Source organism: Marmota flaviventris, chromosome 5 (assembly GCF_047511675.1).
Source record: "Marmota flaviventris isolate mMarFla1 chromosome 5, mMarFla1.hap1, whole genome shotgun sequence".
NCBI classification, from domain to species: domain Eukaryota; kingdom Metazoa; phylum Chordata; class Mammalia; order Rodentia; family Sciuridae; genus Marmota; species Marmota flaviventris.
This window is the reverse complement of record NC_092502.1, coordinates 35,297,644-35,369,732: the sequence shown is the minus strand read 5'-3', so window position 1 is coordinate 35,369,732 and position 72,089 is coordinate 35,297,644. Positions and strand designations below refer to the sequence as shown.

Here is a 72,089-nt window from a genome sequence, read left to right as displayed (position 1 = left end):
AAGTAGAAGCAAAAGTACACAGTGCAGCTGCAATAAAATGTAATGCTCTCTCTTTCTTTACAGAGGAGCTGCCCCGCTTTGGTCGTGGATCCCACTTACCTGGGACTAACCCCGCTTTGGTCGCGGATCCCACTTACCTGGGACTAACCGGTGCACCACCCCTGACTGCTGAAAGTTCTGGTTCCCGGGTCTCGGCACCACTTGTCGCGACCCCTTGCCCGCAAGGAAGACGCAACTCAGGAATCTTCTTTCAGCAGTTTATTCAGGCCCTTGATATTTCTTCTTCTCTCTCCCGGATGCCCCTCCCAGCCTTAATAAAGCATCTCAAGCCCCAATGCAAAGCTGCCACGTGGAGCTTTCTCATAGGGTGATAAGGGATTACGTGCCAACTCTCCAAAAAAGGAGTTGTTTATCACAGGCCACAGTGGAAGCCGGCGCCATCTTCTAATGGCGGCCACGGTCTATAGGAACGGCTCACCACAATTCATATTGTAGATAATAATTGAACACAACACCTATTGGAGCTACTTGGTTTAAGGCTGTATATTTTTTGCATTGAGTGTTGTTCATATTGGTCTCTCCCTTAAAGGTGAGGTACTGGAAGCCTTCAGGAACACTACAAGACTACAGGGTAGAAACTGTACTGCCTTAGCTTCATATCACTAGGTAGGAAGACATACAAACAATATGAAAAGACAAGGAAACAAAGCACCTCAAACAAATGAAGTTATTCCAACAATAGAATCCATAGAAAACATAGTAAAAGAAATATCAGAGAAGGAGTTTAGAAGGTGCACAGTTAGACTGATCTTTGAAATAAAGGATGGTATCATAGAGAAAATACAGGAAGTGAAAGATCACTTCAACAAAGAGGCAGAGATTATAAAAAGGAACCAAGCAGAAATCCTCAAAATTGAAGGAAAAATAAACCAAATTAAAAATCCAATGAAAAGTGTCACTAAGACTAGACCACTTGGAAGACAGAACCTCAGGAAATGAAGACAAAATATATACTCTTGAAAATAAAGTCAACTGTACAGACCAAATGGTTAGTTAACAATGAACAGAACTTCCAAGAAACATGGAATAACATGAAGACCAAATTTAATATTTATCAGAAAACACAAAGCTGTGGAAAAAGTAAACGAATGCACAACCTTCTCAATGATATAATATTAGAAAAATTCCCAAATCTAAAGAATAAAATGGAAAATCAACTATGAGAGTCTTACAAAATCCCAAAAGTACAAAATTTTACAGCAGGCCCAAAGCAAACAACATTATAATGAGAATGACCAACACACAGAATAAGGATAGAATTTTAAAGGTTGCAAGAGAAAAAAGCCAAATTATATATGGAAAAAACCAATTCAGATCTCAGCTGTTTTCTCAGTCCAGACCCTCAACACCAGGAGGTCCTGGAATAGCATATATCTAGCTCTGAAAGAAAATGGATGCCAACCAAGAATTTTATATCCAGCTAAACTAAGCTTCAGATTTGAAGATGAAATTCAAACCTCCCATTATAAACAAAAGTTAAAAGAATTCACAACTAGAAAGCCTGCACTATAGAACATTCTTAGCAATGTTCAATCAGAAAGAAATTGAAACTATAGCCAGAGCCACCAGAAGGAAATTGAAGAAGACCTTAGAAGATGGAAAGATTTCTAATAATCTTGGATAGGCAAAATTAATATTGTCAAAATGGCCATACTACCAAAACAATACATGAGGAGGAAATGAAAAAAAACTACCAAAGGGAGGACCACACCAAAGAGAAATCAATCAAAGGTGAAACCAAGTCAAGTTAAAATCCAAAAATAAACCCAAATGATCAGGAATACAAATCATATCTCAATAATAACCTGAATGTTAATGGCCTAACCTCATTAATCAAAAGACATAGACTGGTAGATTGAATTTTTTTAAAAGATCCAACAATATTCTATCTTCAAGAGACTCACCTCTTAGGAAAAGACATCCACAGACTGAAGGTGAAAGGGTGGGAAAAAACATAACACTCACATGGACTGCATAAACAAGCAGAGATTTCAATCCACACATCAGATAAAGTGGACTTCAAGCCAAAGTTAATCAGAAGGGACAAAGAAGGGCTTTTTATACTGTCAACAAGACATAACAATCTTATATATATGTATGCTCCAAACAATGGAACATCTATGTACAATAAACAAACTCTTCTTAATTTCAAGAATCAAATAGATTACAACACAATAATTCTGGGTGACTTTAACACTCCTCTCTCACTACTGGATAGATCTTTCAAACAAAAGCTAAACAAAGAAACTATAAAACTAAATAATACAATCAATAATTTAGAATTAATGAACATATATAGAGTATTTCATCTATCCATGGGTGAATACACTTTTTTTCTCAGCAGCACATGGATCCTTCTCTAAAATAGACCAAATGTTATGCCACAAAGTGACTCTCAGCAAATACACACACACACACACACACACACACACACACACACACACACACACTACCCTGTATTCTTTCATATCATTATAGAGTAAAACTAGTAATCAATGATGAAATTAAAAAGTACTTCACCTGGAGACTAAATAACATACTATTGAATGATGAATGGATAGTAGTAGGAATCAGGGAGGAAATAAAAAAAGTACTAAGAGATAATGAAAACACCGATACAACATATCAAAATCTTTGGGACACTATGAAAGCCAGTGCTAAGAGGAAATTCATTGCATTGAGCTCATTCATTAAAATAATAAAAAGTCAACAAATAAATGACCTAATATTACATCTCAAAGCCATAGAAAAAGAAGAACAAATCAACACTGAAAGCAAGAGAATACAGATAATAATTAAATTCAGAGCTGAAATTAATGACATTGAAACAAAAGAAACAATTCAAAAAATTGACAAAACAAAAAGTTGGTTCTTTGAAAAATAAAATGGATAAACCCTTAGCTATATTAACAAAGAGAGAAAGAAAACTCAAATTACTAACATTTGTGATGAAAAAGGAAATATCATGACAGACACTACTGAAATACAGAAGATAATTAGAAACTATTTTGAAAATTTATACTCAAATAAAATAGAAAATCTTGAAGACACTGACAAATCTCTAGAGACACATCATCTACCCCAACTGAACCAAGAGGCCATACTAAATTTAAACAGATCAATTTCAAGTAATGAAATAGCAGACACCACCAAAAGCCTATTAATCAAGAAAAGCCCAGGACAAGATGGATTCTCAGCCAAATTCTACAAGACCTTCAAAGAAGAATTAACACCAATACTCCTCAAATTATTCCATGAAATAGAAAAGGATTGAACACTCCCAAACTCATTCTATGAGGCTAATATCACCCTGATACAAAAACCAGACAAAGACACATCAAGGGAAGAAAACTTCAGACCAATATCCCTGATGAACATAGGTGCAAAAATTCCCCCCAAAATTCTGATAAATTACATACAAAAACATATTTTAAAGAGTGTAGCATTATTCAGTGGGGTTCATCCCAGGGATGCAAGGTTGGTTCAACATATGGATATCAATAAACATAATACATCACATAAATTGACTTAAAGATAAGAACCATATGACCATCTCAATAGATGCAGAAAAAGCATTTGACAAAATACAATGCCTCCTCACGTTTAAAACATTAGAAAAACTAGGGATAGTAAAAACATAACCCAGCATTATAAAAGGTATCTATGTTAAGCCCAAAGTCAACAGAATTCTAAATGGAGAAAAATTGGAAGCATTACCTCTAAAAACTGGGACAAGGATGTCCTCATTCTCCACTTCTATTTAGCATAATCCTTGAATATCTAGCTAGAGCAATCAGAGAGAAATTGAAACTATAGCCAGAGCCACCAGAAATAAATTGAAGAAGACCTCAGAAGATGGAAAGATTTCCAATAATCTTGGATAGGCAAAATTAATATCATCAAAATGGCCATACTTCCAAAACTATTATACAGATTTAATGCAATTCCTATTACAGTCCCAATTACATTCTTCATAGAATTAGAAAAAGCAATCATGAAATTCATTTGGAAAAGTAAGAGACCCAGAAAAGCCAAAGCAATCCTTAGCAAGAAAAGTGAAGCAGGAGGCATTATACTTAAGTGAAGTAAGCCAAATGGAAAGGAAATAAGTACTGCATATTCTCTCTCATTATGGAAGCTAAAAGAGTCAACCTTAAAGTAGAATAGTGACTACTGGATACTGGAAAAGGTGTGGAGTTGAAGTAGGAGGGAGGTTGTTGGATTTGATCCATGCATGCTCTATGCATGTATGGAAATATCATGCTAAACCCCATTAGTATGTACAATTAATATATGTTAATATTTTCCCTAAAAACTAAGAAAAATGAGGAAAAAAACTACAAAAAAAGTCTGAGCACCTAGGTATATTCTTACCTATGGTCTCCTGAAAAATTTGGTATCTTGCTTTTTCACATTGAGGCCTCAAATCAACTTGGTGTATGGTTTAACATAGAGATTTATATTTTTTGTTTCAGATAATCTATTGTCTGAGTAACACTTAATGGACCACCCCAGTTTCCCTGGTAATTTTTCCTTTGGCATGTATCAAATTTCACTATATGCATGGATCTCTTTCTGCTGCTTCTTTTTTTCAGCTGTTCCATCTTCTGTTCTTCTGATCATACCCGTTGTCTTTATTATTAGATTTACAACTTGATAATTTATAGCCCAGGTCTCCAAAGATTTTTTACTTTTTAGAAGAAGTCTCTTTACTCTTTTTGGCTTTTTGTTTTTTCATGAGAATGTTAAAGTCTATTAAAGTTCTATGGAAGGCCTCTCTTTGGATATTTTTAGAATTACATTGGAGAATAATTAGAATTTGTTTGAGAAAAGTAGAAAATTCTTAGATTCTTGCAAACATGAATATGTCAATCTTTATAATGATTTAGGTGTTTTTACATGTTCCTCAGATATATTTTGTAATTTTCTCTATGAAGGTCATTATAAATTTTTCTATGACATTTTCTACATAATAATTACTGATGTTTAGAACACTACTAATTTTAAGTGCTTTGTGTGATTGTTATCAAATAAACATAACATAAATTTTACCATTTTAACCATTTTAAGTATACAGGTCAATGGCATTATAGATATTCGTATTGTTGTGTGACAGGTCTCCAGAACTATTTATTCTTACAAAAGTGAAATTCTATATCCATTAGATAACAACTCCCCATTTTTCTCTTCTCTAATCCCTAGAAACAACAATTCTAATTTTTCTTTCTATGAATTCTCTATATTATACAGTATTTGTCTTTTTGTGACTGGCTATTTAACTTAGATTATACTTTATAGTTCACAAAGTTCTACCATGCTATAGTATATGTTTGAATTGACTTTTTTAAATGCTGGATAGAGTTCCATTGAGTGTGTGTGTGTGTGTGCGCGCGCGCTCGAGTGTGTGCGCTCATGGACAGGTGGGCCACATTGTACACATCCATTCACCTGTATGTGAACACTGGTATTGCTTGTACTTCTTGGCTAATGTGAATGAATGATGCTGCTATGGATACAGGTTTGATGGTTAATTAGTTAATTTCTATTGTCAATTTAACTGGATTAATAAATACCAAAAGAACTGGTAAAGCATTATTTCTGAATGTTTTTGTGAGGATATTTCCAGAGTATATTAACATGTTAGTGATGTTAGTGTAGTTGAGAAGATCTGTTCAAGGTAGAAAGTGGGCAAGTGGGCACTCTCGGGCTGGGGCTATAGCTCAGTGGCAGAGCACTTGTCTAGCATGATGAGGCACTGGGCTAGATCTTTGGCATCACATAAAAATAAACAAATCAAATAAAGACATTCTGTCCATTTACAACTACAAAATCAAAAAAAAAAAAGGAGAAAAGAAAGAAAGTGGGCACTCTCTAATTAGCTGGGAACTAGGATACAATACCAAAAAAATAAAAATAAAATAAAACAAACATAATTCTCTCTCTCTTTCTCTGTTTTTTTTCTCTCCTGCCCCCCTCTCTCCGTCCTGGAGCACACTATTTCTCCCTGGTTGGACATCAGGACTCCAGGCTTCCTAGTCTTTGGATTCCAGGACTTAAGCCAGGGGCCCCTGTTCTCAGGGCTCACTCTCAGGTGAAAGTTACAATATTGGCTTCCCTTGTTCTGAAGCATTCAGACTGACCATATTACTGGCATTTCAGTCTCCAGCTTGCAGATGGCCTGCTGTGGGGCTTCTCAACCTTTTTAACTACATGAGCAAATTCCCCTAATAAATGCCTTCATATTTCCTCCCACATTGTCCTGCCTTTCTGGACAACCCTAGTACAATGGGCATGCAAATATCTCTTCAAAACACTGTGTTCAGTTCTTTTGAATATGTACTCAGAAATAAAATTGCTAGACAATTTGATAATTCTATTTTTATTTATTTTATAATGGGAAACACCATACTTTTTTCCATTGAGATATCAGAAATTTATATTAGTACTAAGAGTGCATAAGACATTGTAATTTCACTATATTCTCATTATCACATGTTATCTTTGGGTTTTAAAAATACTATTCATCCTAATAGATACAAGTAGCATATGTGTGAGGTTTTGATTTGCATTAACTAATGATCAGTTATTTGAGCATTTTTTATTGTGCTTGCTAGCCATTTGTATATCTTCTTTAATGAAATGCCTATTCAATTCCTTTAACTGTCTTTAAATCAGGTTATTTATTTTTGTTGTTGAACTGTAGGTGGTCTTTATATATTATGAATATTAATCCATTACCAGACATGTGATTTGGAAAAATTATCTTCCATTGGATACTTTGTTCTTTCACTCTGTTGATTGTGTCTTTTGATGCACAAAAATTTTAATTTTGATGTGGGCCTATTTATATAGTTTTACTTCTGTTATCTATGCTTTTGGTGTCATATCTAAGAATTCATTGCCAATTTCTAATGTCATGAAATTTTTCTCATATTTTCTTAGGAAAGCTTTATAGTTTTCCATGTAATGTGAAAGGTAAGAGTGTGTGTGTGTGTGTGTGTGCACGCACTCATGCACAGGTGGGCCACACTCATCCTTTGCATGTGGATAGCCAGTTTTTCCAGAACCATTTGTTGAAGAGACTGTCCTTTTACTTTTGTATTACCCTAGAGCCCTTTCATATCATCTACCACCTTTCTTTCTAACCTCAATATTTCTCTATTACAAGTTTGCTCTCAGAAAATAGAACTGGCAATGTGTTATAATAAGGGTTCTCGTTAGGATCACAGAAAGTTTGGCTCAGCTTCATCCCTTATTTGCTATGTGAACTTGAATAAATTCCTTAAAAACTCTGAAACAGCATTGTCCTTAATAAGCAGGGAATATAAATAGAACTATCTCTCACAATGCTCTTATAGGATTAATGAATATTTATGCAAAACAAATTTTCACATATTAATCAAATACTAGTGATAGCTATTCAAATAAAAGATGATTCAGTCAAATTGAAATTTGCAAACACAGCAAAGGGTTATTAACAAAGATACCTGTAATTTTCTTCATGAAACCATCCTCAAAATATGTGTAGTGCAATGAAAATGGTGGAACTGTGTACTGCTGTAAAGAGGGACATACACAAATGGAATAGAGTATAACCCAGATACAAAACTTCACATGTGGTCAAATGATAAGTATTTATTAGCCTTTTGCTTGGTTTCTTTTTATTTCCTTAGTTAACTTTGAGATAAATATTTTCCTATAAAATTTCCTTTTATCTGCTGATGTACAGCATATAGATTATTTTTATTTAAAACTTTTCCATTCATTCGTTATTGTATACTGATTTCTTCTCTATTGTCTTCTGTCTTACATGGGAAATTTCTTCTCAATGACACCAAACAGCATAACTAAGATTCTTGGTGAGACTGACAAGACATTACTCTCTTCCTTTATTCAGTGCTAACCAAATGATTTTGGTTTTTTCTTTAGTGGGTAAATGACACCCTTGTCTGAAACTTACATGCTCCATGAAATAGCCCTGTTCTTGATGAATTATTTGCTCCAAGTATCCTAGAAGAGTGACCTCTGTAAGAGACCTTTGAAACAGGCCCTGAGACATGAAGAAGTTGGGCCAGGGTCATAGAAAATTACAAAATCAGTGTTAACTCAAGTGCTCTGCCTTTGTCACAGTGCCATCTATGTGGAATCACATTGGTATCTGACTTGAAAAATGGGGGTTATTTTTAATTAATACTTCTCTTATTTTGAAACATCAAGAATCCAACGTTCATCCTTCCCAATTGGTCATGATTCAGACTCATTCCTTTAGAAAGTAGTGATATGAACCAATAGTTCCTCCCTGCTACACTGATCACAAAAACTGAACATCCCAATAAAAATCCAATTCAAACTTCTAAACAAGATAACCAAAACCCTGAGACCTGTTGAGAACTGTTTTCCATACACTAACTACTCTACAACGAACAGGATGGGCTCCATCATCTGAGGGCTCTGACAAAAAATTATTCAAATTTCATTAATCTGTTACTCTCTGTCTCTGCCTCTTTCTAGTACTTTCCAGAGAGCCCCTTTCATGTCCTTGTTCCTTAGGGTATAGATCAGAGGATTGAGCATGGGGATGATGATAGTATAGAAAAGGGCAACAAATTTTCCCTCGCTCTCAGAGTAACTGCCCGTGGGTTGGAGGTATGTGTACATGGCTGAGCCATAAAACAGACAAACCACAAGGAGGTGGGACCCACAGGTCCCAAAAGCCTTTCTTCGCCCTGCCATTGATTTGATCCTCAGCACTGCCTGAGCAATGTGTGCATAGGAGCCAACAATCAGTGCTGCAGGAACAGCCACAACTATGACTCGGGCCACAAACATCTTGGCCTCTGTGCCTTCTGTGTCTTCACAAGCCAACTTCAGGAATACAAGCATCTCACAGAAGAAGTGGTTCAGGTAATGGAGGCCACAAAGAGGCATGGCCATCATGAGGCTTGTCTGAATCAGAGAGTTCATGAGACCTCCCACCCAGGCAGCAATAGCCAGAGTCAGGCAGAGAAGGGGGTGCATGATGGTTGTGTAGTGGAGTGGACGACACACAGCAGCATAGCGGTCAAAGGCCATCACCACCAAGAGCATACTCTCAATGGAACCCAGGGTGAGGACAATGAAGAGCTGGGCCACACACCCTCCGTAGCTGATGGTCCTGTCAAGTCCAGAAAGATTGATCAGCAGCTGGGGCACAGTGCTGGTGGTATAGCAGAAGTCCAGGAAGGAGAGGTGGCAGAGGAAGAAGTACATGGGTGTGTGCAGTCGAGGATCCAGTCGTGAGAGTATGATGATGGTGGTGTTGCCAAAGAGGGTTAGGGAGTAGAAAATCGAAATATAAATAAAAAGGATGAGTTCCAGTTGAGGCCAATCAGAGAAGCCCACTAAAATGAAGCCCTCTCCAAAACTGGTGTTGAAATTTTCCATAGCTGTGTGCCTGCATAAATAATGGAAGACAATTCAATGCCCCCTATGAAGAACATGGATGAAAAAATTATTCACAATATTCCCTAAATACTCCAGAATGATGTGTTTCCCTGTTTTCTATTCAGTTCAGTTCTATGCAGTCTTCTTATTTTTTTTCTATTAAAACTGTAAATCACTGGATTAGGAATGATGTCATCTTTCTTTGACTGTGGCCCTGCTGCCTGTGTGTTCTGTGACAGGTCAGGTCACTCAGTCCTGTGGATCTTATGCTTCCTTGTCTGAAAGTAGAGGTGACACTTTGTTTCCACCTTGCATTGATATTACAACAAAATGTAGTAATGTAGACACTGCTTTTAAATACCTAAGGCATAAAAATGCAACATTATTATTGTTTTTCTCCTTTTTTTTCCTCTCCTGGATCTATCGGTAACTTCTTTCAAATTTTAATCTAGGACTTATCACACTGATATCAGAAATTTGACCTCTGGGTGTAAATAGGCTTTTCAACTCAATAAATATAGTTAGTGCACCAATCCTGGAAAATTTGTTCATGACCAGCTGCCTTTGATCAGAAAAAAACTCAGTAGACTGTTGATCCATCTCTTTAGGGAAAAAAAAAACAATTAGCAACAAATATGTTCTTTATAGTGAGTCATCATGCCTAGAATGCCACTTGCCCACATCTTCATCTGATAAATCCTATACTTCACCTGCACAGAAAGAGCTGTTCTTTCTTTTCTCACCCAGCCCTCTTTGCATAGTTTCTCTCTAGTACTTGTCCACTCACTGAAATATTTTTACATGTCTTTTCCTTTCTCAGCTGAGAGCTCCTCAGTGGCACAGAACTAATTGAATATAAAATAAATATTAGCATCTTCCCTTATAATACTCAAGATATGATAAATTAATGTTATATTAATTCATTACACATAACAGCTATTAAAGAAATTTTGTCATGTATAGCATTTGACTCTCCCTGTAAATTTCATAAAAAAATTTATTTCTTTTAAGAAATCCACAGGATAACAAATAACACTTTTTGATAGACTATGGAAGAGGGATAGACATGAAAATTTGCCTTCCATGAAAGGCTAGCATTTCTTGTGGCAAAAATCCAAACAAGACCATTTGAAAATATGTCAGAAAGTAAAAGAGGAAAAAAGTTATCAGCAATAGAATCCATAATCCAAAAGAGAACTTTAATATGATGATACCTGAACAATCAAAATATAAATGGTCATTTTAGTTAATAAAATAATAATATATTTGAACTGAAAGAATTGAACTTAGCTTCCAAACTTCAGTTGGACAATGGAGAACATAAAACTTGCCAACTTAATAGCTAAATACAATCCCATATAGCCAAAGTAATTCTGAAAATTTTTTTAAAGTTGTGGTGTTGCATTTCCTGATTTAATTTTTTTACAAAACAAAAGTAACCAAAACAGTATGGTGTACACACATACACACACACAAACACACACACACACACACACACACACACACACACACATGGACCAGTGGATCAGAAGACATGGTCCAGATATAAATACTAACATATTTGTTTAACTTTTCACCAGGGAACTAATAGAACACAATAAAGAAAGGATAGTGTCTTTCATAAATTGTCCTGGGTTAAATAAATTTCTTCAGTCAAAGAAATGAAATTAGTCTTATATCATTTCATGCACAAGAACAATTTAAAAGACAAGAATAGCCTGCCATTTACTATAACATGGATGGAACTGGGTGACATTATGTAAGGGAAATAACAAAAACTGCATGGTCTCATTAAGTGTGCAAGGTGAAAGAAAAATAAGCCAGATACATAGAGATAGTAAAAAACAAGGTTGCTGATAATGAGGTGGGGCAGGAAATGAGGAACATAAGTCAAAGGATACTAAATAGAAGATATTTGGGATGAAAAAGTCTATACATCTAATAACAATGTGAAAACTAGGTGTAATATATTTGTATATTACTTGGGATTTGTACTAAAATAACAAATTTTAGCTGCTCTTCTCACAAAAACAAAGAAAAAATGTGAGAAATTATGTGATACAATATATAGTATCCCATAGAATCATGATTTATACTTTAAATATACATGATAAAATTTATTCTTGCAAATGAAGTAAGAAATAAAAAACAGAAGACAAAGTAAATTAACTAAATTATTCAAATATATATATATATATATATATATATATATATATATATATATATATATATATATATATTTCCCCATCCATTGGGTATATCCATAGGACATCAATTTTTTTAAAGTAAACTGTAAATAGATTGAAGAGGGATTGGTAGAGCGGAGAGAGACAGAGGAGAGTGGGGTGGAAGGAAAGTGCTGGAGGATTCAATTGGAGCAGATTGTGCTTCATGCTTTTGTGATAATCTCAGGTTGTATCCTGGTGTTGTTTGTAACTGAAAAGAAAAATTTTAAAAATAAAGAAAGGCATGTCATCTTGCAATAGTTTGACTCTTATTTAGAAAGTGAGCTATGGACATAGTTTTGTGTCATTGGAATCTAGTACTTTTTAATCCAGACACTGGTGTGCAAGAACAAGGGCACCACATTATGTACACTCTAAGTTAAATTTTTTCTATCCCTGCTCCATCATATTGAATTTTTCTTTTTTTTTTTTATTGTTGGTTGTTCAAAACATTACATAGTTCTTGATATATCATCTTTCACACTTTGCTTCAAGTGGGTTATGAACTCCCATTTTTAGCCCATATACAGATTGCAGAATCACATCAATTACACATCCATTGATTTACATATTGCCATACTAGTGACTGTCGTGTTCTGCTACCTTTCCTATCCTCTACTATCCCCCCTCCCCTCCCCTCCCCTCCCCTCTTCCCTCTCTACCCCCTCTACTGACCTTCATTTCTCCCCCTTGTATTATTTTTCCCTTTCCCCTCATTTCCTCTTGTATGTTCTTTTGTATAACCCTGAGGGTCTCCTTCCATTTCCATGCAATTTCCCTTTTCTCTCCCTTTCCCTCCCACCTCTCATCTCTGTTTAAGGTTAATCTTCTTCTCATGCTCTTCGTCCCTACTCTGTTCTTAGTTACTCTCCTTATATCAAAGAAGACATTTGGCATTTGTTTTTTAGGGATTGGCTAGCTTCACTTAGCATAATCTGCTCTAGTGCCACCCATTTCCCTGCAAATTCTATGATTTTGTCATTTTTTAATGCAGAGTAATACGCCATTGTGTATAAATGCCACATATTTTTAATCCATTTGTCTATTGAAGGGCATCTGGGTTGGTTCCACAGTCTTGCAACTGTGAATTGAGCTGCTATGAACATCCATGTAGCAGTGTCCCTGTAGCATGCTCTTTTTAGGTCTTTAGGGAATAGACCAAGAAGGGGAATAGCTGGGTCAAATGGTGGCTCCATTCCCAGCTTTCCAAGAAATCTCCATACTGCTTTCCATATTGGCTGCACCAATTTGCAGTCCCACCAGCAATGTACAAGTGTACCCTTTTCCCCAAATCCTCGCCAGCACTTGTTGTTGTTTGACTTCATAATGGCTGCCAATCTTACTGGAGTGAGATGGTATCTTAGGGTGGTTTTGATTTGTATTTCTCTGACTGCTAGAGATGGTGAGCATTTTTTCATGTACTTGTTGATTGATTGTATGTCCTCCTCTGAGAAGTGTCTGTTCAGGTCCTTGGCCCATTTGATGATTGGGTTCTTTGTTATATTATTGTCTAATTTTTGGAGTTCTTTGCATACTCTGGATATTAGGGCTCTATCTGAAGTGTGAGGAGTAAAGATTTGTTCCCAGGATGTAGGCTCTCTATTTACCTCTCTTATTGTTTCTTTAGCTGAGAAAAAACTTTTTAGTTTGAGTAAGTCCCATTTGTTGATTCTAGTTATTAACTTTTGTGCTATGGGTGTCCTATTGAGGAATTTGGAGCCTGACCCCACAGTATGTATATCGTAGCCAACTTTTTCTTCTATCAGACGGCGTGTCTCTGATTTGATATCAAGCTCCTTGATCCATTTTGAATTAACTTTTGTGCATGGCGAGAGAAAGGGATTCAGTTTCATTTTGTTGCATATGGATTTCCAGTTTTCCCAGCACCATTTGTTGAAGATGCTATACTTCCTCCATTGCATGCTTTTAGCCCCTTTATCAAATATAAGATAGTTGTAGTTTTGTGGATTGGTTTCTGTGTCCTCTATTCTGTACCATTGGTCCACCCGCCTGTTTTGGTACCAGTACCATGCTGTTTTTGTTACTATTGCTCTGTAGTATAGTTTGAAGTCTGGTATCGCTATACCGCCTGATTCACACTTCCTGCTTAGCATTGTTTTTGCTATTCTGGGTCTTTTATTTTTCCATATGAATTTCATGATTGCTTTATCTATTTCTACAAGAAATGCTGTTGGGATTTTGATTGGCATTGCATTAAACCTATAGAGAACTTTTGGTAATATCGCCATTTTGATGATGTTGGTTCTGCCTATCCATGAACAGGGTATATTTTTCCATCTTCTAAGATCTTCTTCTATTTCTCTCTTTAGGGTTCTGTAGTTTTCATTGTATAAGTCTTTCACCTCTTTTGTTAGGTTGATTCCCAAGTATTTTATTTTTTTTTTGAAGATATTGTGAATGGAGTGGTTGTCCTCATTTCCATTTCAGAGGATTTGTCACTGATATACAGGAATGCCTTTGATTTATGCGTGTTGATTTTATATCCTGCCACTTTGCTGAATTCATTTATTAGCTCTAAAAGTTTCTTTGTAGAGCCTTTTGGGTCTGCTAGGTATAGAATCATATCATCTGCAAATAGTGATAATTTAAGTTCTTCTTTTCCTATTTTGATGCCTTTAATTTCTTTCGTCTGTCTAATTGCTCTGGCCAGCGTTTTGAGAACTATGTTGAACAGAAGTGGTGAGAGAGGGCATCCCTGTCTTGTTCCAGATTTTAGAGGGAATGCCTTCAATTTTTCTCCATTCAGAATGATGCTAGCCTGAGGCTTAGCATAGATTGCTTTTACAATATTGAGGTATGTTCCTGTTATCCCTAGTTTTTCTAGAGTTTTGAACATAAAGGGATGCTGTACTTTGTCGAATGCTTTTTCCGCATCTATCGAGATGATCATATGGTTCTTATTTTTAAGTCTATTGATGTGGTGAATAACATTTATTGATTTCCGTATATTGAACCAGCCTTGCATCCCAGGGATGAATCCTACTTGATCATGGTGCACAATTTTTTTGATATGTTCTTGTATCCAATTCGCCAGAAATTTATTGAGGATTTTTGCATCTAGGTTCATTAGAGATATTGGTCTGAAGTTTTCTTTCTTTGAAGTGTCTTTGTCTGGTTTAGGTATCAGGGTGATGTTGGCCTCATAGAATGAATTTGGAAGTTCTCCCTCTTTTTCTATTTCCTGAAGTAGCTTGAAAAGTATTGGTATTAGTTCCTCTTTAAAGGTTTTGTAAAATTCTGCTGTATACCCATCCGGTCCTGGGCTTTTCTTAGTTGGTAGTCTTTTGATGGTTTCTTCTATTTCCTCGATTAATATTGGTCTGTTTAGGTTGTCTATATCCTCCTGACTCAATCTGGGCAGATCATATGACTTAAGAAATTTATCTATGCCTTCACTATCTTCTAATTTATTGGAGTATAAGGATTCAAAATAGTTTTTGATTATCTTCTGTATTTCTGAAGTGTCTGTTGTGATATTGCCTTTTTCATCCCGTATGCTAGTAATTTGAGTTCTCTCTCTTCTTCTCTTCACTAGCATGGCTAAGGGTCTGTCGATTTTGTTTATTTTTTCAAAGAACCAACTTTTAGTTTTGTCAATTTTTTCAATTGTTTCTTTTGTTTCGATTTCATTAATTTCAGCTCTGATTTTAATTATTTCTTGCCTTCTACTTCTTTTGCTGTTGTTTTGCTCTTCTTTTTCAAGGATTTTGAGATGAAGTATGAGATCATTTATTTGTTGGTTTTTTCTTTTTTTAAGGAATGAACTCCAAGCAATGAATTTTCCTCTTAGAACTGCTTTCAATGTGTCCCATAGATTCCGATATGTTGTGTCTGTGTTTTCATTAATCTCTAAGAATTTTTTAATTTCCTCCTTGATGTCTTCTATAACCCATTGATCATTCAGTAACCTATTGTTCATTCTCCAAGTGATGTATGCTTTTTCCTTCCTTCTTTTATCGTTGATTTTCAGTTTCATTCCATTATGATCAGATAGGATGCATGGTATTATCTCTACTCCTTTATATTGTCTAAGAGTTGCCCTGTGGCATAATATATGATCTATTTTTGAGAAGGATCCATGTGCTGCTGAGAAAAAAGTGTAACTGCTTGATGTTGGGTGGTATATTCTATATATGTCAATTAAGTCTAGGTTATTAATTGTGTTATTGAGTTCTATAGTTTCCTTATTCAACTTTTGTTTGGAAGATCTGTCCAGTGGCGAGAGAGGTGTGTTGAAGTCTCCCATGATTATTGTATGGTGGTCTATTAGACTCTTGAACTTGTGAAGAGTTTGTTTGATGAACATAGCTGCACCATTGTTTGGGGCATATATATTTATGATTGTTATGTCTTGTTGGTGTATGGTTCCCTTAAGCAGTATGTAGTGTCCCTCTTTAACCCTTTTGATTAACTTTGGCTTGAAATCTATTTTATTTGATATGAGTATGGACACTCCTGCTTGTTTCCGAAGTCCATATGAGTGATATGATTTTTCCCAACCTTTCACCTTCAGCCTATGTATGTCTTTTCCTATCAAATGTGTCTCCTGTAAGCAGCATATTGTTGGGTCTTGTTTTGTGATCCATTCTACTAGCCTGTGTCTCTTAATTGGTGAGTTTAAGCCATTAACATTTAGGGTTATTATTGAGATATGGGTTGTTCTTCCAGCCATATTTGTTTATTTCTGTTACTAAACATGGTTTGTTTTCCTCTTTGATTATTCCCCCCCCCCTTTACTGTCCTACCTCCCACTGTTGGTTTTCATTGTTATTTTCCATTTCCTCTTCCTGTAATGTTTTGCCGAGGATGTTTTGAAGAGATGGTTTTCTAGCTGCATATTCTTTTAACTTTTGTTTGTCGTCGAAGGTTTTAATTTCATCTTCCATCCTGAAGCTTAATTTCGCTGGATACACAATTCTTGGTTGGAACCCATTTTCTTTCAGTGTTTGAAATATGTTATTCCAGGATCTTCTAGCTTTCATAGTCTGTGTTGAAAGATCAGCTGTTATCCTGATTGGCTTGCCCCTAAATGTAATCTGCTTCCTTTCTCTTGTAGCTTTTAAAATTCTCTCCTTATTCTGTATGTTGGGCATCTTCATTATAATGTGTCTAGGTGTGGATCTCTTATAATTTTGCACATTCGGCGTCCTGTAGGCTTCTAGAATTTGGGATTCTGTCTCATTCTTCAAGTCTGGGAAGTTTTCTCGTATTATTTCATTGAATAAATTGCTCATTCCTTTGGTATGGATTTCTATACCTTCCTGTATCCCAATGACTCTTAAGTTTGGTCTCTTAATGTTATCCCATATTTCTTGGATGTTCTGCTCATGGTTTCTTAACAGTCTTGCTGAGCTGTCTATGTTCTTTTCAAGTTGAAATACTTTGTCTTCATTGTCTGATGTTCTATCTTCTAAGTGTTCTACTCTGCTGGTAGTATTCTCCATTGAGTTTTTAAGTTGGTTTATTGCTTCCTGCATTTCTAGGATTTCTGTTTCTTTGTTTTTTATAAGCTCTATCTCCCTGTATAGTTGATCCTTTGCTTCCTGGATTTGTTTGTGTAATTCATTGTCGAAGTGATCTTTCATTGTCTGATTTTGCTGTCTAATGTCTTCCTTGATACTCCAGATCATCTGAAGCATATATATCCTGAATTCTTCATCTGACATTCCATCTGCTGCAGCTGTTACCTCTTCTAAAGTTGAGTTGACCTGCATTGCTCGTCCTTTCTTTCCTTGTTTTTTCATACTGCTTGCGTTTCTTTCTTCTTGGTGAAACTGTTGTGTTTTTGAAATTTCCCCCCCCCTATATATTTATATTGCTCTTGTATAGTTGAAAAGTCTCCCTTGCAGGTGTGGGCGGGGGCTCTGCTCTGCCCCTCCTCCAATTGGTGTGAGGTGTCTACCACGCCCGCGGACCCCTGGGCCTGATCCGCCGTTCTGTCGCAGGTCTGCCTACCTTGCAGGTGGGGGCGAAGGCTCTGCCCTGCCCCTCCTACCACGCCCGGGGACCGCTAGGCCTGATCTGCAGGCGGGCACGGGTGTCAGTTCCGCTCCGCCCCCACTCCAATTGGGGTCACTTGACCACTGCACAGGCGGGCCGCTGGGCCTGATCTGGGTGCGGGCGAAGGCTCTGCTCTGCCCCTACTCCAGTTGGGGTGAAGTGTGTACCATGCTGGCAGGCCGCTGGGCCTGATCTGCAGGTTTTCGCAGGTCTGCCTACCTTGCGGGCGCGGGCGGCGGCCCCGCTCCTCCCCTCTGGCTCGACGACAAAGCGAGAGAGACTCGGGTATCTGTGACTCACCCTCCCTACCAGGGGACCAACTGTTTCCGTCGCCACTGGCACCGATGAAGTTCTCTCCTCGGCCGCTCTCCGATGACATCAGATCTCTGCCATGCTGGCATCCCCTGTTCTATGGCTGAATCCCATTTTCTTCTCTTCCAATAGGCGGAGCTGTGCCCTCTGAGCCGAGCTTCTGCCCTCTATGTGCTGACAGAAATCCCTGTACGGTGGCTCCTGGGAGTCTCTCAATCCTGTTAGTCCAGAGCCCTTTCACTTATCCGGCCCCTCCCCCTGTTCCTCCTCCCAGCCAGCCAGCCAGGTCCTGTTCACCAGAGGCGGTTCCCCAAGGATCTGATTACACTTGCAGCCCCACCGCGTGTCCTATATCCCGAACGATGAACACCCTCTCTGTCATTCATCTAAGCCCCAGTGCTGTGGTGGGGTGATCTGGGAACCAACAGTTTTATTTTTTCCGGACCCCTTTGGTGGGCACGCCCCCAGAAACTGGCGGCTAAGATCTTGGGTGTCGCCGCTGGTGTTAAGGGGAGGTGGGGATCTGGAATCCCCTCTGCTTCCCTACAGACACGCCCCCGGAGAGATACCCGAGGTTTCCTGGCTGCTTGTATCTGGAGGGGGTGGGAGTCACACACCTGCTAACGTGGATTCCGCTGGGAAGGAATTCTGTCGGCGGAACTTTGGTGATGTCACCTCTCTGCTATGGCGGGCCCCAGGCTCCTTGCCAGAGTGTCCGAAGGGAGGGGTGGGACTGGTCTGTCTCTGGTTGGTTTCAGCTCCCGGTTCGCTATTTCATGAAGGCTTGGCGAGAGACCTCTTCCTAGAGTCCCTGCACCGCTCCTGCTGCGCTGCGCCTCGGAGGCTATCCGCCCTGACGTGGGGGCCGGTGCAGGCAGCCGACAGTCGCTGAGTCGCGCGTGCAGCGGCTGGCGGGTCTGGACCTCTGCACTGCGTGGTGGAGATTCACTCGTCTAGCGCAAACTGTCACCTCCAAAAATCCTACCGATTCCCGGCCGGTCTCTCTTTAGTGGAATTTTGCTAGGAGTTTCTCAGCAGGTCGAATCTAAGCGTATCCATGCGTCTCTCTGACCCCGTTGTTGAGGAGGTACTGAAAGCGCTGCCTCCCCTCTCGCCGCCATGTTGGATCCCTCCCATATTGAATTTTTCAAACCGAAAACTCAGCACCTGCCTGCTTGATTGCAAGCAACTTGCTTGGTTGATGAGCCCTTCTTTCCCAAATCCCAGGGGCCTGATAAAGTATGGTCTGATATCCAGAAACACAATATAACATTCCCAAATGAAGTGTCCCACTAACCTTCTCCCTGTGACTCCCTGTGTTCAGCACAGTCTACCTTACCCTCCTACTTTAGGCACTTCTCTGACACTAAGAAACCAGATCCTACAGTGATGACTGTCTTCCAGTCCCTTGTAGAGATTTTCCCCACACTTCTCTGGGCTCACTGCTGGGGTCTGCCTCAAGCCCACATCTGGTAATCATGGAAAGAAAAGTTCTTCTTACTCATGAACTCCCTGGGAATTGTTTTATCTTCAAGAAAAGTTACCCATTACGCCTCAGTTGGACCTCACATTTGGGAGTCTGTGTGGATCCCACACAATATTCCTAGCCCTCTATCTCATAACCCACAAGGGTTTGAGACCTAAGAAGGCAAGTCCACCGTTGGTCAAAATGGCTCAGGGAATGGGTGCCATTAGGCCTCAGGCAAATTATCACAGTGCATATAGTTGGGAAAGGTGGGAAAGGTCTCATTAGGGGAGCACACAGAATAGACCCAATTCTCCTTTCAATTGACAGTATTCCATATTCTGAAGGAAGTAACCAAGCTATGTGAAATTTACTGGATTCCATATTCCTTAAATGAAGGTGATAATTGCAAAACGAGCATTTCCTTACCTAATCTGTTATTCCAGTAAAAGAGGGAAATGACAAACTGATATCAAGATCCCTAAGGACTCCTGATCTTAGAGCAGCCATCTCTAAGTGTTTTAAAATGATCTGTGTCTACACATATCTATTTAAATAATAAACTTTGTTTCTTCTTTAGCAGTGCTGGGAATCAAACCCATGGCCTCCCATAAGCTAAGCAAGAATTTAGCTCTGAGCTACATCCGCAGCCAAAAATAAACTTCTTGAGATAAAAAAAAATCATACACTACATTGTTCCTAACATTCCTTTAATTTAATGACTCTGTCTGGATAATAATGAACCACAGTAAAATCAGAAAATTTTATCATGTATCTGAGAGGAAGATGTTCCCCAAACTCCTTACTGATCTCCTTCCTTGTCCGAAGATCTATCCTTAAATTTGAATTGAATTTTTCCTTTTCTTGTTCTCATCTTAAACAACTCTCTAATTAGTTAATAGAGGATTGAACTCACTACCAAACCTAATGAGCCACAAGAGCATCCTCCCTATTGTTCATCACAGTCTGCACTTGCACAGACTCAATCAATCCCTCAAAATACCCCATCATCTCACATTAGAAATCACACAATTTCCATCCCACCCCTCAAATATTAAGGGTGATCTTCAAGACTCTTTTAAAGTTTTTCATAACAATGCACTGATGTCTTATACTGTAGGACCAGAAAACTACCTTTGGAGTCAAAGACAGCTTAATTGATATTCAAACGATGAACTAACAAATTGCTTTGTAATTCTAACTCCCCACACAGAACATTGTCACCAAATATGATGGATCTTCCCAAGTTCCAGGAGGCGTCCATTCCTCCAAGAAACCTCCTTTGATTTATCAGCAATAAGTTTGATCATGACTCTGTTCTGGGTCCCCTGGTTCTAAAAGTCACTTTACATATAATGGCATCATAGGAATTGAGTTTTGTGAAGCCAGAGTGGCACACCCAGTCAGTTCTCACCCAGAGTTTTATGAAAAAAAACCTGCTAAATTTACCTTCCTTGATTCTATTGCCTTCAAGATAACGTGGGACCTGTTTAACACTGGTAGCATTCAGAGATGTCTGGGAAAGACAGTTTCCTTTTCGATTCTGACTTCATCTGTGGGGTGGAGGGCTTGCACTGAAGTCTTGTTCTGCAGAAGTCATGCTTCTGTATGGTTCCTGCCCTCAACCCTCAACAGGAGGCTAAAGCATTTTCCCACTGTACTCTGATTCAATCACCCTAACCAGATGAAAACAGGAAGAAGCTGGTGTATTGTCAGATCACCTTCTGACTCTAAGGCTAAGCACACCAATTCTCCCCTGGGGATACTACCACAATCTCTTTAAGAGCAGTGGAGACAGAACTGATAACTAAGAGAGCTTGGAGACCTCTGGGTCCCAATGTGGCAATTAAAACCAACTGACTGGCTCAAGATCTGCCTTGCAGTCCTCAGTTCTCCCTAGCCTCACACTCTGCCCAAACCAAACTGATGTATCCAGTGTGCTCAGAACACCCCTTCTCCCTTGCTCATGGACAGTATAGCCTTTCCCCAAATTTGACCCCAGTCCTACCAGCCCTTCAATTAAACCAACTTTCATGTCTCACTTGAAGCTAAAATGTTTATCACAATTCAAATATCTTCCTTCTTCAAAACTGTTGTTGAAACTTCCCATAGCCTTGCACCTGCACAAATAATGGAAAACAATTCAATGTCCTCCAGGAAGAACATGGATTAAAAAAATTATTCACAGTATTCCCTCTGTAATGAATTTCTTTATCTATTTTGCTATTCAGTTCAGTTATTTGCAGTCTTCTATTTTACTCTTTTCTTAAAACTGTAAATCACTGGATTGGGAATGATGTCATCTTTATTTGACTGTAGCCTTGCTGCCTGTGTGTTCTGTGACATTAGCCAGGTCACTCAGTCCTGTGGATCTGGTGCTTCCTTGTCTGAAAGAGGAGATGACATTATCTCTGCATTGCATTGAATTAGGACAAAATGTAGTAATGCGGAAACTGCTTTTATATATATAAAATATAAAAACACAGCATCATTATTCTCTATTATTTTCTTTTACTCCTCACCTAGGTCTGTTAGTTATCTTATTTCAAATTTGAATCAAGGATTAAAGCAACCTGAGATCACAAGTTTGACCTGTGGACTCTGATAAGCTACCATCTGCTGGAAGAACATAGCCAGTGCACCTGTTCCCAGAAACCCAGCTCATGATCAGCTTCCATCTGTCACGTGAGCTGAGAAAATTTGCTCCTTGGTAGTTAAAAATGAAGAAAAAAAAGAGGATCAGTAACAAATTTTTCCAGTCATCATGTTTTGAATACTCCTCCCCTGATTTTATTAGCTGATAAGGACCATTCTTGAGATCCACTGAAAGACCTCTTCTTACTTTTCTAGCCCACCCCACATTGTACAGATTCTTTCTAGCACTTGTCCACTCACTGATTTTCTCCTTTGTCTTTGTACCTTTCTAAGCTGAGAGCTCCTTATTCATAGATAACAAGTTGAATATTTTTAGAAATCAGCATTTTCCTTTATGATACACAGATATGATGAATGAATGTTAATTTAATGCATTATACATAGTACCAGTTAGACAAATTTTGTTGTGTACAGCATTGGATTCTCTAGTCTAATCTCATGAAATTCTATTCTTCTAAGAAACCTACATATTAACTAATACACATTTTGATGAATTTAGAAGAGGGATAGACATCAAAAGTTGTCTTCCATAAAAGATTGGTCTTTCTTGTGGCTAAAAATCCAAACAATGTCATATGAAAACACTTCAGAAAACAAATCAAGAAACAGGTGATCAATAGAAGCCTGGCTGTGTTCAGTATAAAAGATCGTTTCCTAATTAGCTGATTCTTCTCCATACTGAACATCATCAATGGATCTATGCTGGATCAATGAGAATAATGAATTTGGAGGCTATCCTTGCAGCCTCAAAGGAAAAGATAAGTTAACTGTGAATTAATGATAATGAAGTATTAATTCACATGTAGTTTAACCAATACTCCAAAGCTTTTTATTGAATGACCACCATAGCAGAGAATAACAGCATATTGTGAATACCTTTTCCTGATGATCAATTCTACCACTGACTGGCTATTACACCTGTTCTGAAAATTTTATATCTTTACTTATAAAACAAATTCATTTACTTATAAAACAAATAAATAAATAACATTTCATAGGATTTTTATTGGTATTAAGTAACATACATTCTGAAAGCTGTGATTAAAAACAAAAGCTATTCCCACTTTTAGTACTTATCTTAAGTTCCATGAAATGGGGCCTGCTTAACTTATCCTTCTATTCCCATCCCAGGGCAGTGCCTAGTAAATAAAAGGCTCTAAAAATATTGTTTAATAAATTAATGAATGCTTTGACCACCCTAATTCTATGACTTGTACACATAAACATCTCAGAAATATTGGTTTCTTCTACAACCTGAAAGAATTAACACACCTGCATTGTTTCTCATTTAGTTCCACAAGGTTTTTAATCATTCCTGCTCCATGTGTTTATCAATGATTTTAATAATATCATATGATATGCTTCATATATTTGAAATTGAACAAAATTTAGAAGTATAATTAACATGATAAATACTAAATCATAATACAATATAATATATAATTATTAGCAATTATTATCAATAATTATGATATAATAGTAATATGATTAAAACTTGGAGATTTAAAAAACAAGGGTACTTTAGTGGATAAGAAAATGAGATATCTTTGAACTGGGAGAATTGAACTTAACTTCCTAATCTTAGCTGGATAGATGTAGAATAGATGACATGAAACTTGCAAACTTGACAGAATGTCAAAAATGATACTTTAAATATACATGATAAAATTTATTCTTGAACAATCATGTTTATAAAACATAAAGGACAAAACCAAACAGCCAAAGCAATACTTAGAAAGTAAAACAAAGTTGTGGTATCAAAATTTATGATTTAAAATTTTGTTACAAAGCAATAGAAACAAAAATGTTTGGTACTCTTAAACACACACACATACACACACAGAAAAACAGCTATATAGACCAATGGAATAGAAGACATGACCTAGATACAAATAGTAATTTAATTTTTCAAGAGGGTCACAATGAGGAAAGGATAATTCCCTTCATAATTGGTACTGGGAGAAATAAATTTTCTTCATGTAAAAGAATGAAATTGGATCTTATACCATGCACAAAAACAATTCAAAATGGGTAAGACAAGGAGATCCTGTCATTTACCACAACATGGGAGACATTATATAAGGCAAATAAGCCAGAAATAGAAAACAAAACTTGCCTGATCTCACTTAGATGTACAATGAAAGAGATAATCCAGATCCAAACATAAACAAAATATGAAACATAAATAGCACCTAGTTGTCAATATGAGATGGGGGGATGAAAGGACAAGATATAGGTCAAAGGATAATAGAAGATATTTAGGGTGAAAAAGTCTAGAGATCTAATCATAACCTGAAATGATAGGTTAAAAATGATGGAATTTATGTTAAATTAAAATATCAGCTGTTCTGGCCACAAAAACAGAGAAATTGTGAGAAAATGTATATTAACATGCTTCATGATCATAGTATATATGCATCATGATACTATTTATATATATCTCATAGTATCATGTTTTATACCTTAAAAATACATGATAAAACTTATTCTTGCAAATAAAATAAGAAATAAAGAGCAGAAGATAATGATGAGTTGGAAAGGAGGGACCAAATCCCCAATATATGTCAACAGGGCCTGTGGTAATCAGATTTTCATCACTCTGACCAAACTATCTTACACAAACAACTTGGAGGAGGAAAGGTTTCAGAGGTTTCACTCAAGGTAGGCTGGCTCTATTGTTCTGGGCCTGGAGTGAGACACAACATCCTGATAGAATGGTGTGATAAGAGAAAGTTGCTCAGCACAGGGCAGCTGGTCAGCAGAGACAAAGAGAAGAAGGGCCAAGGAGAAGATATAGTCCCCAATGGCACATTCATATTACCTACTGTCTCTACATTTTACACCACCTGCCAGAAGTCCATTAAAATTATTAATCCATCAAGTGGATTGATCCAGAGGTGAGATTAGAGTCTTCATTAGACAATCTTTTCCAAAATGGCTAACCATTGGACATTGCTGCACTGGGGACCACACCTTCTGCTCATGAGCTTTTGGGGGATAATCCAGATCCAAACCAAAACAGTACTTATTGACTTTTGAATTCTAGTAAAAAAAAATCTCAGATTCATTAAACACTGAAATACAGGATCTGTGCTTTCCTAATTTAGAAGAAAATGTACCAGCCATTTGTTCATATCCCTTTAAAAATCTGATACTGTACAAAGCCTCAAACCAAGAGCGTGTTTAATGAAGTGCCACCTTGTTTCCTCATGCCTACACTTTTGCCCTTTGGGTTCTCTCAGCTCCCCACTTTCATCTTTGTGTCTTGTATTCCTTGTTCAATTGATATTCACATGTCAATATCTTTAGCTTACCACTCTGTAACATCCACCTAACTCTGGAAGAATATAATATTTATAGTTTCTATTGCTCAAGTCAGGTTAATTAAATTCTTCTGAAAAGAATAACACAAATATCCAAGTTAATCATATCAAAAATTCACAGTCTTTTCAATGTGTCTTTAACATTCCCCTCTCTACTGGCTCTTTCCCAATAGAGGTACCTAAGAGCAAGCCTCTCTCACTTAAACACATTTCCTTTCACTCTATGACCAATTTTGGTTACATCTTTATGTCTTTCTTCATAGATTACTTTTTTACAGAATTGTCTCTACTCATTGTTTCCACCATTTCCCTTCCCACTAATCCTCAACCCACTACTATATGGATTACGTCCTCTCTAATTTCTATGAAAAAACACAGTGCACATTTTCAGTTCTTTCCTTGGTCATGTTGATTACTATCCCTTTTTACACAAAATCTCTTCCTCTTCCCTCTTGAATATCTTCCTCTTTTCTGGCCATCTCTTAGTCTCCTTGGTGTGCTTTTTTTTGTGCATTCCCTACATCTTATGGTTCCTCCTCAGGGTTCCACCTCAAATCCTTTTCTCTTAACATTCAAAAGACCCTTCCTGGAAAATGCCATCCATTCCAAGGCTTGAATCACAGAGTTTCTGTGTGGATAACACCCAGATGTATGTCTCCACCCACAAGGTCTTATATGAATTTCAGACTTCAATAAGCCAGTTGTATTAAAATGCATTTTATTTTATATATAACATATATAAGTATACATTAAATGTTTATATATTTATATATAACATATGTAGTATATATATAAATATATGAGTATATAACTATATATTTATATTGAATATTTAAAATATATATGAATATATATATACATTATTTGTATTATATATATAATGTATATATAAATATATAATGGATTGATACTTGGGGACTTGATAGACCTTGGAGGTACTGTCTTATTCAGGGGTAGACAACAAAAGAATTTCCTAAAAACAATTTTCATGGACAAATCAGCTAATCCAGAACTTATATTTCAGCCATCTCCTTTATTTGGGTTGAACTGGGTCCTTACACTTTGAGCCATTATGTAAAGTGCTTTGATCAAACCAAGACCAGGTACTTATAATTTAAGACATCCCTTATTTCCCAGAGACTGTTGAAAATATTCAAACTCACACATTTCAAGCCTGTTTAAACTACCTGTCCCATTTCAAACTGCAGAAACCATAGTAGAGGCTCATATCCCTATTATCCTGGTGCTTCATGGTGTGGCCCCATGTGGCATGCCATATCTCCTCCTCTAAGGAATTGTGAGTAATAAACTTTTATATGACAATTATTTCCTGATCCATTGTCTCACCATACCTAAATAACAATTAAAAAGTACCTATTAAACTCTATCTTCTTCCTGGGTATCTGGAAGACTGCCAGGGACAACAAATTAAGCATGTTTAATGCGAAACTCATCCTCTTCCCCTTCAAAACTTCTTTTCCTCCTCTGTACCCTATCAGGGAATGGCACCACAGCTACACAGTTTACAAAAACAGAAAATTGGTCATCAATGTTCAACAACTCCACTTGTATTCAAGTTACACTTTCCCTGTCACTTCATCTATGATACAGTTTTTCAAACAGGGGTAATTTGACCATTAAGGACATTTATGGTCATGGCTGTAGAAATTTTGGGTGGGTACAATTGGCATCTACTGGTCAGATGTACTGCTAAACATCCTACAATACACTAGATATTTCATACCCAAATTTATCACATAAGAATCATCTTATTCAAAAATGTCATTATTGCTGAGATTGACAAAAATGTCCTCTAAGAAATATTATTTATTTATTTGTCTTGTCTGAGATAAGCCCCTTGCTATATAATCCCATGTGGTGCTGTAATTTCTCATATGCAAATTACCATGTTCAACTTATCTTCTAACTTGATTATTTCCTTATGCAACCATGTTATAGCCTAGAACCAGCAGAATTGTGTCTACAATATTGGCAATTACAGGCTTAGTGCCTAGACTGTTGAGTAAAAGATAAAAGTACCAAATATGCCCCTGAGACTGTAAGCACTCACCTGAACCAGCTTTTAGAAAGGCATGCCATCAGAGTGTTTTGTTGAAAGAAAGAAAAGAAGGGAGGGAGGAAGGGAGGGAAGGAAAGAGAGAAAGAGAAAGAAAGAAAGAAAGAGAGAGAGAGAGAGAGAGAGAGAGAGAGAGAGAAACATAATGCACAATGACTTCTAAGTGACCTGCCCAATTAAGTTGTATAGGTCAATTCATTTATACAAAGAACTACAATCAGGGGTGGGGAAGCATGTCATCTTGCAATATTTTTACTCTATTTAAAGGTAGAATGTGGAGTTAGTCCTTTGTCTTTGAAATCTGGTGCTTTTTATCCAGAAGCTAATGTGCAAGAACAGGGACAGAACATTATTTACTCTCTAGGCTAAAGTTTTTTTTTCTTTCTCCATCTTATTAAATTATTCTACCTAAAAAAAACTTGGCTCCTTCCTGCCTCATTGCATACCCATTTCCTGGTTAATGTGCCCTGCTTTCCAAAATCCCAAGGTCCTGATGAGAATGGACTGATCTCCAGAAACACAGCATACATGACCAAAGGAAGTATCCCATAAAACCTCTACTGAGACTATGACTCCCTGTGTTCAGCCCAGGCAACCTCACCCTCCCCGCACTAGGCACATCTCTGCCATTCAGAAATTGGTTCCTATAGTGATGACTGTTTTCCAGTCCCTAATGGATATTCTTGCCACCCTTCCTTGGGCTAACTGTGGGGGTCAATCTCATCCACATACCTGGTAATCATAAACTCCCTGGTAGCCTTTTCATCTTTAAGAACAGTTGCACATTACTCTTCAAATGGAGTACGCATTGGGATTCCAGTAGATACCACACAATATCCAGCCCTATATCTCATAACCCAAGAGGGTCTGATCCGAAGGCAAGCCCAGCACTGATCTAGATAGCTCAGGGGATGGACAACCTTCTATTTCATATGATCAGTCCCAGTTCATACACGTAGGAAAGAAGGGGAAGTTCTCATTAGGGGAGCACACAGAATAAACCCAAACTTCCTTTCAAATGACAGTACTCCATTTGCAGAAGGAAAGAATCAATCTATGCAATCTTTATGGATTCCATATTCCTTAAGTGAAGGTAGAAATTTCAAAATGACCATTTCTTTACCAAATTTGTCATTTAGTAAAAGAGGAAAAAGGTAGAATGATAAAACTGCTTCCTAATGACTCCTGTTTTTATGGCATCCATCTCTAGGTGTTTATAAGTCATATTTGTCTGCGAACAACTCTGTATATACTAAACATTTTTGCCATTTGAGCAATCAAATCCATCTCCTCACACATGATAGGAAAGCACTGAAACACTGAGCTAAACCCCCAGTCAATAATAAATTTCTTGAGATCAGAATCATGTACTAAATTCTTCATATCTTTCCCCAAGTTAATGTTATTCTCTGACCATGACACAGGCACTTTGAGCCAGAAAAAATAATATCCTATGTGAAGGATGATAGTCTATCAATTTCTTATGAACTGCCTTATTGTAAGAACATTGATCCTTAATTTGAATCAAATTTTCCTTCCTCGTGTTATGTTCACATTACAACTCTATTAGTTTACAGAGGATTAAACTCACTACCAAACCTAACTAGCTATGAAAGAATTCTTCTCCCTGTTATCCATCACAGTTTGCACTTACAGTTTGTCTCTGTAAGTGCAAATAACGTTTGGGTTTATTCTGTGTGCTCCCCTAATGAGAACTTCCCCTTCTTTCCTACGTGCATGAACTGGGACTGATCATATGAAATAGAAGGTTGTCCATCCCCTGAGCTATCTAGATCAGTGCTGGGCTTGCCTTCGGATCAGACCCTCTTGGGTTATGAGATATAAGGCTGGATATTGTGTGGTATCTACTGGAATCCCATCCATCTCTCATTCTAAGCCCATAGCTCTCACACTAGGTAACACACAATCTCCTTCCTATCTCCATGTATTTAGGGTGATCTTCAAGACTCTTTTAAAATCCTTCATAATAACATGCTAATGCTTTCCAGTATTGATCCAGAAAACCACAACTGGGGTCCAGTCAGCTGACTGACATTCAAAGGGTGAATTTAACAAATTGCTTTTGTTAAATTGTATTTGTCTCTAAATACAATAAATTCTTTCCAACCTCCATGATTGTCTCCAAACTTTCTTGATTGATTTTCAACAACTCTAACTCTGTCTCCTGGTTCTGATGTCTACACTTTACATTTACCTCCCTCGATTCTATTGCCTTCAGCACTGGTGGCATCTAGAGATTTCTGGGAAAGACAGGTTCTTCTTTGGTCCCGACTTTATCTGTGGAGTGGAGGGCTTTCACCAGAGTCTTGTCCTGGAGAAGTCACGCTTCTACATGGTTTCCTCCCTCCACAGGGGAGCCTGCTGAGGTCCAGAATAGGAGACGGAAGCATCTTCTCTCTGCACTCCGGTTCAGTCACCCTAACTAGCTGAGATAGGAATGAGCTGGTGTATTATCAGACCACCTCCCAACACACAAGGGAGAATTGACTGAACACTGCCAATTATCCCCTGGAGACACTGCCACAATCTCTTTAAGAGCAGTGGAGAAAGAATTGCTTACCCAGACTGGCCTTGGAGAACTCTGGGCCCCAATGTGGCAATTATAACCAACTGACTGGCTCAAGATCTACCTTGAAGTCCTCAGTTCTCTCCTTTCCCCCCACTCTGCCCAAGCCAAACTTATATATCCAGTGTCCTCAGAACATGCCTTCTCACTTATTCATGGGACTTGGTAGCCTGGGATTCCTCACACTTTCCCAAATTTGAAGCTCATTCTACTAGACCTTCAATCAAACCTAATTTCATTTCTCATTTGAAAGCAAAATGTTTATCACAATCCAAATGTCTTCCTTCTCTGGAGTTTTCTAATACTCATGGTCTCATTTATTTTCTATCAACTAATATCTTATTTCTTTTATGAAAAAAAAATGATTATTTTTATTTTTCACATAAATGTATTCAATGACTTAATATATTTCTTCTCTTTATAATCTGATTCTATGCACAACAAATTTAAAGATAAAATGATCCATTTAACAGTTCATACCATGATTGCTTATCAAGCAGTGAACACCATTCTAAATGTCATGTGAAATCAAAAGTTGCATTAATGGTATCATAGTTAAGATGGGACAAATACCTCTGCCTTTACAATTTCTGTGACCTTGAAAAGCTTTCTCAATATGCCTCAGTCTCAGTTTCCCCAACTCTACTATGCTGTTAATGTAGCCTGTCCCACTGTTTGTGCCCTGATGACACAATGTATATGAGCTGCCTGGTGTGTGGTAGACATTGCTTTAGTGGTAGTTAGAATTGCAATATCAAACTTTTATTCAATGTCTTCTCTTTTCCTGAAATAAATGAAGAAAATGTTATCTCTCTACAAGTTTCCGGTCTACAAAAGATAGACATTACCTGAAATATTTGAGAACAAGGTGGCAAGTTCAAATTCTCTTTTTATTTGGAGAACATAAAACTAGAGAGGAATATCAATAATATTTAAAGCAGTATTACCTTACTGGGGACTATGGTTTTGATATTAAGTGCCCCCCAAAAGCTGGTTGTTGGAAATGTGATATTCAATATACAATGTTCAGAACTGAAATTTATTAGATTCTGAGAGCTTTTATATCATCAGTGGATGAATTAATAATTCAAATGTAGTAGGTAACTATAAGCAAGCGAGGCTTTGCATGAAGAGCCAGGTCACTGGGGATGTGGCCTTGGCCTATTTCTGTCTCTGACCTCTAACTCCCCTTCCTCACTGCTCAGGTTCCATGAGCTGAGCAGCTTTCCTCCACCATGCCCTTCCACCAAGATATTCTGCCTCACCTGCAGCCCAGAGCAATGGAGTCAGTTGACCACAAACTGAATCTCTGAAACTGTGAGCCCAAAATAAACGTTTTTTTCTTCTAAGTTCTTCTCAGGTATTTTGGTTACACCTATGAAAAGCTGACTAACACATTTGGTCTTACTCTACATATGATTAAGGAAAATTCTACAAAATACTACTTACAATCATGAAAGACAGTTATTCTCAAAGAGGATGAAGATGTCTTTTTAGATTAACTGCTACTTGAAAGAACAATATCTTGAATTTATATAGTGTTATGATGTGAAAAGCACTATTCTAAGAACTTGCACATATTAACATAATTAATTCTTATAATAATCTTGGGTGATAGTTACCCTTTTCATTCCTATTCTAAGATGAGGACTCTGAAGCCCAGAGAGTTGAAGTAAGTTTTTAAAGTTTGCACAGCTACAATGAGTGCTAGTGCCAGACTCTAAACCCAGGCATGAATGAGTAAAATAGGTTCCCAGAGACGTGGGAAGTATTTTTGTAAACATAAAAAAAAATGGTGAGAAGATTTACCCCAAACTGTGCATTATTATGCTGCTTATTAGATCAAAGGTTTTGAATTTGGGAAGGGCATGGGAGAGCGATATATTTTTCCTCATATGATAGTAGTTTCCTTTACCACATAACTATCATATGTTGCTTTAATATTTTTATTGAGAGATAATTCGCACACCCTATAATTCACACATTTTGATGATTTTTACCATATTCCAAGAGATTAACATCCATCATTTTTTGCTTTGCTCACTTTTTTATTAATTTTTTTTCATTGTAGATGGACACAATACCTTTATTTTATTTATATATTTTTTATGTGATCCCAGGGATCGAACTCAGTGCTCCATGCATGCTAGGCAAGCACTCTACCACTGAACAACAACCCTGGCCCCTTTTATTAATTTTTAAATTTGTTTTAATTAGTTACACATGACAGTAGAATGCATTTATGCACTTTGATATATTATACATTGATGGGATATAATTTTTCTTTTTTCTGAGATTTTTATCATTTTTTATTTTAATTTTTTAATGAGATTTTCATCATTTTAAATATTTTCATTACCTCCAAGTGACACATCTTGCCCATTTTCAATCACTTGCCATTCTCATCCTCAATCCCAAGCAATCACTAATGTATGTCTGTTTCTATAGATTTGCCTGTTCTGGATATTTCACATCAGCAGATTCTTACACTATGTGGTGTTGTGTCTATCTTCTTCCCTTCACATAATCCTTTCCAGGTTCATCTAGTTAGTAGCATGTATCAGCATGTCATTCTTATTTATGGCTAAACAATACTCCATTGTATGAATAGATCATTTTGCCTTCTCCATTCATTTGTGTTGTTGTCACCTTTGGGCTGTTAAGAGTCATGCTGCAGACTCCTATAGCACAAGAATTAAAATCAAGAATCCCATTTATTAATGGGATGGATTCAAACTAAAAAGTTTCTTCTCAGCAAAAAGAAATGATCTGTGATGTGAACAGAGAGCCTACAGAATGGAAGCAAATTTTTACCCCACACATCAGATAGGGCACTAATCTCTAGGGTATATAAAGAACTCAAAAAACTTAACACCAAAAACTCAAAAAACACAATCAATAAATGGGTCAAGGACCTGAACAGACACTTCTTAGAAGAGGATATACAATCAATCAATAAATATATAAAAAAATGTTCATCATCACTAGCAATTAGAGAAATGCAAATCAAAGCTACTCTAAGATATCATCTCACTCCAGTCAGAATGGCAGCTATTATGATGACAAACAACAATAAGTGTTGGCAAGGATGTGGGGAAAAAGGTACACTCATAGATTGCTGGTGGGACTGCAAATTGGTGTAGCCAATATGGAAAGCACTGTGGAGATTTCTTGGAATGGAACCACCATTTGACCCAACTATCCCTCTCCTTGGTCTATACCCAAAGGACTTAAAATAGCATACTACATGGACACAGCCACATCGATGTTTATAGCAGCACAATTCACAATAGCTAAACTGTGGAACCAAACTTGATGCCCTTCAGTAGATTAATGGGTTTAAAAAGTGACCTATATATGCAATGAAATATTACTCAGCAATAAAAGATAATAAAATCATGGCATTTGCAGGTAAATGGATGGAGTAGAGAAGATAATGCTAAGTGAAGTTAACCAATCCCAAAAAATCAAATGCTGAATATTTTCTCTGATTTAAGGAGGCTGATTCATAGTGGGATAGGGAGGGTGAGCATGGGAGGAATAGATGAACTCTAGATAGGGAAGAGGGGCGAGAGGGTAAGGGAGGGGGCACAGGGTTAGAAATGATGGTGGAATGTAATAGACATCATTATCCAAAGTACATATATGAAGACATGAATTGGTGTGAATATACTTTGTATATAACAAGAGATATAAAAATATAGTGCTCAATATGTGTAATATGAATTATAATGCATTCCACTGTCATATATAAAAAATTAATAATATTTAAAAATAATCATACTGCTATGAAATATTCATGAGTTTTTGTGTGCACACATATTAATTTTATAATAACATAAATATAATAAATATATAAATATAATGTTTTAGTTTTTTAATATAATGTTGAGAAAATGCCTTCTATCACTAGTTTATTTAGCCCTTTTATCATAAATGTTTGCTGTACTTAATTAAAAAGACATTTTTTCATCTACTGAGACAGTCATATGACTATTGTCCTTAATTCTATTGGTGTGGTGAATTCTATTTATTGATTTGAGCATGCTGAATCAATCTTGCTATGTTGAATAAAACTCAAAGGATCATGGTATATTATCTTCTTATTGTGTTTTTGAATACAGTTTGATAATATTTTATCAATTATTTTTGCATCTATGGTCATCACGTATATTGGTGTGTAGTTTTCTTCCTTGATGTGTCTTTGTCTAGTTTTGGTGTCAAGGTTATACTGATTTTATAAAATATATTTGGTAGTGTTCCTTCATTTTCTATTTCATGGAATAATTTGAGAAAACTGGTTTTAGTTTTTCTTTAAAGTTCTGGTGGAACAAAATGGAGAATACATCTGGTCCTGGACTTTTGTTGGAGGTTTTAATTGATGTTTCAATTTTATTAATTTGTATTGATCGGTTTAGGGGTTCTATATCTTCTTGGCTCAATTTGGGCAGGTCATCTATGTATAGAAATTTGTCAATGTCTTCTAGATTTTTCAGGTTATTGGAATATAAATTTTCAAAATAATTTTTATTGATCCTCTGGATTTCAGAAAGGTCAATGGTGGTATCCCTTTTTCATCTTTAATTTGGTTTACTTGGGTATTCTCTCTTTTGGTTAGTTTAGCTGAGGGTTTATTAATCTTATTAACTTTTCTAAGAATCAACTCTTTGTTTAATTGATTTGGGGGAGGAAGATACTAGGGGTTGAACTCAGGGGCACTTGACCACTGATCCAAATCCCCAGCCCTATTTTATATTTTTATTTAGAGACAGAGTCTCACTGAGTTGCTTAGTGCCTTGCTTTTGCTGAGGCTGGCTTTGAACTCTTGATCCTCTTGCCTCAGCTTCCTGAGCCACTGTGATTACAGGCTTATGCCACTGCACTTGGCTTGTTTAATTGATTCTTTGTATTGTCTTTTCAATCTCTATTTTATTACTTTCTGTTCTAATCTTAATTATTTCCTGTCTCCTACTAATTTGGAAATAGTTTGTTCTTCCTCTTATAGGGCCTTGAGGAGGAGCATAATATTATTCATTCAGGATCCCTCTTTTTTATATATGAGCAATCAGTGATATGAATTTTCTCTTAGAACTGCTTTCATACTTTCCCAGAGATTTTGATGTGTGGTTCCTCTGTTCTTACTTGTTTCTAAGAATTTCTTCTATGATCCATTCTTCACTGAAAAGAATATTGTTCAATCTTCATGTACTTATGTGGTTTCTATTATTTTCTTGCTGTTGATTTCTAGTTTCATTCCACTAAAATCTGAGAAAATGCATGGGATTGTATCATTTTTTCACATTTACAAAGGCTTACATTGCATCCTAGAATATGGTCTGTTTTAGAAAAGATTCTATAACCTGATGAAGAAAGCTGTTTGTGGATGACATAATCTGTTGATGTCTAGTAAGTTCATTTGATTTATAGTATAATTTAGGTCAGAAATATCTTCATTGATTTTTATGTATGGGTGACATGTCTATTGATGTCAAAGGTGTATTGAAATCACCCAGTCTTATTCTATTGGGATATATCTGGGGTTTAAATCAAGAAGTATTTTCATGTAATTATATGCACTAATATGGGGCATATATATTTTCAATCATTATATATGCTTCTTGGATTGTTCCCTTTACCAGCATGTAATGACCTTTTTTGCCACTTGTGATTAATTTTTGCTTGAAATTTGCTTTGTCAGATGTGAGAATAGCTACTCCTACTTGTTCCCAGACTCCATTTTCAGAGAATTTTTTCCCTGTCCTTTTTACTTTCAGACTGTATGCATCTTTGCATATGTGACAAGTCTTCAAACAGTGTAGAGTGGATCTTGTTTTTTAATCCATTCTGTTAATCTATGTCTTATAATTGAGGGGTTGAATTCAGTTTTATTATGGATATGAGTATTTGTGTTCTGCAATTTTGGTCTCTTTGCTATATTTAAATCTGACTTGATTTTCATTTAGTTTGTTTATGTATTTGGGAGCTTTGGGGGCTGTTTGGGGGTTCCCTCTGTGTGCATTGTATCTTTGAGTATTCTTTGTGGTGATGGCTTAGTTGTCAAGTATTCTTTTAGTTTATCCTTGCCATGTAAAGTTTTTATTTTCCCATCAATTTTGAAAGAGAGCTTTGCTGGATAGAGCAATTTTGGCTGGCAACAGTTCTCTTTCAGAGCTTGTAGTATCTCATTTCAGTCACACCTTGATTTTAATGTCTGAGTAAGAAGTCAAAAATGAGCCTTGTTTGCTTCTAAATGTGACCTGACATTTTTTCTCTTGCAATTTTTAATATTCTTTCCTAATTTTTTCTGTTAGGAATTTTGATTATGATGTATCTTGGGGAGATTTAGTTCTGATCTTGTCTCTTTAGGATCCTATGTATCTCCCTCCCATATGTGGATTCTATCTCATTTCTGTTATGAGAAATTTTTATGTTACTATGTCATTGAAGATGTTCTTAATGTCTTTGGCTTGTATCTTCATGTTGTCTTCTATCACAATGGCTCTCCACTTTGTTCTTTTGATGTTTTCCTAGAGTTCTTGTATGTTCTGATCATAGTCTTTTTTCCCTTTATTGCCTACTGAGTATTCAAGTTCATATGCCCTGTCTTCAAGGCCTGAAGTTCTGTTTCCTCCACAATCTATTCTGCTGGTGATACTTCCAAGGGAATTTTTTATTTTATTCATTGTGTTTTTTATTTCCAGAGTTATGATTGGTTTATTTTCCAATCATATTATAAATAAATTTATCCATTTATTTATTGAAATGGTACTTCATCTCCTGTATTTGTTTTTTTAAAATTAATTCCTTATGTTTTATTTTGGTTCATTGAAAACTTTAATAATCAGTTTTTTATAATCTTTCTCTAGAATTTCATGTACTTCCATATATGTGGGATCCTTTGTTGAGGAATTGTGAATTTTGAGGGTAGATTTGTTTGCCTCTTTCCTCATATTTTCAGGGATCTTAGACATGCACAGCAATTGAGATGGATTCCCCTTCCTCTTTTATACATGTGTTCTTTCATATGTAGTTATTTTTGTTGTTGTTGTTGTTCTGGGACCTCTGTTTTTGAGGTATGAGTAGACGTCTAAGAGTGGAAGATGAGTTCCCCTCTAGTTGTTCTTCCTCGGAGCATAAATGTACATTGGGATTTTTTTTGTCTACCCTATTCTATGTGTTGTACTATGGTTGAGGCTTGGGTGGGGCCAAATCTTGCATGGTGGTGAGATTTGTTGTTACTCGGCTGAGTTGTGAATATTACTCAGCAGAAGGATCTCTACTCTGTGAACTTAATTTGTCCCAATCTTTTTCCAGCCTCTCTTATAGGGCTAGAACTAACATTAGCAACAGATGTACAAAATTTATATAACTGTCTCATTTCTACTTTGACTTCTATGGCAATAATCACCATATGTACAGGAATGGTGGTGTCAGCATTTAACATCAATACTAACAATAAAAAGTTATGAACTAGGTCAGGCATTAAACAGTAGTTTCTGCCAAGTTATCCATCTTATTAATAATCAAAACAACATGAATGGGGCAGGAATTACAAAAACTATATAGTTCTATCATAAGGTCGGATTACAGTTTCTTAAGTGAAGATAAAATAGGGTAGGAAGGCAAGAGAAAGCTTGAAATATTTAAAAAATGAACAGAGGAGAGGCAGGAGATAGGTAGCAGGTGATGGCTAAAATGAAGGATAAAAGCAAAAGGCTAACTAAAAGTAATAAGAAAATTAAAGAGAGGAAGGAAAATTTGTTTATTAGTGGGGATAGAAAAAAAAAACATCTAGGTTGGTTCCAAAGGGACATTAAGAGGGACAAAAACAAAGGTACAAACAAAAATAACATGAAAGCACCCAAACCCACACATAATTTTACATCCCCTAAGACAAACCAAGGCTAAATAACACACAGGTGGAAAAAAAGAAAGCAATTAATATTATATGGATATATATGAATGTATACATATTCACATAATTTACATGTATATATTTTTAACATATTTATGCACTGAGAACACACAAACTTGCATAGTAAAAAAATATAATGATAAAATTTGAAAGTAATTAAAAATTAAAACAAAAAACTAAAAAATGGGAGAATTATAAGAAAAAAAGAAAAATTCTTAATGAGAAATAAAGGACTTGTTTCTGAAGTGGTCAAAACTGTTGGTAAAAATGGATTTTAATTCTTAAATTTATTTTTGGCCCTGTAATCCTTCATGAACTGGGGGTTGTTAAGTCTAATATATTTGTGTTCCTCACCTAGCTGTCAGTCATTGTAGCTAGGACCAAAGCTGGCTGTAGTAGACATCAGCATTTCATCTTCCAGTATAGGGTGGATAGACAGAGGTGTATCAGCAAATTGGGTATTTCCATAGCATGAGCAAAGTAGAGTTCTAAATTGTAAGTTCCAATAGTTGGATTTTAGTCTTGGCTAACATTTGGGACTCTGTTGGTATTTGAGTATTTGAGATTTGATCCACACCTGCTGTTGCTGGGGATGTTCCAATTTCCACTGAACTTTTGGGTCCCAGATGCTTTCCATAAATTCCACTTTTTAGGTGCAGGTCTAAACCTACACAGGTTTTGCATTCACTACTATGGATGTAAATTAACTAGTACCATCCCTGGAATTCAGATACTCCTCTCTAGCCATTATTATCATTTTCCCAATAGCTCTTAAGGTATAACAGCTACAAAGGCTCTCTCTCTCTCTCTCTCTCTCTCTCTCTCTCTCTCTGTGTGTATGTGTGTGTGAATGTGTGTGTGTGTGTGTGTGTGTGTGTGTATATCTGGAGCCTGGATGCCCTAGACACAAACCTCTCTGTGCCTATTTCAGTCACACTAGTCCATCACACTCTGGGCCCCATAATAGGTGACTGCTAGATCAGTGGAAAACTTTCTTTATGAGTTCCCCATCTTTTTCCTCTGCTTACAGAGGAGCAACACTTATAAATAGTTCCCACTTCAATGACCCTGGTTCCAGCCAAACAATCTCTACCCATAGGCTGAGTGTTTTTGGTTGCTTTTCATTTAACAACTTCCACCACCAACTCTGGGTCCATTAAGATCACTCTTTATTCCACAGATTCCCCTCAATGCAATCTTTTTTTTCTGCCATGCTTCCCTTCTGTTCTCATTTGTATTTCAATCTCTATCTCTGCCTGAACTCTCCCCTCCTCAGCTGCCACCAGCCAAACTGGCATGTCTCTAACATATTATTTCTTATATTATGTTTGATACATCCAACTTTCTGCATCTCTGTTTTCTTTTATCATCCAGTATTAAATTTCAGTGAGTTCCCTCAGTTTTCTACCTTGTCTAACCTTTTAAACCTGGTGCTAAGAAATTCTGGGAAATGTACCCTACCTCAAAACCACTTATCTTCTCCCTCAGCAGAACTTTTTTATTATCATACAACTGAAACTCTTTCCTATCAAACAACTTCTTATTTTCGTCTTCTCTAATCCCTGCAAAAAAAAAAAACTATGTTCTGTTTCTAATGAATTTGCCTGGTTTAGGCTGCTCCCCCTCCTGTATGTAGGATTATACAGTATTTGTCTATTTGTGATGGATTATTTAACTTTGCTTATGCTTTATATTTCACAAGGTTCATCCATGTTGTAGCATATGTCAAATTACCTTTTCTTAAAATTTGTTCTAATCAGTTATACTTGACAGCATAATGCTCTTCTATTCATTGTACAGAAATGGAGCACAATTTTTCATTTCTCTGGTTGTATATGAAATAGGGTAACAACATTTATGCAATCATACATGAACCTAGGGTAATGATGTCTGTCTCATTCCACCATTTTTCCTACCCCCATACCCCTCCCCATCTCTCCCTCCCCTTTGCCCAATCCAAAGTTCCTCCATTCATCCCATGCCCCCCCCACACACTTTTTGGATTAGCATCTGCTTATCAGAGAAAACATTTGGCCTTTGGTTTTTTGGGATTGGCTTACTGTGCTTGATATTCTCCAACTCCATCATTAACCTGAAAATGCCATTATTTTATTCTCGATTAATGCTGAGTAATAGTCCATTGTGGGTGTATAATTTTATATATATATATATATATATATATATATATATATATATATATATATATATATATATATATATCACAGTTTCTTTGTCCATTTATCTATTGAAGGGCATCTAGATCGCTTCCACAGTTTGTCTATTGTGAATTGTGCTACTATAAACATTGATGTGGCTGAGTCTGTGTAGTATGCTATTTTTAAGTCCTTTGGGTATAGACCAAGGAGTGACATAGCTGGGTCAAATAGTGGTTTTATTTCAAGTTTTTTAAGAACTCTCCATCCTACTTTCCAAATTGGTTGCACCAATTTGCAGTCCCACCAGCAATGTATGTATGAGTGCCTTTCCCCCGACATCCTTGCCAACACTTATTGTTACTTGTATAACTGCCATTCTGACTAAAGTGAGATGAAATCTTAGAGTAGTTTTGATTTGCATTTCTCTAATTTCAAAATCAACTTTTTCAATGCTGAGTAATATTTCATTATGTGTGTGTGTCACACTTATGTATCCATTCATCTCTATGTAAACACTGGTGTTGCTTCCACATCTTGGTTATTGTCAATAATGGTGCTATAGAAACAAGTTTGGAGATCAATTTCTTAATCCAGTCAACTTGAGCCTCAGTTTATACCCAAAGTACTTAAAATCAGCATACTACAGTGACACAGCCACATCAATGTTTATAGCAGCTCTGTTCACTAGCTAAACTATGGAACCAACTCAGATGCCCTTCAACAGATGAATGGATAAAGAAAATATGGTGCATATACACAATGGACTATTACTCAGCCTTAAAGAATGAAATCATGGCATTTGCAGGTCAATGGATGGAGCTGGAAATATCATGCTAAATGAAATAAACCAACCCCAAAAAGTCGAAGGCAAAATGTTTCCTCTGATAAGTGGATGGTGATCCATAATGGGGTCGGGAATGAAGGGACTTTGGATTGTACAAAGGGGAGTGAGGGGAAAGGAGGAGGTATGGAGATGGGAAGGACAGTGAAATGAGACAGACGTATAGGGTATATACATGTAGGATACATTCTCGATGTGACTCTGCACCATGTTCAGCCAGAGGAAGGAGAAGTTGTGCTCCATTTGTGTACAAAGTGTCAAAATGCATTCTACTGTCTTCTATAACTAATTAGAACAATTTGCAAATAAAAAAAGAAATCCCAAGAGAATGGTAACGCATTATCTACATGTGTCTATGAGGGCATTTCCAGAGTACATTTTAATGTTAGTCAGTGGACTGAGTTGGGAAGATCTGCTTTCATGTTTAGCAGGCACTGTTCAATTAGCTATAATCCAGGCTAGAACAAAAAACAGGAAAAGTGAATTATTTCTCTCACTCTCCTGGAGTTGAGACCTCGTATTTATCTTCACATTAGGCATCAGGACTGCAGGCTTCCCAGACTGTGGACTCCAGAATTTAAACCAGGGATCACTGACTCTCAGTCCTCCAGCCTTGGATAAGAGTTACAGCATTGGCTTCCCTTTTTCTGAGGTTTTTAGGCTTTAACTGAGCAATTCTACCATTATCCCATGTTCTCCAGCTTGCAGTTGGCCTAGTGTGGGGTTTCTCAGCCTCCATAACTGTATTGCAAATTCCCCTAATGAATGCCCTCACCTCTCTCTCCCCCACATCACATATTGTACCTGTCTCTCCAGAAAGACATGACTAATATGATGAGTATGAAAATATATCTTTGAGAACCTGATTTCCAAAGTATAGATACCATGAAGTAAAATAGCTAAATCATATTTTAATTGTATTTTTATTTTTTAAGGAAACTTCCTACTTTTTTCATAGAGATAACATTTCACATTCCATCAAGGTACTGGGGATCGAATTAGAACAAGATATATTCCATGCTTTTATAATCATGTCAAAATGGATTCTACTGTCGTGTATAAATAAAATGAACCAATATATTTTTTAAAGAATGCATAGGAGTTACAATACCCCCACATTCTTATCAATACTTGTTATCTTTGGAATTTTTAAATGACACTTATTCTAATGGGTATAAAGCAGTATATCCTTGGGGTTCTGATTTGCATTAACCTAATGATTAGTAACTTGAGCATCTTTTCATATAATTACTGACCATTTATATATCTTCTTCAGAAAAAAAATGTATGTTCAACACCCTTGTACATTTTTAGTTGGGTTATCTGTTGTTGTTGTTGTTGAATTGTAGGTGGTCATTATATTCTGGATATTAATTATTATTAGATACGTGATTTGAAAATATTTTGTCCCTTTGTCGATTATGTTCTTTGATGCCCAGATGTTTTTAAGTTTAATGTGGTCCTGTTTGTATAGTTTTACTTTTATTGTATATCTCAGAAAATCAATTTATTCTTTTCATATGCACAGCTAGTTGTCCCAGAACCACTCATTAAATAGACTGTCCTTTCTCTATTGTATTGTCATGACACCCTTTTTACCTCCTACCTTTCTTTCTAGCCTCAGTCTTCATCTATTAAAAATTCACTGTCAGAAAAAAAACTAGCAGAACATTGAAGTAAGAGTTGTATTTAGAATTGCAGAAGCCTGGGTCACATATTGAACCCACATTGGCTATGTAAACTTGAATAAGTTACTTAAACACACTGGACCTTTAGTTTCATCATGATTAAGCAAGGAATATAACAAAACATGAATATAGAAAACTAACTCAATACAATTTTAGTATCAATGACAATTTACTCTACACAAGTTTTCCTATCTTAAGCAAATAATGGTGATTAGTATTGAAAAAAAAGATTACTCCATCAAACCAAAAAGATTATTAAGATAGATACCTGCTGTGTGATGGGTGACATCAGATAGAGCACTAATCTCTAGGGTATATAAAGAACTCAAAAAACTAAACACCAAGAAACAAATAACCCATCAATAATTGGGCCAAGGAACTGAATAGACACATCTCAGAAGAGGATATACAATCAATCAACAAATATATGAAAAAATGTTCATCATCTCTAGCAAATAGAGAAAAGCAAATCAAAACTACTCTAAGATTTCATCTCATTCCTATCAGAATGGTAGCTATTAGGAAGATAAACAAAAATAACTGTTGGCAAGAATGTGGGGTGGGAAGGTACACTCATACATTGCTGATGGGACTACAAATTAGTGCAGCCGATATGAAAAACAGTGTGGAGATTCCTTAGAAAACTAGGAATGGAACCACCATTTGACCCAACTATCCCTCTCCTCAGTCTATACCCAAAGGACTTAAAAACAGCATACTACAGGAACACAGCCACATCAATGTTTATAGCAGAACAATTCACAATAGCTAAAATGTGGAACCAACCTTGATTTCAGTAGATGAATGGATAAAAAATATGTGGCCTATATACACAATGGAATATTACTCAGCAATAAAAGAAAATAAAATCATGGCATTTGCAGGGAAATGAATGGCGTTAGAGAAGATAATGCTAAGTGAAGTTAGCCAATCCCCCCCCCCAAAAAAAAAGCCAAATGTTTTATCTGATATAAGGAGGCTGATTCATAGTGGGGTAGGGAGGGGGAGCATAGAAGAAATAGACAAACTCCAAACTCGAGATAGAGCAGAGAGGTGGTAGGTGAAGGGAGGAGGCAGGAGGTTAGAAATGATGGTGGAATATGATGAACATCATTATCCAAAGTACAAGCATGAAGACACAAATTTATGTGAATATACTTTATATACAACCAGAGATATGAAAAATGTGCTGTATATTCTAATATGAATTGTAATGCATTCCACTGTCATATATAAAAAATCAATAGAAAAGAATGATACCTGCACTTTTAACATGACACTATTCTTTAAGTACATGAAATAAAACGATAATGACTAAAATATGATACTGAAATAAAGAAACATAAACATGAAAAAGTGGAATAGAAGATCTCAAATAAGCTTCCACATGTGTTAAAATGATGAATTAGCACTTTGCTTCAATTTATGTCCTATGGTAAATTTCTTTGAGAGCAATATTTTATATATTTTTTTCTTCACTCTGCCAACATATAATATGTGATTATAATTCATTTTAAATTCATAATTTGCATACTCATTTCTTCTTTATTCTCTTTGACCTTACATGGGAAATTTCTTCTCCATGACTCCAGTAGCATCACTGAGACTCTTTCTGAAGCTGGCAAGAAGTTGCTTTCTCCTATTACTCAAGAATAACATGGTTGCTTATTTCTTCAATAGATAAATGACACCCATGTCTGAAATTTATATGCTCCATGAAGTAGTTCTGTTCATAATTTTTATTTGTTCCAAGTATCACAAAATGGTAAGAAACTTTTGAGAAAAGGTCCTGAGATATGAAGGAATGTGGCAGAATCCCAGATAATTAGAAAATCAGGGTGAACTCATGTCCTCTGCCTTTGTCATAGTGTCATCTTTATGGCACCACATTGGTAATGGAAAAAGTGTGGTCAGTCTGAACTGATGATACTCTGATTCCCAAACATGCCAAGGACCCAACATCATTTTTCTTATATGGTCATGATGCACCCCCTTCCCATCTCATTCCCTTAGAACTTACTCACCACTGAACAAATATCATAGCAAATAAACATCTCAAGAGATCTCCCCTTCAAAATTTCAAACAAAGAAATTTTTTTAAAAATGCTGTGCCCTACTGAGAACTATTATCTTTTTTATTTAATTGATTTTATTATTTTAAATACACGACAGCAGAATGCCCTTCAATGGATGAATGGATAGAAAAACTGTGGCATATACACAATGGAATTTTACTCAGCAATAAAAGAGAATAAAATCATGGCATTTGCAGGTAAATGGATGGCATTGGAGAAGATAATGCTAAGTTAGAGAACTGTTATCTACACACTAACCATCCTATAAGAAACAAGATGGGCTCCATAAGGAGAGAGCTGTGACAGGAAATGTTTTTAACCCTCTTTTATCCTCCTATCCCAAGTCTCTGCCTCTCCCCACCAGCTTCCACAGAGCCCCCTTCACATCCTTGTTCCTTAGGGTATAGATCAGAGGATTGAGCATAGGGGTAATTATAGTATAAAAAAGAGCAACAAACTTTCCTTCACTCTCAGAGTAATTGCCCAAGGGTTGGAGGTATGTGTACATGGCTGAGCCATAAAACAGACAAACCACAAGGAGGTGGGACCCACAGGTCCCAAAAGCCTTTCTGCGCCCTGCCATTGACTTGATCCTCAGCACTGCCTGAGCAATGTGTGCATAGGAGCCTAGAATCAATGCTGTAGGAATAACAATGATTATGACTCGGGCCACAAACATCTTGGCCTCTGTGCCTCCTGTATCCTCACAAGCCAACTTCTGGAGTACAAGCATCTCACAGAAGAAGTGGTTCAGGTAATGGAGGCCACAGAGAGGCATGGCCATCATGAGGCTTGTCTGAACCAGAGAGTTCATGAGACCTCCCACCCAGGCAGCAATAGCCAGGGACTGGCAGAGAAGGGGGTGCATGATGGTTGTGTAGTGGAGAGGATGACACACAGCAGCATAGCGGTCAAAGGCCATCACCACCAGAAGCACACACTCAGTTCCACCCAGGGAGAGGACAATGAAGAGCTGGGCCACACACCGTCCATAGCTAATGGTCCTGTCAAGTCCAGAAAGATTGATCAGCAGCTGGGGCACAGTGCTGGTGGTATAGCAGAGGTCCAGGAAGGAGAGGTGGCAGAGGAAGAAGTACATGGGTGTGTGCAGTCGAGGGTCCAGTTGGGAGAGAACAATGATGGTGGTGTTGCCAAAGAGGGTCAGAGAGTAGAAAATTGAAATGAAGACAAAAAAGATAAGTTCCAGTTGAGGCCAATCTGAGAAGCCCACCAAAATGAAGCCTTCTTCAAAACTGGTATTGAAACCTCCCATAGCCTTGCACCTGCACAAAAAATGAAAGACAATTCAATGCCTTTACAAAGAACATGAATTAAAACATTTTATCAAGATTAAATATATTATCACATATAACTAAAAAGAACAAATACAAAATTTAAAAATAAAACATTGAAAAAAGGTATTCACAGTACTCCCTCAGTAATACATTTCTTTATTTTGCTAATCAGTTCAGTTTTATGAAGTCTTCTATTTTACTCTTTCCTTAAATGTGTAAATCACTGGATTGGAAATGATGTCATCTTTGAACAATAGCCCTGCTGCCTGTGTGTTCTGTGATGTTAGCCAGGTCACTCAGACTTACAGATCTGATGCTTCTTTGTCTTGAAGTAGACATGACATTATCTCTACATTGCATTGAGATTAGGACAAAACATAGTAATTTTAAATTGCTTTTAAATATCTAAGGTGTAAAAGTGCAGCATTATTATTCCCTTTGCTCTTCTCCATGATCTGTTAGGAATCCTATTTCAGGTTTGAGTCAAGGATTAAGCAGACTGAGATCACAAATTTAATCCCACCTGAATGCTAATAAGCTACCTTCTGCTAGAAGAACTTAACCAGTGCATCCGTCCTGGAAGCCCAGTTCATGATCAGATACCATCTGTCACATGGACTGAGAAGGGTGTGGATTCATGCCTTGATGGCAAAAAGAAAAATGTTCCAAGTGTTGAGTCATCATGCCTGGAATACCCCTCCCCTGACTTCATCAACCAACTAGGTGGGTAGAGGGGGAAGAATAGAAGTTCACTAGATTAGACAAAGGACAATGAAGAGAAGGGGTGAGGGAATCAGAATGAGAAAGACAGTGGCACGAATTTGACATAACTTTCCTATGTACATATGTGAAAGAGCTGTTCTTATTTTTCTAGCCCAGCCCTTTTGTACAGCTCCTTTCTAGCACTTGTCCTCTCACTAAAATTCTTTTTACATATCTTTGTCCTTTCTTGAGCTGTGAACTCCTCATTCATAGAGAATAAGTTCAATATTAAAAATATTAGTTTCTTCCTGTATGATACTCAAGATATGAAAAATTAATGCTTATTATTACACTTAATAGCTGTTAAATAAATTTTGTAATGTGTAGCATTAGGCTTTCTAATCTCAAAATTCTATTCCTCTAAGAAACCTACATATTAACTAACAACATACCTTAATGAGGTTAGAAAAGGGATAGGCATGAAAAATTACCTTCCATGAAAGGTTGGTCTTTCTTGTGGCAAAGATCCAAAAATGTCATATGAAAATATGTCAGGAAGCAAAACAGAAAACAGGTGATTAACAAAGCCTGGCTGTGCTCAGTATGAAACATCTTTTCCCTAATTAGCTGATTCTTTTTTCCCTTTATTATTATTAATTAATTAATTAATTAATTAATTAATTTTATAGTAGAATGCATTTTGACATATTGTACACAAATAGAGCACAACTTCTCATTCCTCTGGCTATATGTACATGGTGCAGAACCACTCCAGCAGTGTAATCATACATGTACATAGGGTAATAATGTCTGTCTCATTCTACCCTCCTTCCCATCCCCACAACCCCACCCTTACCCTCACTGCCCTCTTCACCAACCAAAGTTCCTTCATTCTTTCCTATGCCCTGGCCCTACTATGGGTCATCATCCACATGGATCAGCTGATTTTAAGTCCTCTGGGTATAAACCAAGGAGTGGGATAAGTGGGTCAAATGATAGATCCATTCCAAGTTTTCTGAGGTATCTCCATACTGCTTTCCAGAATGGTTCCACCAATTTGCAGTCCCACCAGCAATGTATAAGTGGACCTTTTTCCCCACATCCTTGCCAACACTTATTATTGCTTGTATTCTTGATAATTGCCATTCTGACTTGAGTGAGATGAAATCTTAGAGTAGTTTTGATTTGCATTTCTGTAATTGCTAGAGGTGATGAAATGTTTTCATATATTTTTGATGAACTGTATTTCTTCTGTGAAGTGTCTGTTCAGTTCCTTAGCCCATTTATTGAGTGGGTTATTGTTTTTTGGGTGCTAAGTTTTTTGAATTCTTTATATATCCTGGAGATTAGTGCTTTATCTGAGGTGTGTGTGGTACAGATTTTTTCCCATTCTGTAGGCTCTCTCATCACATTATTGATTGTTACTTTTGCTAAGAAGAAGCTTTTTAGTTTGAATCCATCCTATTTATTGATTTTTGATTTTACTTATTGCACTTTAGGAGTCTTGTTCAGGAAGTCACATCCTAAGCCAACATGATGAAGATTTAGGCCTACTTTTTCTTCTGTTAGGTGCAGGATCTCTGTTATACTAAGTCCTTGATCCACTTTGAGTTGTTTTGTGCAAGGTGAGAGATAGATAGGGGTTTGATTTCATGTTGCTACATATGGATTTCCAGTTTTCCCAGTACCATTTGTTGAATAGATTATCTTTTCTCCAATGTATGTTTTTGGTGCCTTTGTCTAGTATGAGAAAACTATATTTATATGAGTTTGTCTATGTTTCTTCTATTTTACACTATTGGTCTACATGTCTACTTTGGTACCAATACCATGCCATTTTTGTTACTATATCTCTGTAGTATACTTTATGATCTGGTATTGTGATGCCTCCTGCTAATTAGCTGATTTTTCTCCATACAAATACTGAACTGGAACATCATCATCAATGGATCTATGTTGGGTCAATGAAAATAATGAATTTGGAGGCTATCTTGCAGTCACAAGGGAAAAGATAAATAAATTGTGAGTTAATACTGAAGTATTAATTCACACATACCTTAACCAATACTCCAGAACTTTTTATTAAATGACCACCTTAGTAGAGAGCAACAGCTCTAGTGTGAATAACTGTTCCTACTGCTCAAGTCTACCACTGACTGACTGTTCCACCTGTTCTAAAAAATTCATATCTATGAGTCTTATTCTACTTATCTATGTAACAAATAAATAACTTATTTCATAAGATTTTGATTGGGATTAAATGATATGTATTCTATTCTGATTTTTAGAACTTATATTTATTCATCACATGCAATAGGTTCTGCTTAACTTAGTCACCCTTATATCCCTATTCCAGGGCAGTACCTGGTAAATATAAGAATCATGAAAAATTTGATGACTAAATTAATGAATGCATTCCTACCCTTAGACAATGCCTTGGGCATATAAATGTCCCCAAAATATTGGTTTCTTTTTGCAATGTGAAAGAGTTAACACACTTTCACTGTTTCTAACTTAGTGGCACAAACTATTTAATTGTTACTGCTCTATATGTTTGTGAGTGATTTTTATAATGTCACATGGATATGCTTCATATATTTGAAATTGAACAAAAACTTAGAACTATAATCAGCATGGATAAAGAATAAAACTATAACATAAAAGTATTTCAACATGATGAAATGTGGACATTTAAAATATAATATAAAATATAAATGGCCACTTTAGTAGATAAAAGAATGAGATATCTTTGAACTGGAAGAATTGAATTTAGCTTTAAACTTTACTTGGAGAAATATGGAATGAAGGACCCAAAACTTGCACATATTTCAGTTATTCACAAAAAGTAAAGGACAACCCCAAAGATCCAAATAAATTATATGTATATGTGTATAAAATTGTAATTATATATAATTTCAATTATATTGAGTATACTTTGAGTTGTGGCATCACATATTCTAATTTCAATTTTTATTACAAAGCAATCATAACAAACAAACAAAAAAACAAATAGCCCTGTAGAACAGAAGATTTGGCCTAGACATAAAGAGCAATATATTTGATTAATTTTTCACCAGGAACACAATGAGGAAAGAATAGTGTCTTCCATAAATGGTGCTGGCAGAAATAAATTTCCACATGCAAAAGAATGAAATTGAGCCTATATCATGCGAAGAACAACTCAAAATGAACAATACAAAAATATCTTGCCATTTGCTACCACAGAGATAAAACTGGGAGACACTATATAAGGGAAATAAGCCAGAAATAGAAAAACAAAAAATTGCTTGATCTCATTTAGATGTACAATGTAAAAGAAAAATAAATCAAATATACAGAGATACTAAATGAAATGTGGTTTCCAGGATTAGGTGGGAGGATGAAAGGTGAAGATATAGGTCAAAGGATTCAAAATAGAACACATTTAGGATAAAAAAAATCTAGAGATCTAAACACAACCTGAAGACAATAGGCAACAATATTGTATTGTATTTGGAATTTATGTTAACAAACTTTAGTTATTCTGCTGTTCTTGCCATAAAAACAAAGAAAAAATGAGAAATTGTGTATAACAATGTATGTTAACTTGCTTCATGATATTAACAATTATCCTACTTAAATGTATGCCATGTCATCATGTTTTATACATTAAATGTTCACGAGAAAAAATTTTGCTAATAAAAATATTTAAAAAGCAGAAGACAAAGATGAGGTAAGAGTTGACTAAATTCTCAATATATAAGTCAACAGGGCCTGTTGGTCAGATTTTCATCACTATGACCAAACTATCTGAAAACAGCTTAGAGGAAGAAAGGTTTCAAAGGTTTCACTCATGGTTGGCTGGCTCTATTGTTCTGGGCCTGAGGTGAACAGAACATCATAAGGGAAGGGTGAGGCAGAAGAAAAGTTGCTTAGCTCATGGCAACTGGGGAGCAGAGACAGAAGAAGGGGCCAGAGATAAGATATTGTCCCTAAGGGCATATCTTCTTTCTTCAACTATGTCCCGTCTGCCTACAGTTTCTACCACGTGCCAGTAGTCCATTTGAATTACTAATCCATCAAGTGGATTAGTCCACAAATGAGATTAGAGCCCTATGAGCCAATCATTTCTAAATGGTCCACCACTGTACATTGCTGCACTGAAGACCACAACTTCTGCATGTAAGTTGTGGGGGGAATAATCCAGATCCAAACCACGACAGAGCTTATTAACTTTTGGATTTTACCCCCCAAATCTCAAATTTAATAAAACCATAATACAGGAAGGAAATATGCTAGCCATTTCCTCACATCCTTTTACTCCAACCAGTACAGAGTTACCCTGTACCAAATATCAAACCAAGAACTTGATTCATGAAGTCCTGCCTCATTTCCTCAAGCCTATTCTTTTGCCCCTTTATTTCTGTCTGCTCCTCACATTCATCTTTATGTGTCTTGCATTCCTTGAGTCATCATGTCTGTATCTTTAACTTATCATTCTGCAATATCTGCACAATTCTGAAGGAATGCACTCTCTACAGTCTACCTACCTAAAATCAGGTTAACAAATTCTTCTGAAAAGAGTAACACAAAAATGCAAATCAATCAAACCTGAAATTCAGGCTTTCCAATGTGTCTTTAACATTCCCTTCTCTTGGTTCTTGCTTAAGAGCAAGTCTCTCCCATTTGAACATATCTCTTTTCACTCTATGTTCTGTTTTTGTTACTGCTTTATGTCTTTTTTCCTCTTCATAGATAACTTTATTGAGAGAGTAGTCTTTGTTCACTGTTTCCACCATTTCCCCTCCCACTCAGTACTTAACCCACTAATTCTGTGCTCTCCACATTTTATGGGATAACAGAGGACATTTTTGGTTCTCTTCTTGGTCAGGTTGGCTACTGTCCCTTTCTACACAAAACCTCTGCCCTTGCCTTCCTGAATACTTTCTTCCTCTCTGGCCATCTGTCAGTCTTCTTGGTATGCTCCTGTTTGTGTATTCTCTACATCTTTACATCTCTTCAGGGTTCCAACCAAAACCCTCTTCTCTTAACATTCTAAAGACATTTCCTAGAAAATGCCATCCATTCCAAGACTTGAATCACAAAATCTCTATGTGGATAACACCCAAATACATGTCTCCACCCACAATGTCTAATACGAATTTCAGACTTTAATAATCCAGTTGTATTAAAAATGCATTTTTATTTTATGTGTATGATGGTTTGACACTTGGTGCTTGGTTGACCATGGAGGTCTTCCCTTCTCAGGGATAGATATTCCTAGAGACAATAATAGACTGTTTTTGAAACTACAACTTAGATGAACAAATGAGCTAATCCAGAGCTTGTATTTCAGCCATCTCCTTCATTTGTTTTTAATAGGTCCTCAGACTCTGGGCCATTATGTAAAGTATCTTGATCAACCCAAGGTCAGATACCATAAAATTAAAGACTTCCTTTCAATACCAGAGTGTGTTGAAACTATTCACATTTACAAATTTCAAGTTAAAACTGCCTGCCCTGTTCCAAACTGCAGAAACCATAGTAGAGGCTGCCTCCATATTTTCCCTCACTACCCCTGCATCCTAACTAACCTAGTGCTTCACTGTGTGCCCTATGTGTCATGGTATGACCCCTCCTCTTAGAAACTGTGAGTAGTAAACTATTATGTGGCAATCATTTCCTAATTCATTGCCTCACCTTACCCGAATAATAATAATAAAAATCTGTTAAACTCTACCTTCTTTCTGGTAATCTCCTCTTGGAAGACCCCAGGAAAAACAAAGTCAGCATGTCTAACACTAAACTCATTCTCTCTTCCTTCAAAACTCCTCCTCTTGTGTACCCTATCATGGAAAGGCACCATAACTACAGTTAATAAAAACAGAAAATTGGTCATCAGTTTCTGATAAGTCAACTGGATGCAAGTCACAACTTCTCTATCACTTCATTTATGATACAGATTTACAAACAGGAGTGGTTTGACCACTAAGTACATAAATAACAATGTCTGTAGACATTTTGGGCTGGTACAACTGGCATCTACTACATTCAGACCAAGTGTGCTGCTAAATATTTCACAAAACATTAGATATCCCACAACCAATATGACACACACATAAGAATGTGCACCAAAAAAAGTCATTATTGTTCAAACATATTGTCCTATAATAAATATTCTTTAATTCCTCTCTTCTAAGATAAGCCCCTTGCTATATCCCATAAAGCACTGTAATTTCCCTCATGCAAAAAAATTACCATGTTCAACTTAATTTCTAATTTGATTATTTCCCTATGCAACCATGCTAGAACATAGAAAGAGCATATTTTTGTCTATAATATTGGCAATTACAGGCTTGCCTAGATCATCAGTAGAATATAAAAGTGTCCCAAATCCTCCTGAGACTGTAAGCACTCACCTAAATCAGCTATAAACAGGTCCTTAGAAAGGCATGCCATCTTGCAATAGTTTCACTCTTATTTAAAAAGTGGGTTGTGGAGTTATTCCTACATCCTTGAAATATAGTGCTGCTTTTTATCCAGAAAACTGGCATGCAAGAATAGGGGCCCAACATTATGCACTCTCTGGGTTAAATGTTTTTCTTTCCTTTCTCCCTCATATTGAATTTTTTCTGCCAAACCAAAAACTTGGCACCTGCCTGCTTCATTGCAAACACATTGCTTGATTAATGTGTTTTGCTTTCCAAAATCCAGAGTCCTGATAAGAATAGTCTGATCTCAGAAACACAATACACATATCTAAATGAAGTTTCTCACTAAAATTCTCCTAAAACTGATGCCTGTGAATCCCTGTGTTCAGCAGAGTCAACCTCACCTTTCTACACTGGACACATCTCTGACGCCCAGAAACCAGTTCCTACAGTGATGACCATTTTCCAGTCCCTCATAGAGCTTCTCTCCACTCTTCCCTGTGCTTGATGCTGGGGTCTGCCTCATGCCTACCTCTGTAAATCATGGGAAAGAAAAGCTCTTCTTACTCATGAAATCCCCAGGAGCCTTTTAATCTTCAAGAAGAGTTACACATTACTCCTCAGATGGACCCTACACTGGAATTCTGGTAGGTCCCACATGATATTACTAGCCTTATATATCATAACCCAAGAGGCTTGGACCAGAAGGCAAGCCCAGCATTGGTGAAGATGCCTCAGGAAACGGAGAGCATTAGGCATTATATAAACAGTCTCAATCAATATAGGGGGAGGGGTGGGAAATTTCCTTAGGGGGGCACACAGGATAAACCAAACCTCCTCTCAAACCACAGTACTCCATATACTGAAGGATACAGTCATGCCATGAAATCTTTAATGTATTCCACATTCCTTAAGTGAAGGTTCAAAATTACCATTTTCTTAAATATTTTCCAAATCTGTCATTCGAATAATGGAAAAAAGTGATATTAAACTGATAAAATGTTTCTACTGACTATTTTTGTAGCAGCCATCTCTGTTTTTAAATGATTTGTCTGCGAGTTCACATTTAAATAAACATATGGTACCCAATACTCTGCACTAGTCAAGAGAATTTTGAATAACAAATTACATACAAGAGGAAGTGAGGGGAAAGGGGAAAAAAACAAGGGGGAGAAATGAATTACAGTAGATGGGGTATAGAGAGAAGATGGGAGGGGAGGGGATGGGGGATAGTAGAGGATAGGAAAGGCAGCAGAATACAACAGACACTAGTATAGAAATATGTAAAACAGTGGATGTGTAACCGATGTGATGCTGCAATCTGTATACGGGGTAAAAATGGGAGTTCATAACCCACTTGAATCAAAGTGTGAAATATGATATGTCAAGAACTATGTAATGTTTTGAACAACCAACAATAAAAATTAAAGGAAAAAAAATAAATAAATAATAAAAAAGAGAATTTTGAGAATTTTTCAAGTTCTGGTTAGAGACTTAGATAAAAACTTTTACAAAATACATAGACTCAAAAGACAGTAAAACCAATAAGTCATCTGAAGATATTCTTTATGAGAAATAGGTGTTTCTCATTGTGTATTTTTATTACAACAGGGAATGCTTTAAATATAGGCATGATAGCTTATATCCTATTTAAAGATTGGTCATATGGACACTAGTATTGCTGTATGTATATACGTGGCCGTATAACCAATGTGATTCTGCAACCTGTACACTTGGAAAAATGAGAATTCATACCCCATTTGATTCAAATGTATGATATGTCAAGATCATTGTATTGTCATGAGCAACTAATAAAAAAAAGATTGGTCATATGGAACAGGTGTTTAACTTGTTTTGTTCTTCTCCAAAGGCCAAAACTAGGACCAACCAGTGAAATGCATCAGAAAACAAAACATGCTTCACCATCTGCTTTCTCTATCTATGCATTTAGAGTGATCTTCAAGACTCTTCTATTAAATTCTCCATAATAATACACTGGTATTATAGAGCCAGAAAACCACAATTGGGGTCTAGTCACCTTAATTGACATTCAAAGACTCAATTATGAAAACTTGAAAGAAGTGAAGTCGTCTAAACATACAGTGCCTGGAACAAAAGTGACATTTTGTTCACTTTGCTAATTCAGAGGCTTAAAGTTAAAATTACAGGATGCTGTAAAAATGTTTCCACATGATCTGGAATATTGGGTTTAATCGTTTCAAGCACCATCTTCAATCCTGATAGCCTATGTTTCACTACTCTTGAATTATCTTTTTTAAAATTTAACTCTTTAAGTCCCAAGCATTTGACATTTGCATAATTGATTGTCTATATTACAAAAATCAATAATTATGTTTATCTCTGTGTGTTTGTGTTGGAGTATATGAATCTTTGTCTAGACATGAATTCTGTAAAAAATAAACCTTTTTCTGGACTGGGAACTAAACCCATTGACTCTTGCATGCTGGGCAAGCATTCTAAACTGAGCTACACACCCCAGGGAATAATAAAATTCTTGAGATCAAAAATCGTGTACTAAATTCTTCATGCTTTTCCCCTAATTTAATGACACTATCTGACCATGATGGAGATACATTTGAGCCAGAAAAGATAATTTCCTGTGTGAAGGATAATGTTCTACAAACTCCTTACACTCCACCTTATTGTGAGAACATCCATTCTTCAATTTAAATCAAATTTTCCTTTCTCAAATTTTCCATGCTCGCATTATAACTCTCTTATTAGTTTACAGAGGAATGAACTCACTACCAAACCTAACTAACTATGAAAGAATTCTTTTCCCTGTTGTCGATCACAGTTTGGATTTACCTTTATAGACTCAATCTCTCATTCCAAACCCATAGCTCTCACACTCAATAACATACAATCATCTTCCTCTCCCCATGTATGTAGGGTGATCTTCAAGAGTCTTCTATTAAATCCTCCATAATAACACACTAATGTTTTCCAGTGTAGAACCAAAAAACCATAGCTGGGGTCTATTCAGCTGATTGACATTCAAAGGCTGAATTTAACAAATTTCTTTTTAAATTCCGACTCCTCACACAGCATTGTCTCTAAATATAATAGATTCTCACCAACTTCCAGGATTTGCTCCAACCTTTCTTGATTAATTTTCAAAAATTCTAACAATGACTTGACTTCTTGGTCTCCTGGTTTTGATGTCTACGCTTTATATGACAGAGCAATGGCATCATAGGATTTGAGTTTGGGAAGAGACTTGAGAAGCCAGAAGGCACCCCAGTCAGTTCTTACACAGGGTTCTATTAAAGAAAACTGTTCCTTTTACCTCTTTTGATTCCACTGCCTTCAAGATGATGTGAGACCCATCTCACACTGTGGCATCTAGCGCTGTCTAGTAAAGACATGTTCCTCTTTGGTCCTCACTTCATCTGTGGAGTGAGGGTTTACACCAGAATATTGTCCTGGAGAAATCAAACTTCCTCCCTTAACAGAGGAGCCTGCTCAGAACCTAGGAGGGGGAAGCATCTTCCCACTGCACTCTGGTTCAGTCATCTTAACCAGCAGAGAAAATGAAGAAGCTGGTGTATTACCAGACCACCTCCTGACCTCCCACAGAGGAGAATTGGCTGAGCACTACCAATTCTACCATGGGGACACTGGTACAATCTATTCAAGAGCAGTGGAGAAAGAATTGTTTACCCAGACTGGCCTTGGAGACCTCTGGGCCCCAATGTGGCAATTATAACCACCTGACTGGCTCAAGATCTGCCTTGTAGTCCTCAGCTCTTTCTACCCTCACACTCTGTCCAAACCAAACTGATGTATCCAGTGTTCTCAGAACACCACTTCTCCCTTGCTCATGGACTCTGTAGCCTGGGATTCCTCCCATAGTCCCTACATTGACTCCAGTCCTAATAGCTCTTCAATAAACCAAATTTCATGTCTCACTTAGAGACACCATTGTCACCACAATCCAAATGTTTCTTTCTCTGCAATTTTATTTTTTTTTAATTTTTTATTGTTGGTTGTTCAAAACATTACATAGTTCTTGATATATCATATTTCACACTTTGATTCAAGTGGGTTATGAGCTCCCATTTTTACCCCATATACAGATTGCAGAATCACATCAGTTACACATCCATTGATTTACATATTGCCATACTAGTGTCTGTTGTGTTCTGCTGCCTTTCCTATCCTCTACTATCCCCCCTCCCCTCCCCTCCCCTCCCCTCCCCTCTTCTCTCTCTGCCCCCTCTACTGACATTCATTTGTCCCCCTTGTATTATTTTTCCCGTTCCCCTCACTTCCTCGTGTATGTACTTTTGTATAACTCTGAGGGTCTCCTTCCATTTCCATGCAATTTCCCTTCTCTCTCCCTTTCCCTCCCACCTCTCATCCCTGTTTAATGTTAATCTTCTTCTCATGCTCTTCGACCCTACTCTGTTCTTAGTTACTCTCCTTATATCAAAGAAGACATTTGGCATTTGTTTTTTAGAGATTGGCTAGCTTCACTTAGCATAATCTGCTCTAATGCCATCCATTTCCCTGCAAATTCTATGATTTTGTCATTTTTTAATGCAGAGTAATACTCCATTGTGTATAAATGCCACATTTTTTTAATCCATTCATCTATTGAAGGGCATCTAGGTAGGTTCCACAGTCTTGCTATTGTGAATTGTGCTGCTATGAACATCGATGTAGCAGTGTCCCTGTAGCATGCTCTTTTTAGGTCTTTAGGGAATAGACCGAGAAGGGGAATAGCTGGATCAAATGGTGGCTCCATTCCCAGCTTTCCAAGAAATCTCCATACTGCTTTCCAAATTGGCTGCACCAATTTGCAGTCCCACCAGCAATGTACAAGTGTACCCTTTTCCCCCACATCCTCGCCAGCACTTGTTGTTGTTTGACTTCATAATGGCTGCCAATCTAACTGGAGTGAGATGGTATCTTAGGGTGGTTTTGATTTGCATTTCTCTGACTGCTAGAGATGGTGAGCATTTTTTCATGTACTTGTTGATTGATTATATGTCCTCCTCTGAGAAGTGTCTGTTCAGGTCCTTGGCCCATTTGTTGATTGGGTTGTTTGTTCTCTTATTGTCTAATTTTTGGAGTTCTTTGTATACTCTGGATATTAGGGCTCTATCTGAAGTGTGAGGAGTAAAGATTTGTTCCCAGGATGTAGGCTCTCTATTTACCTCTCTTATTGTTTCTTTTTTTTTTTTTTTTTTTTATAATTTTTTATTGTTGGCTGTTCAAAACATTACATAGTTCTTGATATATCATATTTCACAATTTGATTCAAGTGGGTTATGAGCTCCCATTTTTACCCCATATACAGATTGCAGAATCACGTCAGTTACACATCCATTGATTTACATATTGCCATACTAGTGTCTGTTGTATTCTGCTGTCTTTCCTATCCTCTACTATCCCCCCTCCCCTCCCCTCCCCTCCCCTCCCCTCCCCTCTTCTCTCTCTGCCCCCTTTACTGACATTCGTTTGTCCCCCTTGTATTATTTTTCCCCTTCCCCTCACTTCCTCTTGTATGTACTTTTGTATACCTCTGAGGGTCTCCTTCCATTTCCATGCATTTTCCCTTCTCTCTCCCTTTCCCTCCCACCTCTCATCCCTGTTTAATGTTAATCTTCTTCTCATGCTCTTCGACCCTACTCTGTTCTTAGCTACTCTCCTTATATCAAAGAAGACATTAGACATTTGTTTTTTAGGGATTGGCTAGCTTCACTTAGCATAATCTGCTCTAATGCCATCCATTTCCCTGTAAATTCTATGATTTTGTCATTTTTTAATGCAGAGTAATACTCCATTGTGTATAAATGCCACATTTTTTTTATCCATTCATCCATTGAAGGGCATCTAGGTTGGTTCCACAGTCTAGCTATTGTGAATTGTGCTGCTATGAACATCGATGTAGCAGTGTCCCTGTAGCATGCTCTTTTTAGGTCTTTAGGGAATAGACCGAGAAGGGGAATAGCTGGGTCAAATGGTGGCTCCATTCCCAGCTTTCCAAGAAATCTCCATACTGCTTTCCAAATTGGCTGCACCAATTTGCAGTCCCACCAGCAATGTACAAGTGTACCCTTTTCCCCACATCCTCGCCAGCACTTGTTGTTGTTTGACTTCATAATGGCTGCCAATCTAACTGGAGTGAGATGGTATCTTAGGGTGGTTTTGATTTGCATTTCTCTGACTGCTAGAGATGGTGAGCATTTTTTCATGTACTTGCAATCATGAAATTCATATGGAAAAATAAAAGACCCAGAATAGCAAAAACAATGCTAAGCAGGAAGTGTGAATCAGGCGGTATAGCGATACCAGACTTCAAACTATATTACAGAGCAATAGTAACAAAAACAGCATGGTACTGGTACCAAAACAGGCGGGTGGACCAATGGTACAGAATAGAGGACACAGAAACCAATCCACAAAACTACAACTATCTTATATTTGATAAAGGGTCTAAAAGCATGCAATGGAGGAAGGATAGCATCTTCAACAAATGGTGCTGGGAAAACTGGAAATCCATATGCAACAAAATGAAACTGAATCCCTTTCTCTCGCCATGCACAAAAGTTAATTCAAAATGGATCAAGGAGCTTGATATCAAATCAGAGACTCGCCGTCTGATAGAAGAGAAAGTTGGCTACGATCTACAGTCGGTGGGGTCGGGCTCCAAATTCCTCAATAGGACACCCATAGCACAAAAGTTAATAACTAGAATCAACAAATGGGACTTACTCAAACTAAAAAGTTTTTTCTCAGCAAAAGATACAATAAGAGAGGTAAATAGAGAGCCTACATCCTGGGAACAAATCTTTACTCCTCACACCTCAGATACAGCCCTAATATCCAGAGTATACAAAGAGCTCAAAAAATTAGACAATAAGAGAACAAACAACCCAATCAACAAATGGGCCAAGGACCTGAACAGACACTTCTCAGAGGAGGACATACAGTCAATCAACTTATTGTTTCTTTAGCTGAGAAAAAACTTTTTAGTTTGAGTAAGTCCCATTTGTTGATTCTAGTTATTAACTTTTGTGCTATGGGTGTCCTATTGAGGAATTTGGAGCCCGACCCCACAGTATGTAGATCGTAGCCAACTTTTTCTTCTATCTGACGCCGTGTCTCTGATTTGATATCAAGCTCCTTGATCCATTTTGAATTAACTTTTGTGCATGGCGAGAGAAAGGGATTCAGTTTCATTTTGTTGCATATGGATTTCCAGTTTTCCCAGCACCATTTGTTGAAGATGCTATCCTTCCTCCATTGCATGCTTTTAGACCCTTTATCAAATATAAGATAGTTGTAGTTTTGTGGATTGGTTTCTGTGTCCTCTATTCTGTACCATTGGTCCACCCACCTGTTTTGGTACCAGTACCATGCTGTTTTTGTTACTATTGCTCTGTAGTATAGTTTGAAGTCTGGTATCGCTATACCGCCTGATTCACACTTCCTGCTTAGCATTGTTTTTGCTATTCTGGGTCGTTTATTTTTCCATATGAATTTCATGATTGCTTTCTCTATTTCTACAAGAAATGCCGTTGGGATTTTGATTGGCATTGCATTAAACCTATAGAGAACTTTTGGTAATATCGCCATTTTGATGATGTTAGTTCTGCCTATCCATGAACAGGGTATATTTTTCCATCTTCTAAGATCTTCTTCTATTTCTCTCTTTAGGGTTCTGTAGTTTTCATTGTATAAGTCTTTCACCTCTTTTGTTAGGTTGATTCCCAAGTATTTTAATTTTTTTGAAGATATTGTGAATGGAGTGGTTGTCCTCATTTCCATTTCAGAGGATTTTTCGCTGATATACAGGAATGCCTTTGATTTATGCGTGTTGATTTTATATCCTGCCACTTTGCTGAATTCATTTATTAGCTCTAATAGTTTCTTTGTAGACCCTTTTGGGTCTGCTAGGTATAGAATCATGTCATCTGCAAATAGTGATAATTTAAGTTCTTCTTTTCCTATTTTGATGCCTTTAATTTCTTTCGTCTGTCTAATTGCTCTGGCCAGTGTTTCGAGAACTATGTTGAACAGAAGTGGTGAGAGAGGGCATCCCTGTCTTGTTCCAGATTTTAGAGGGAATGCCTTCAATTTTTCTCCATTCAGAATGATGCTAGCCTGAGGCTTAGCATAGATTGCTTTTACAATATTGAGGTATGTTCCTGTTATCCCTAGTTTTTCTAGAGTTTTGAACATAAAGGGATGCTGTACTTTGTCGAATGCTTTTTCCGCATCTATCGAGATGATCATATGGTTCTTATTTTTAAGTCTATTGATGTGGTGAATAACATTTATTGATTTCCGTATATTGAACCAGCCTTGCATCCCAGGGATGAATCCTACTTGATCATGGTGCACAATTTTTTTGATATGTTTTTGTATCCGATTCGCCAGAATTTTATTGAGGATTTTTGCATCTAGGTTCATTAGAGATATTGGTCTGTAGTTTTCTTTCTTTGAAGTGTCTTTATCTGGTTTAGGTATCAGGGTGATGTTGGCCTCATAGAATGAATTTGGAAGTTCTCCCTCTTTTTCTATTTCCTGAAGTATTTTGAAAAGTATTGGTATTAATTCCTCTTTAAAGGTTTTGTAAAACTCTGCTGTATACCCATCCGGTCCTGGGCTTTTCTTAGTTGGTAGTCTTTTGATGGTTTCTTCTATTTCCTCAACTGATATTGGTCTGTTTAGGTTGTCTATATCCTCCTGACTCAATCTGGGCAGATCATATGACTTAAGAAATTTATTGATGCCTTCATTATCTTCTAATTTATTGGAGTATAAGGATTCAAAATAATTTCTGATCATCTTCTGTATTTCTGAAGTGTCTGTTGTGATATTGCCTTTTTCATCCCGTATGCTAGTAATTTGAGTTCTCTCTCTTCTTCTCTTCGTTAGCATGGCTAAGGGTCTGTCGATTTTATTTATTTTTTCAAAGAACCAACTTTTAGTTTTGTCAATTTTTTCAATTGTTTCTTTTGTTTCGATTTCATTAATTTCAGCTCTGATTTTAATTATTTCTTGCCTTCTACTTCTTATTTTTTTTCAAAACAATTACACATTTAATCAGAAAAAAATATATAGTCTTCTGTAGTTTCTGCAATGTTGCTGGAGATCTAGACAGAAAGCCAAGAGAGCACAGGAAAGAAATACAGATGTACTCCAATGATAGAGAATTAAAGTTGAATTTCCTCACAGCATTGAACTTCCTGATTGAGGATTCTAAGCTGGAAACATTTGCGATTTTTTTTTTCTTATATGTTTAAATATATATTTTTTCTTTTTCCCCTAAGGGAGACACCATTTTCTAGTTGAAACTACAGGGCAAATGTTTACTTATGCTTGCCTTTCCATTTTGCGTTGACTGGGGCTATAGAATGCACAAAATCAAAATGCCACTGTAAACAAAGAGGATAAAGTTGCACCCCCCTTATTCATTCTGACAATTTCTAAAATTAATACCTTGAGGCAAACCAGGGAATTCCCCACGTCCACATTTTGTTCATCTACCATGATGAGCATTGTTTAACAGGTAGTTCTTGAGATTTGGAAACATGTACATAGTTCTTTCCACAAATGAGGCTGAGAGTGGTACCTATTGAAATCCACTTTGCTCTATAGAGCAAGAAGCCCTATTATCAACCTTTAGAGTTCAGAGTTGTTTTGGTATTGTGGTTATAAATAAAAGGGGTGTAAGTACTTATAGCCTTTGAGGTCTGTGTGTAAATGTATGTGAACATGAATATAAATGTGTGTGTTCACTCATCTATTTAAAAAAACAAAAAAACCCTAAAACTAAACCAAAATGGATACAGATTTTGTTATTCACTTTCCTTCTAACTTTACAGATTCTAACTCAGGTGAATATTCCTTGGAAAACTTGTTTCATAGTTTTCTTTTTTTTTTTTAATTTTTTATTGTTGGCTGTTCAAAACATTACATATTTCTTGATATATCATATTTCACAATTTGATTCAAGTGGGTTATGAGCTCCCATTTTTACCCAATATACAGATTGCAGAATCACATCAGTTACACATCCATTGATTTACATATTGCCATACTAGTGTCTGTTGTATTCTGCTGCCTTTCCTATCCTCTACTATCCCCCCTCCCCTCCCCTCCCCTCCCCTCTTCTCTCTCTGCCCCCTCTACTGACATTCATTTGTCCCCCTTGTATTATTTTCCCCCTTCCCCTCACATCCTCTTGTATGTACTTTTGTATAACTCTAAGGGTCTCCTTCCATTTCCATGCAATTTCCCTTCTCTCTCCATTTCCCTCCCACCTCTCATCCCTGTTTAATGTTAATCTTCTTCTCATGCTCTTCGACCCTACTCTGTTCTTAGTTACTCTCCTTATATCAAAGAAGACATTTGGCATTTGTTTTTTAGGGATTGGCTAGCTTCACTTAGCATAATCTGCTCTAATGCCATCCATTTCCCTGTAAATTCTATGATTTTGTCATTTTTTAATGCAGAGTAATACTCCATTGTGTATAAATGCCACATTTTTTTTATCCATTCATCCATTGAAGGGCATCTAGGTTGGTTCCACAATCTAGCTATTGTGAATTGTGCTGCTATAAACATCGATGTAGCAGTGTCCCTGTAGCATGCTCTTTTTAGGTCTTTAGGGAATAGACCGAGAAGGGGAATAGCTGGGTCAAATGGTGGCTCCATTCCCAGCTTTCCAAGAAATCTCCATACTGCTTTTCAAATTGGCTGCACCAATTTGCAGTCCCACCAGCAATGTACAAGTGTACCCTTTTCCCCACATCCACACCAGCACTTATTGTTGTTTGACTTCATAATGGCTGCCAATCTAACTGGAGTGAGATGGTATCTTAGGGTGGTTTTGATTTGCATTTCTCTGACTGCTAGAGATGGTGAGCATTTTTTCATGTACTTGTTGATTGATTGTATGTCCTCCTCTGAGAAGTGTCTGTTCAGGTCCTTGGCCCATTTGTTGATTGGGTTGTTTGTTCTCTTATTGTCTAATTTTTGGAGTTCTTTGTATACTCTGGATATTAGGGCTCTATCTGAAGTGTGAGGAGTAAAGATTTGTTCCCAGGATGTAGGCTCTCTATTTACCTCTCTTATTGTATCTTTAGCTGAGAAAAAACTTTTTAGTTTGAGTAAGTCCCATTTGTTGATTCTAGTTATTAACTTTTGTGCTATGGGTGTCCTATTGAGGAATTTGGAGCCCGACCCCACAGTATGTAGATCGTAGCCAACTTTTTCTTCTATCAGATGCCGTGTCTCTGATTTGATATCAAGCTCCTTGATCCATTTTGAATTAACTTTTGTGCATGGCGAGAGAAAGGGATTCAGTTTCATTTTGTTGCATATGGATTTCCAGTTTTCCCAGCACCATTTGTTGAAGATGCTATCCTTCCTCCATTGCATGCTTTTAGACCCTTTATCAAATACAAGGTAGTTGTAGTTTTGTGGATTGGTTTCTGTGTCCTCTATTCTGTACCATTGGTCCACCCACCTGTTTTGGTACCAGTACCATGCTGTTTTTGTTACTATTGCTCTGTAGTATAGTTTGAAGTCTGGTATCGCTATACCGCCTGATTCACACTTCCTGCTTAGCATTGTTTTTGCTATTCTGGGTCGTTTATTTTTCCATATGAATTTCATGATTGCTTTCTCTATTTCTACAAGAAATGCCGTTGGGATTTTGATTGGCATTGCATTAAACCTATAGAGAACTTTTGGTAATATCGCCATTTTGATGATGTTAGTTCTGCCTATCCATGAACAGGGTATATTTTTCCATCTTCTAAGATCTTCTTCTATTTCTCTCTTTAGGGTTCTGTAGTTTTCATTGTATAAGTCTTTCACCTCTTTTGTTAGGTTGATTCCCAAGTATTTTAATTTTTTTGAAGATATTGTGAATGGAGTGGTTGTCCTCATTTCCATTTCAGAGGATTTTTCGCTGATATACAGGAATGCCTTTGATTTATGCGTGTTGATTTTATATCCTGCCACTTTGCTGAATTCATTTATTAGCTCTAATAGTTTCTTTGTAGACCCTTTTGGGTCTGCTAGGTATAGAATCATGTCATCTGCAAATAGTGATAATTTAAGTTCTTCTTTTCCTATTTTGATGCCTTTAATTTCTTTCGTCTGTCTAATTGCTCTGGCCAGTGTTTCGAGAACTATGTTGAACAGAAGTGGTGAGAGAGGGCATCCCTGTCTTGTTCCAGATTTTAGAGGGAATGCCTTCAATTTTTCTCCATTCAGAATGATGCTAGCCTGAGGCTTAGCATAGATTGCTTTTACAATATTGAGGTATGTTCCTGTTATCCCTAGTTTTTCTAGAGTTTTGAACATAAAGGGATGCTGTACTTTGTCGAATGCTTTTTCCGCATCTATCGAGATGATCATATGGTTCTTATTTTTAAGTCTATTGATGTGGTGAATAACATTTATTGATTTCCGTATATTGAACCAGCCTTGCATCCCAGGGATGAATCCTACTTGATCATGGTGCACAATTTTTTTGATATGTTTTTGTATCCGATTCGCCAGAATTTTATTGAGGATTTTTGCATCTAGGTTCATTAGAGATATTGGTCTGTAGTTTTCTTTCTTTGAAGTGTCTTTATCTGGTTTAGGTATCAGGGTGATGTTGGCCTCATAGAATGAATTTGGAAGTTCTCCCTCTTTTTCTATTTCCTGAAGTAGCTTTAAAAGTATTGGTATTAGTTCCACTTTAAAGGTTTTGTAAAACTCTGCTGTATACCCTTCCGGTCCTGGGCTTTTCTTAGTTGGTAGTCTTTTGATGGTTTCTTCTATTTCCTCAATTGATATTGGTCTGTTTAGGTTGTCTATATCCTCCTGACTCAATCTCGGCAGATCATATGACTTAAGAAATTTATCTATGCCTTCACTATCTTCTAATTTATTGGAGTATAAGGATTCAAAATAATTTTTGATTATCTTCTGTATTTCTGAAGTGTCTGTTGTGATATTGCCTCTTTCATCCCGTATGTTAGTAATTTGAGTTCTCTCTCTTCTTCTCTTCACTAGCATGGCTAAGGGTCTGTCGATTTTGTTTATTTTTTCAAAGAACCAACTTTTAGTTTTGTCAATTTTTTCAATTGTTTCTTTTGTTTCGATTTCATTGATTTCAGCTCTGATTTTAATTATTTCTTGCCTTCTACTTCTTTTGCTGTTGTTTTGCTCTTCTTTTTCAAGGATTTTGAGATGGAGTGTGAGATCATTTATTTGTTGGTTTTTTCTTTTTTTAAGGAATGAACTCCAAGCAATGAATTTTCCTCTTAGAACTGCTTTCAATGTGTCCCATAGATTCCGATATGTTGTGTCTGTGTTTTCATTAATCTCTAAGAATTTTTTAATTTCCTCCTTGATGTCTTCTATAACCCATTGATCATTCAGTAACCTATTGTTCATTCTCCAAGTGATGTATTCTTTTTCCTTCCTTCTTTTATCGTTGATTTTCAGTTCCATTCCATTATGATCAGATAGGATGCATGGTATTATCTCTACTCCTTTATATTTTCTAAGAGTTTCCCTGTGACATAATGTATGATCTATTTTTGAGAAGGATCCATGTGCTACTGAGAAATAAGTGTAACTGCTTGATGTTGGGTGGTATATTCTATATATGTCAATTAAGTCTAGGTTATTAATTGTGTTATTGAGTTCTATAGTTTCCTTATTCAACTTTTGTTTGGAAGATCTGTCCAGTGGCGAGAGAGGTGTGTTGAAGTCTCCCATGATTATTGTATGGTGGTCTATTAGACTCTTGAACTTGTGAAGAGTTTGTTTGATGAACATAGCTGCACCATTGTTTGGGGCATATATATTTATGATTGTTATGTCTTGTTGGTGTATGGTTCCCTTGAGCAGTATGTAGTGTCCCTCTTTATCCCTTTTGATTAACTTTGGCTTGAAATCTAATTTATTTGATATGAGTATGGATACTCCTGCTTGTTTCCAAAGTCCATATGAGTGATATGATTTTTCCCAACCTTTCACCTTCAGCCTATGTATGTCTTTTCCTATCAAATGCGTCTCCTGTAGGCAGCATATTGTTGGGTCTTGTTTTGTGATCCATTCTACTAGCCTGTGTCTCTTGATTGGTGAGTTTAAGCCATTAACATTTAGGGTTATTATTGAGATATGGGTTGTTCTTCCAGCCATGTTTGTTTATTTATGTTACTAAACATGGTTTGTTTTCCTCTTTGATTATTTTCCCCCCTTTAGTGTCCTACCTCCCACTGTTGGTTTTCATTGTTATTTTCCATTTCCTCTTCCTGTAATGTTTTGCCAAGGATGTTTTGAAGAGATGGTTTTCTAGCTGCAAATTCTTTAAACTTTTGTTTATCGTGGAAGGTTTTAATTTCATCTTCCATCCTGAAGCTTAATTTCGCTGGAAACACAATTCTTGGTTGGAACCCATTTTCTTTCAGTGTTTGAAATATGTTATTCCAGGATCTTCTAGCTTTCAGAGTCTGTGTTGAAAGAATAGCTGTTATCCTGATTGGCTTACCCCTAAATGTGATCTGCTTCCTTTCTCTTATAGCTTTTAAAATTCTCTCCTTATTCTGTATGTTGGGCATCTTCATTATAATGTGTCTAGGTGTGGGTCTCATGATTTTGCACATTCGGCGTCCTGTAGGCTTCTAGGATTTGGGGTTCTGTCTCATTCTTCAAGTCTGGGAAGTTTTCTCGTATTATTTCATTGAATAGATTGCTCATTCCTTTGGTTTGAAACTCTGTCCCTTCCTGTATCCCAATGACTCTTAAATTTGGTCTCTTGATGTTATCCCATATTTCTTGGATGTTCTGCTCATGGTTTCTTAACAGTCTTGCTGAGCTGTCTATGTTCTTTTCAAGTTGAAATACTTTATCTTCATTGTCTGATGTTCTGTCTTCTAAGTGTTCTACTCTGCTGGTAGTATTCTCAATTGAGTTTTTAAGTTGGCTTATTGCTTCCTGCATTTCTAGGATTTCTGTTTGTTTGTTTTTTATAACCTCTATTTCCCTGTATAGTTGATCTTTTGCTTCTTGGATTTGTTTATGTAATTCATTGTTGAAGTGATCTTTCATTGTCTGATTTTGCTGTCTGATGTCTTCCTTGAGACTCCAGATCATCTGAAGCATGTATATCCTGAATTCTTTATCTGACATTCCATCTGCTGCAGCTATTAGCTCTTCTAACGTTGAGATGACCTGCAATGCTTGTGGTCCTTTCTTTCCTTGTCTCTTCATACTGTTTGCGATCCTTTCTACTTGGTGAAACTGTTGTGCTATTGAATTTTCCCCCTATATATTTATATTGGTCTTGTATAGTTGCAAAGTCTCCCTCGCAGGCGCGCGCGGCGGCTATGTCCCTCCTCCAATTGGGGCAATGTGCCTACCACGCCGGCAGGCCGCTGGGCCTGCTCTGCTGGTCGGTAGCAGGTCCGCTGACCTTGCAGGCGCGGGCGGCTTCTCTGTCCCTCTGCGGGCCGTTAGGCTTGTTCTGTAGGTGGTCGCAGTTCTGCCTACTTTGCAGGCGCAGGCAGCGGCACTGCCCCTCTGCAGGCCTCTGGGGCTGTACTGCCAGTGGGTCGCAGGTCCGCCTACTTTGCATGCGCGGGGGGGGGGGGCGGCTCTACCCTTCCTCAGGCCACTGGGCCTGTTCTGTCTCTCGGTTGCAGGTCTGGCCTGTTCTGTTGGTGGTCACAGTTCCCTCTACCTTGCCGGCGCAGGGGGATGGGGCGGCTCTGCCTCTCAGCAGGCCGCTGCTCCTCTTCTGCCGGTGGGTCGCAGGCCCGCCTACCTTGAAGGAGTGATTGGAAGCTCAGTCCCGCCGCGGGCCACTGGGCCTTTTCTGTCGGTGGTCACAGTTCCACCTACCTGGCAGGCGCGGGGGTTGGGGGGCGGCTCTTCCCCTCAGCAGGCCGCTGGGCCTGTTCTGTGCGTGGTCACAGTTCCCTCTACCTTGCCGGTGCAGGGGGAGGGGGCGGCTCTGCCTCTCAGCAGGCCGCTGCTCCTCTTCTGCCGGTGGGTCGCAGGCCCGCCTACCTTGCAGGAGTGATTGGAAGCTCTGTCCCGCCGCGGGCCACTGGGCCTTTTCTGTCGGTGGTCACAGTTCGCCTACCTGGCAGGCGCGGGAGGTGTGGGGCGGCTCTGCCCCTCAGCAGGCCGCTGGGCCTGCTCTGTGCGTGGTCACAGTTCCCTCTACTTTCGCCTTCTACTTCTTTTGCTGTTGTTTTGCTCTTCTTTTTCTAGGATTTTGAGATGAAGTATGAGATCATTTATTTGTTGGTTTTTACTTTTTTTAAGGAATGAACTCCAAGCAATGAATTTTCCTCTTAGAACTGCTTTCAATGTGTCCCATAGATTCCGATATGTTGTGTCTGTGTTTTAATTAATCTCTAAGAATTTTTTAATTTCCTCCTTGATGTCTTCTATAACCCATTGATCATTCAGTAACCTATTGTTCATTCTCCAATGATGTATTCTTTTTCCTTCCTTCTTTTATCGTTGATTTTCAGTTCCATTCCATTATGATCAGATAGGATGCATGGTATTATCTTTACTCCTTTATATTGTCTAAGAGTTTCCCTGTGACATAATATATGATCTATTTTTGAGAAGGATCATGTGCTACTGAGAAATAAGTGTAACTGCTTGATGTTGGGTGGTATATTCTATATATGTCAATTAAGTCTAGGTTATTAATTGTGTTATTGAGTTCTATAGTTTCCTTATTCAACTTTTGTTTGGAAGATCTGTCCAGTGGCGAGAGAGGTGTGTTGAAGTCTCCCATGATTATTGTATGGTGGTCTATTAGACTCTTGAACTTGTGAAGAGTTTGTTTGATGAACATAGCTGCACTATTGTTTGGGGCATATATATTTATGATTGTTATGTCTTGTTGGTGTATGGTTCCCTTGAGCAGTATGTAGTGTCCCTCTTTATCCCTTTTGATTAACTTTGGCTTGAAATCTATTTTATTTGATATGAGTATGGACACTCCTGCTTGTTTCCGAAGTCCATATGAGTGATATGATTTTTCCCAACCTTTCACCTTCAGCCTATATATGTCTTTTCCTATCAAATGCGTCTCCTGTAAGCAGCATATTTTTGGGTCTTGTTTTGTGATCCATTCTACTAGCCTGTGTCTCTTGATTGGTGAGTTTAAGCTATTAACATTTAGGGTTATTATTGAGATATGGGTTGTTCTTCCAGCCATGTTTGTTTATTTATGTTACTAAACATGGTTTGTTTTCCTCTTTGATTATTTTTCCCCCCTTTACTGTCCTACCTCCCACTGTTGGTTTTCATTGTTATTTTCCATTTCCTCTTCCTGTAATGTTTTGCCAAGGATGTTTTGAAGAGATGGTTTTCTAGCTGCATATTCTTTTAACTTTTGTTTGTCGTCGAAGGTTTTAATTTCATCTTCCATCCTGAAGCTTAATTTCGCTGGATACACAATTCTTGGTTGGAACCCATTTTCTTTCAGTGTTTGAAATATGTTATTCAAGGATCTTCTAGCTTTCAGAATCTGTGTTGAAAGATCAGCTGCTATCCTGATTGGCTTACCCCTAAATGTGATCAGCTTCCTTTCTCTTGTAGCTTTTAAAATTCTCTCCTTATTCTGTATGTAGGGCATCTTCATTATGATGTGTCTATGTGTGGGTCTCTTATGATTTTGCACATTCGGCGTCCTGTAAGCTTCTAGGATTTGGGATTCTGTCTCGTTCTTCAAGTCTGGGAAGTTTTCTCGTATTATTTCATTGAATAGATTGCTCATTCCTTTGGTTTGAAACTCTGTCCTTTCCTGTATCCCAATGACTCTTAAATTTGGTCTCTTGATGTTATCCCATATTTCTTCGATGTTCTGCTCATGGTTTCTTAACAGTCTTGCTGAGCTGTCTATGTTCTTTTCAAGTTGAAATACTTTATCTTCATTGTCTGATGTTCTGTCTTCTAAGTGTTCTACTCTGCTGGTAGTATTCTCAATTGAGTTTTTAAGTTGGTTTATTGCTTCCTGCATTTCTAGGATTTCTGTTTGTTTGTTTTTTATAACCTCTATCTCCCTGTATAGTTGATCTTTTGCTTCTTGGATTTGTTTATGTAATTCATTGTTGAAGTGATCTTTCATTGTCTGATTTTGCTGTCTGATGTCTTCCTTGAGACTCCAGATCATCTGAAGCATGTATATCCTGAATTCTTTATCTGATATTCCATCTGCTGCAGCTATTACCTCTTCTAACGTTGAGTTGACCTGCATTGCTTGTGGTCCTTTCTTTCCTTGTCTCTTCATACTGTTCGCTTCCTTTCTACTTGGTGAAACTGTTGCACTATTGAATTTTCCCCCTATATATTTATATTGGTCTTATATAGTTGCAAAGTCTCCCTTGCAGGCGCGGGCAACGGCTCTGCCCCTGCTCCAATTGGGCAATGTGCCTACCACGCCGGCAGGCCGCTGGGCCTGCTCTGCCGGTCGGTAGCAGGTCCGCCTACCTTGCAGGCGCGGGCGGCTTCTCTGTCCCTCTGCGGGCCGTTAGGCTTGTTCTGTAGGTGGTCGCAGTTCTGCCTACTTTGCAGGCGCAGGCAGCGGCACTGCCCCTCTGCAGGCCTCTGGGGCTGTTCTGCCAGTGGGTCGCAGGTCCGCCTACCTTGCAGGCGCAGTGGGGGCGGCTCTACCCTTCCTCAAGCCACTGGGCCTGTTCTGTCTGTCGGTTGCAGGTCTGGCCTGTTCTGTTGGTGGTCACAGTTCCGTTTATCTTGAAGGCGCGGGGGGAGGGGGTGGCTTTGCCTCTCAGCAGGCCGCTGCACCTTTTCTGCCGGTGGGTCGCAGGCCCGCCTACCTTGC

At 37.3% G+C, this 72,089-nt stretch overlaps 2 protein-coding genes across 2 annotated transcripts; both read right to left on the bottom strand.

The window, feature by feature from the left end:
* Positions 1-8,544: 8,544 nt before the first annotated feature.
* Positions 8,545-9,483, bottom strand: LOC114107603 (olfactory receptor 2Y1B-like). The gene has a single exon (XM_027955026.2). It carries the CDS (start codon positions 9,481-9,483, stop codon positions 8,545-8,547), a length of 939 nt encoding a protein of 312 aa, XP_027810827.2.
* A 35,674-nt stretch (positions 9,484-45,157) lies between these two features.
* Positions 45,158-46,096, bottom strand: LOC114107597 (olfactory receptor 2Y1B-like). The gene has a single exon (XM_027955018.2). It carries the CDS (start codon positions 46,094-46,096, stop codon positions 45,158-45,160), a length of 939 nt encoding a protein of 312 aa, XP_027810819.2.
* Positions 46,097-72,089: the final 25,993 nt, after the last annotated feature.

Excerpts from the sequence above, each read along its gene's own strand:
- LOC114107603 (XM_027955026.2), bottom strand. The coding sequence starts at position 9,483 with ATGGAAAATTTCAACACCAGTTTTGGAGAGGGCTTCATTTTAGTGGGC.
- LOC114107597 (XM_027955018.2), bottom strand. The coding sequence starts at position 46,096 with ATGGGAGGTTTCAATACCAGTTTTGAAGAAGGCTTCATTTTGGTGGGC.